Source organism: Rana temporaria, chromosome 13 (genome assembly GCF_905171775.1).
Source record: "Rana temporaria chromosome 13, aRanTem1.1, whole genome shotgun sequence".
Lineage (NCBI taxonomy): Eukaryota > Metazoa > Chordata > Amphibia > Anura > Ranidae > Rana > Rana temporaria.
In genome coordinates, this window is record NC_053501.1 from 104,875,311 (window position 1) to 104,947,399 (window position 72,089).

At 47.0% G+C, this 72,089-nt stretch overlaps 1 protein-coding gene across 2 annotated transcripts; it reads right to left on the reverse strand.

Annotated features, from left to right (window-relative positions):
- Positions 1-18,953: 18,953 nt before the first annotated feature.
- Positions 18,954-59,026, reverse strand: HJV (hemojuvelin BMP co-receptor). Of its 2 annotated transcripts, none has more exons than XM_040332532.1 (4): positions 58,773-59,026; positions 25,288-25,431; positions 23,371-23,870; positions 18,954-19,881 (listed from the first exon to the last, which is right to left on the reverse strand). In XM_040332532.1, the coding sequence occupies exons 2-4, from the start codon at positions 25,376-25,378 to the stop codon at positions 19,267-19,269; spliced, it is 1,206 nt and encodes a 401-aa protein (XP_040188466.1). In that variant the 5' UTR covers positions 25,379-25,431; positions 58,773-59,026; the 3' UTR covers positions 18,954-19,266. The 2 variants fall into 2 exon arrangements, with proteins under 2 accessions (XP_040188466.1, XP_040188465.1); XM_040332531.1 differs by lacking the exon at positions 58,773-59,026 and adding an exon at positions 58,679-58,736.
- Positions 59,027-72,089: the final 13,063 nt, after the last annotated feature.

Below are 72,089 nucleotides of genomic sequence, written 5' to 3' on the forward strand. Positions count from 1 at the left end.
AGGGGCGAGTAGACCCCTTGAAACCTTTCGTCGGCTGGAACTGGAATTGCAGCGCCCTGAGCCACAAGAGAGTCTGCATAGGACAGGAGAATTAGCCTTTTCTCTTGCGAGAGAGGCAAGGATACCGACTCGCTCTATCTGGACAGGCGCAATATCATAAAGACTTAGGGGATTCTTGTCCACCGGAAGATGCCCCTTTTGAAAACTTTTGGCCTGAAGGCTATTTTTTCTTCCAGGTCTTCTTGAACTCATGGCCAGGCCTGTAGTAGCGAGCATCCCTTGCTTGATCTGAACCTTGCCTGGGCTGTGTTTTCTTCTGGTTTAGCAGACAGCGATCCTGGGGAAGGAACCCCAACTTTCCCCCTTTGGCACAGGTGATGGCACTGTCCAATTTGTTCCCAAAGAGGGACGAACCTTCAAAGAAAATCCTGCACCATGCCTGCTTGGGCCCATGGGCGCAGCCACAAGGCACGCTTAGCCGTGACAGATGACAGCATGATCCGAGCCAACAGGTGAATTATGTTTAGGGAAGCCTCACCCAGAAAAGCCAGCGCCAACCTTGGCCCATGAATAGATGAGCTCCTGGCCAGTTCTTCTGAGATGCTCCTCAGAGAAGCATCTATGTCGTCCGCCCAGACTTCCATCGCTTTAGAAAGAGCTGTAAGAGCTGGTTTGCAGATCATACCCGCTGTAATGTAGATCCGCTTGAAGTCGGTCTCAATTTTCCTCTCCAGGCCATCCCTAAAGGAAACCGTATCCTCCAATGGGAGTGCGACGTGCCTCACCATCCTCATTGGGGCTGCATCAATGAGAGGAGCCGACTCCAGGTATTTTACATCCTTGCTTTTAAATGGGTACTTTTTTGACACCTTTGTTAACAGGCAATACTTCCTTTCAACACCACCACACTCATCGGTAATTATTGCGCCAAGTTCACCCAAAAAGGAGAAATGAGGGCGTTCTTTTTTGAGGCGTTTAAAATATTTCCTCTGTTTGGAGGGTGCCCCCACTGGCTCTTCCCACCTCAAAGCTTCTTTGACAGCTTTGACCAGTTGTGGTACTGGGGCAAATTCAAAACCTGCACCAGGGTCATCTACCTCCACCCCACTGTCTGAGGCTTCAATTGAGGAATGGCTCGGCTGTGAAGAACCTGGAGCCTCGAGATGGCCTCAAAATCATCCCTAATAGGGACTGACATAGTGGTGCCAGCAGGGTTGTGGGTATGACCAGAATCCGCTTTACTCAGGGACTCACGGACCACCTTTCTGACCAGTGCTTGTTGGTCTCCACCCTCTCTTTTGCGACTTTAGAAAAGCATTGCAGAGCGATTTGCCTTCAGGAACCTGGGCCCCCGCATACCCAGCAGGCTTTACTCACAGAGCGGCTGGAGTGGTGGTGAGTGTCGCCCAGAGGTGGTTTTAGACTCCTCTCTGTGGAGCTTGAAGAGGAGTGACGACGTTGAGACCTAGGACGGTCTTTGCCATGCTTTGGTGTTCAGACCTAGAAGTGCTGTGTGAAAAAGAAAGGGTTAATAGTAGGGTTGTCCCGATACCGATATCGGGACCGATACCGAGTATTTGCGGGAGTACTTGTACTCCCGCAAATGCCCCCCGATGCCTGGCCGAATACTTGTCGCGGCCGCCAACCGCAAAGCCGCCGCCGCTGCGTTAATCAGCGTGTGGGGAACATTACAGCTTTTGTTTGAATAGCTGTATCCCCGCCGCGCCGCGTATAGACACTCCCCCTTGCGCGGAATTGGACGGATGATCTGTCCAATCCCGAGCAAGGGGTAGTGTCTATACACGGCGCGGCGGGGATACAGCTATTCAAACGAAAGCTGTAATGTTCCCCGCACGCTGATTAACACGGCAGCGGCGGCATCATCCAGGTATGGGGGACATGGCTGCATTATGTGGGGGACATGGCTGCATTATGTGGGGGACATGGCTGTAATATGTGGGGGACATGGCTATAATATGTGGGGGACATGGCTGTAATATGTGGGGGACATGGCTGTAATATGTGGGGGACATGGCTGTAATATGTGGGGGGGACATGGCTGTAATATGTGGGGGGGACATGGCTGTAATATGTGGGGGGACATGGCTGGAATATGGGGGGACATGGCTGTAATATGTGGGGGACATGGCTGTAATACAGGGCCGTTTGAAGGAATTTGGGGGCCCCAAGCAAGAAGCGGGGGACAGGGTGTTGCTGAGTTGGAAGGGGGGGGGGACTTATTCTGTCATTGCTTGCAAGCAAGTTGATAAGCGGGGGGGGGGGGCCTAGGGGCGCTGTGCAAGCATTTTTTTACATTCAATTTGCTGCTAACGCCGAATGTCGGGTAGTACTTCTTCTGATAAGCTTCCCTCCCCCATGTTCTTTTTACCCCCCCCCCTCCCAGCCGCATACCGCACACCGCACGCCAGGAGATTCAGTTTTTTGTTCCCGGCCGGACTAAAAGGAAGTGAGCACTGAGTGTGTGCACTTCCTGTCAGTCCGGCCGGGAACAGGACACTGAATCTCCTGTACTGCGCGGTTACGGTACCCGGCTGGACTGCAGGAGGAACTAGGAGGAGGAGCTCGGCCACGCTACAGGCTGCAGCACTTATTGGAAGCGGCTGCACAGCGGCGCGGCAAGTCCCGTCCTGCTGGGGCCCCTGGCCAGCTGTAATATGTGGGGGACATGGCTGCAATATGTGGGGGACATGGCTGCATATGTGGGGGGACATGGCTGTAATATGTGGGGGGACATGGCTGTAATATGTGGGGGGACATGGCTGCATATGTGGGGGGACATGGCTGGAATATGTGGGGGGGACATGGCTGGAATATGTGGGGGGGACATGGCTGTAATATGTGGGGGACATGGCTGTAATATGTGGGGGACATGGCTGTAATGTGTGGGGGACATGGCTGCATATGTGGGGGGACATGGCTGTAATATGTGGGGGACATGGCTGCAATATGTGGGGGACATGGCTGGAATATGTGGGGGACATGGCTGTAATATGTGGGGGACATGGCTGTAATATGTGGGGGACATGGCTGTAATATGTGGGGGGGACATGGCTGTAATATGTGGGGGAGGACATGGCTGGAATATGTGGGGGGGGCATGGCTGGAATATGTGGGGGGGACATGGCTGTAATATGTGGGGGACATGGCTGTAATATGTGGGGGACATGGCTGTAATATGTGGGGGACATGGCTGTAATATGTGGGGGACATGGCTGCAATATGTGGGGGACATGGCTGCATTTGGGGACACATTTAAAAAAAAGTATCGATACTTGTACTCGGTCCTAAAAAAATGGTATCGGGACAACCCTAGTTAATAGCTCCTGAACCCAAGCATCACAGGCAGAAAAGAACTAAATCCTATCTGCAGCGCAAGGGTTGGCCACAGGAGGGCGGTGACAGATCCATGGCAAGGTAGTTTGAAACTGAAATGAACCATTAAAGCCTTATGAGAAACAGGAGTGACATCAGGTGTGAGAGACCACATAACAAACATAGCCAGCACCTAGGGAGCATGCAGCAAACAACTTACCTTGTAAACCAGAGACCAGTGCCTAGGGAAACCGCTGCATAAGCCTGCAAGTCATCCCAAGGAAGAGCTGCTTTGACAGCTATTTAAATCTGCTGCCGATAATGATGTCACCGCCCCACAGCGCGCCTGCGCCGAAAAAACGGTGCGACAAATCGCAACCGCCACCACCATTTTGGCAAAACCGCGTCTGCACGAACCAAGCACAGAATCTTCGTTCCTGGCTTGCAGATGCGCAGACAGGTCCTGGCGACTTCCTGAAGCGGCGAGCTGGAACGCAGCTGCGCTCCAGACGCCGTGGCCACTCACTGGAGCTTGATAGAAAATAAGGAGACAAACAAAAAACACAGAGATACGGCTGCCGTATAAAACGAATATCTTTGTACTTTACCACCACCATGGCACGATCCGGACCAGAACCTGGGACTGGGGAGCTGTTCGCTCGACCCACTGCGCGATCGGGCGTTTACAAGGCCTCCCGCTAATAGCTGGAATGTTTGGTCATATTGCCGCTTGCCTGCCAATGGCCAGGTTAGTAAGCTCTTCATGATAGCGCATCATATCGCCCATGTCCACCTGCTAATAGCTGGGATTGCTGGACTGCAGAGAGGATCGCCGCTAACCACCAACGTATCGCCGCGCACACCACCAGGCCTGGATCCCAGGAAACTTCATGAAAAGGTAAGACCATATCTTGGTCCTAGGAGGAGGACAAAAAAAGAACAGAGCACAGTTTTTTGGGGTAAAGGGTCCTATGAGGTATGAGGGGCGGGATTAACCCACACGTAGGCTGCCATGGAGTCTGTCAGGAAACTTTGTTTTAAAAAAAAAAAAAATAGTTTTATATTTTGTTATACAATTTTGCAAACAAGTAATTTTTTTCTCCTTCATTGATGTGCGTTGATGAGGCTGCATTGGTAAACACTGATAGGTGGCACTGAAGGGCACTGATAGGTGGCACTGGTGAGCACTGATGGGCGCCACTGTAGGACACTGATAGGTGGAACTGATGGGTGGCAGTGATAGACACTGATAGGCAGCACTGTTGGGTGGCACTGATGATGAGGCACTGATTGGCACCACTGGTGGACATTGGTGGCAGTGATTGACACTGATAGGCAGCACTGTTGGGTGGCACTGATTGGCACCACTGGGCATTGATAGGTGGCACTGATGGCTGGCAGTGATAGACACTGATAGGTAGCACTGATGATGAGGCACTGATTGGCACCACTGGTGGGCATTGATAGGTGGCACTGATTGGTGGCACTGATGGGTGGAAGTGATAGACACTGATAGGTGACACTGATAGGCAGCACTGTTGGGTGGCACTGATTGGTGGCAGTGATGGGCACTGGTAGGTGGCACTGATGATGAGGCACTGATTGGCACCACTGGTGGGCATTGATAGGTGGCAGTGATGGTGGCAGTGATGGGTACTGATAGGTGACACTGATAGGCAGCACTGTTAGGTGGCACTGATGAGGCACTAATGGGCACCGATTGGCACAACTGGTGGGCATTGATAGCTGGCACTTATTGGTGGTAGTGATGGGCACTGGTAGGTGACACTGATAGGCAGTACTGCTAGGTGGCACTGGTGATGAAGCCCTGATGGGCACTGATTAGCACCACTAGTGGGCATTGATAGGTGGCACTGATGGGTGGCAGTGATGGGCACTGGTAGGTGACACTGATAGGCAGCACTGTTAGGTGGCACTGAAGATGAGGCACTGATGGGCACTGGTTGGCACCACTGGTGGGTATTGATAGGTGGCACTGGTGGGTGGCAGTGATGAGCACTGATGGGCACTGGTAGGTGACACTGGCACCACTGGTGGGCATTGATTGGTGGCACTTATTTGCACTGGCAGGCGGCACTGGTGGGCACAGATAAGGTGGTTGTGGCTCTTCCTCTTCGGGACCGATGTCCCTTTCACAGAAGCCGGTGATTGGCCTTTTTAAAAAAAAAAATACTAATCTTCTGTTTACAGCACATGATCAGCTGTCATCGGCCCCCTTACTCTGATCCGTGATCGGCCGAGTCCCATGGACTCAGTGATCACAGGTCACGCAGGCAGCTCATGCACGGGAGGACGTCAATGTATAGCCACCATTTGGCTATAGCGCGGGCGGGAGGTGGTTAATGTTGTAATTTTTTTTTTTTTTTTTCCATCTGTGTCCCATTGTGGGGATTTTCCTTCACTTCCTGTCCCATACCCAAAACAGGAAGTGAGAGAAACCCCGGAAATCCTTCCAAATAGTGAGGGAATCCCTGAACGAGTGTCCCCATTGGACGATTTCCCCCTCTAGTCCTGTTCTGGTGACAACCCAAAATGTGGCATTTTCTTTCACTGATAATGGTAAACAGGAGAAATAGGGAGGGTGCATTGCCCTAACGGGGGGCACAGACAGCAATAAAAACATGACAGGGGGGGGGGGGTCTAATCCCTACACACTCTAACTCCAGTCCTCAAGGTGCCCCAACAGGTCATGTTTTCAGGATTTCCCTCAGATGAAACGCCCGTGGTAAGTACTAAGGCAGTGAAACTCATCACATCACGTGTGCAAAAAAAATGGAAAGCCTGAAAACATGACCTGTTGGGGCGCCTTGAGGACTGGAGTTGAGAAACACTGCTCTATCCATATACAGTAATAAAAAATAAAAAATGACCTTTCCTGGCCAGTCCTCCTGTCAGCACATCATGGGGATTAACCAATGATGTGCTGACGTGAGGACAGGCCAGGAAAGGAAAATTACCGTAGGTAAGAATAACAATTTTCCGTTTTAGTTATACTTTAAAGCGGGGGTTCACCCTTAGAGGGCACTTTTCCCCCTTAGATTCCTGCTCGTTTTTACTAGGGGAATCGGCTATTTGTTTTAAAATATGTGCAGTACTTACCCGTTTACGAGATGCATCCTCTCCGCCACTTCCGGGTATGGGCTGCGGGACTGGGCGTTCCTTCTTGATTGACAGTCTTCCGAGAGGCTTCCGACGGTCGCATCCATCGCGTCACGATTTTCCGAAAGAAGCCGAACGTCGGTGCGCAGGTGCAGTATAGAGCCGCACCGACGTTCGGCTTCTTTCGGCTACGAGTGACGCGATGGATGCGACCGTCGGAAGCCTCTCGGAAGGCTGTCAATCAAGAAGGAACGCCCGCTCCCGAAGACCCATACCCGGAAGCAACAGAAGAAGATGCATCTCGAAAACGGGTAAGTACTGCTCATATTTTAATACAAATAGCCGATTCCCCTAGACCGAACGAGCAGGAAGCTAAGGGGAGAAAAAAAAAAATTAACAAATGGGTGAACTCCCGCTTTAATAAGAAATTGTAAGAGTGCCACCTGCTGGTGATTAGGAAGTATTACATAACAGATAACAAATGTAACGTTTGGCACTTTTTTCGCCATGTTGACACATTGGGGTTGATTGGAGAGTGCAAAATCCGGTGCAGCTCTGCATGGTAGCCAATCAGCTTCTAACTTCAGCTTGTTCAATTCACCTTTGATAATAAACCTGGAAGCTGATTGGTTTCTATGCAGATCTGCACCAGATTTTGCACTTTCAAGTTTTAGTAAACCAACCACATTGGTGAGCAGGCCAACAAAGAGGGGGGATGGGACTGTGGGGTGGATTAGGGAACCACAGGCACCAGATCTGATCCAAAGTCAATCGATATTTTTTTTTCTATAGGTGAAAGAAAACTGCAAATCACTTTGTAGGGTGGGTTACTTGAAGCCATAGGTGTGTGCACCGGGTGTGCCTGGGCACCCCCTAATCACCCCTTGTGTGGCGCAGATTCCCCCTGTTTAGACGCCTGATATTTCACCAAAAAATTAGGGGGTGCCCAGGCACACCTGGCACACACCTACGGCTGCAAGTAACCCACCCTACAGTGAATCGCAGTTTTCCTTCGCCTATAGAAAAAATATCGATTGGATGGTGTCATTAGGGCAGAGACTGGTGTCACTGGGCTAGTGGATGGTGTCAGTATTTTTATTTTATATTTTACATTTATTTTATATATATATATATATATATATATATATATATATATATATATATATATATATATATATATATATTTTTTACAATTTTTTTATTTTATTTATTTTATACTAGCTGAATACCCGGCGTTGCCCGGTCTTCCTATCTTAACCTTTTGGGGAGGAAAATCATAGTAATATAAATATACCCATCTTTTATATAAGGGTGTAGGTAAGGGTTAATGTAACTGTCATATATTTTTATTTGGCATATAAGTAATACCGTGTTTCCCCGAAAATAAGCCTGGGTCTTATATTAATTTTGGCAACAAAAGACACAGTAGGGCTTATTTTCGGGGTAGGTCTTACCATGTAATGTGCGGTCTTCTCTCCCTCCCTGTCAGGAATCCCCAGTGTGAACTGAGTTAAAATGCTTGTAAAATCCTATAATCCACTTTATTACAGTAGTATATAATGTACAATGTGTGCGTTTCTGTAATATAATTGTGCCAAATACATTTGTTATAGAGTCGCTCTGCGCTTCTGTTACCCGCCGGAGCTCTCTTCCCCGCAATTATATTACAGAAACACACACATTGTACATTATATACTACTGTAATAGAGTGGATTATAGGATTTTACAAACATTTTTAACTAGGGCTTATTTTCGGGGTAGGGCTTATATTGCAGCCCTCCTGGAAAATAACGCTAGGTCTTATTTTTAGGGTAGGCCTTATTTTTGGGGAAACAGGGTATGTGTACCAGGTATTATTGAAATATCTCCAGGCGTACAGAAGTTATGTGGGAACATACATTTCCCATTGATTTGCATGGGACTTTAAACAAAAACCCCGACCCTCACAAATGGGGGTAGTTAAGGGATAAATTAACTATCCTATAGTTTAAGTGGACATATAAGTAACATGTGACCAAGCGTTATCGAAATATGTACAGCCGTTTGGAAGTTATGAAGTAACATGTATTTCCCATAGAGTTGAATGGGACTTTAAAGGAAAACCCCGACCATGGCAAATGGGGGTGGGTAAGGGTTAAACCACCTATCCTATGTTTGTTGCTGACATATAAGTAACATGTGTGCCAAGTTTCATGTTAATATCTTTAGCCGTTTGGACGTGATGCTGGAACATACATACATACATACACACACACACACACACACACACACACACACACACACGTTGAGTTTTATAGATAGATAGATAGATATATATGTATATTTTTTTTTTTAAATAAAAAATTGTAAAAAAAAATTATAAAATAAAAAAATTTGTAAAACAAAATAATTTTATATATTTTTTTTTTTACATTTTGTTTCATTTATTTTTTTCATTTATTTTTATTTTTTTATAGTTTTTTTCTATAGGTGAAGGAAAACTGCGATTCACTTGTAGCCATAGGTGTGTGCCTGGGCACCCCCTAATCACCCCGTACGGAGCAGATTCCCCCTGTTTAGACTCCTATTTCACCAAAAGCCCCCCCAGGGGCTCCTATTATTTTACAATTTTTTTTAAATAAAAAAAAAAAAGAAAATCATAAAATAAAATTGTAAAAATACATGTAAAAAAAATAAGTAAAAAAAAAAATACTGACACCATCCACTAGCCTAATGACACCAGTCTCTGCCCTAATGACACCGCCCGCTGCTCTTCTGACATCAATATATATATATATATATATATATATACACATAGACACACATGTTTGAGCTTTGGGGTGTACACTCTAATGCAATAGACTTGGCACACCTATGCTTGCAGCAAAGCGCTGGCTAGAACATAACTAGTACCCTTTACCACTCAAACGACTGATACCCAATGCCAACCACACCCATTCCAGGGCTCCCTGCACAACCCCTGAATATAACTGATAACAATTGCACACTGGGCCAGATTCTGATAGAATTACGTTGCTCCACGGCAGCGTAACTTATCCCATTTACGTTACACCGTCTCAGGTTTACAGCGTAAGTGCCTGATTCTCAAAAATCTTACCTGTAAACTTGCGGCGGTGTAACGTAAATCCGATCCGCGCAAGTCCGCCTAATTCAAATGGGGCGGGCACCATTTAAATTAGGCGCGTTCCCGCGCCGAACGTACTGCGCATGCTACGTCGGGTAAATTACCCGACGTGCATTGCGCTAAATGACGTCGCACGGACGTCATTTGTTTAGATGTTAACGTAAATGGCGTCCAGCGCCATTCACGGACGACTTACGCAAACAACGTTGTTTTTTAAATTTCGACGCGGGAACGACGGCCATACTTAACATGGCTTAGAACAACTAGGACTCCGCCCTAATTTTACGCGGCGTAACTCGACGGAAACGACGTAAAGTTAGATCGACGGGCAGCGCGGACGTTCGGGAATCGCCGTAACTAGTCATTTGCATATTCTACGCCGACCGCAATGGCCTCGCCACCTAGCAGCCGACCTAGAATTGCATCCTTAAGATTCGACAGTGTAAGTCAATTACACCTGTCGGATCTTTTGGCTATCTATGCGTAACCTGATTCTATGAATCAGCCGCATAGTTAGGACGGGCGGATCACAGAGATACGACGGCGTATCTCTTCTGTGAATCTAGCTAATTGTCTCTAGTAAGATTTAAATGGCCTTCTCCATAATAGTGGATGACACCGCCATCTGCTGTTGGCATATGGGAACTGCAACTAATAAATCCTGAGGCCAGCCAATCATTTTTTTTTTTTTTTTTTCTTTTGTTCACTTTTGGAAAGAGAGCTGGGGAGCAACATTTCTGTGAGTTTTCTTTATTTTCCTGTGACCCCTCCTTTTTTCTTTTACTAAATAAAATACCTTAAGCACTTGAGGACTGAGCCTCTTTCTGAGATTTGGTGTTTACAAGTTAAAACATTTTTTTTCCCTAGAAAATTACTTAGAACCCCCAAACATTTTATTTTATATATATATTTTCTAACAACCTAGAGAATAAAATGGCGATCGTTGCAATACTTTTTGTCACACCGTATTTGCACAGCGGTCTTACAAGCGCTTTTTTTTTTTTTTTTTTTTAGTTTTGAATTAAAAACTAAGACAACCGTAAAGTTAGCCCAATTTTTTTTATATTGTGAAAGATAATGTTACGCCGAGTAAGTTGATACCCAACATGTCACGCTTCAAAGTTGCGCCCGCACGTGGAATGGCGACAAACTTTTCCCCTTACAAACCTCCATAGGGGCGACATTTAAAAAATTCTACAGGTTGCATGTTTTGAGTTACAGAGGAGGCTAGAATTATCGCTCTCCCTCTTCCGATCGCGGCGATACCTCACGTGTGGCCTCCAAGCCACTGACGGAAGAGGAGCCGCTGGCTCCAGTAAGCAGCGGCGGGGGGGGCGGGAACCTCTCTAGCCGCCGATAAAAGTGATCTCACAGCGAATCCGCCGCAGAGACCACTTTTATATGAAAGAGGACAGCCCACTCTAGCTGCTGTCATAACAACGGTATTCCTCTTCAAAGTACCTCGTTACCACAAAGAAGTCCCAATCTCCCTCTTCTGGAGTCCCCCAGTAGTGCGCTTGGCTCCTCCTCTTCTCTGAGTGCCCCTATAGCAAGCTGCGATTTTTGACACGCACAGTGCAGTTTGGCCCCGCCTCCTGCTCACGAGATTGACAGCCAATGGCTCCTGCTGTTGCCCACCCTCCTGTGAGAAGAGCAGGGCTGCTGCAGATGGGCACACAGGGCTGGATGGAGTTGGGGGGCTCAGATATGTATTTCAGGGGCTGACATGGAAGGGATTTTACCTTAATGCAGAGAATTTTTTTTTTTCCAGCCTTACAGTCACTTTAAGTTGAAATCCAGATATGGATATTTTTACATAGTTACATTGTTCCAACACCTGTGGGATACCTGTGGAAGCAGCAAATCCCTGTAGTAGTCACCGCTACTGCAATGATCCTCTGTGTATTTGGGTCCAGTGCTGAGCGGCTGTCCTGCTGTATAGTAATCAATGAATGAAAAGAGAGTGGGGAGGCTGGGTGGTGACGTCACATTCCCTACCACGTCCAATCGGAGAACATCTTGTGTTTTTTTTCAATTAATTCAAAGAGAGTGGAGAGGCTGGGTGGTGACGTTGCAATCCCCACCTCGTCCAATCAGAGAACACTTTGTATTTGGCTCACTGAATTCAAAGAGAGTGGGGAGGCTGGGTGGTGACGTAATGTTTCCTACCTCGTCCAATCAGAGAACACCTTGTGGTTTTTTTTTCTCAATGAATTTAAAGAGAGTGGGGAGGATGGCTGGTGACGTCACGTTCCTTACCTCGTCTAATCAGAGAATGCCTTGTATTGATGCAGGGTGCGGCGACGGTCATGGGTGTCCGCTCCATAGGGCAATGGGGGGCAAATGACCCCCCCTGGAAAACCAAGAAGGTGTTGAAGAGTCTGGCGGCCGCGGGCTTTCTGAGCAGTCCCGGGCCGGATGTCACACAGGCACAGTGAGCAGAGTGAAGCCGCCTCCCCCTCCAATGTTTATGTGTACACAGGAGGAGGGAACCTGCTGCCTGTGCCGCGCTGATGGCTGATCTGAAGTACTGAAATGGGATGGGGGAGGGGGGTCCGTCTGTGCTGAATGGGGGGTCCATCTGTGCTGAAGGGGGGATCTGTGCTGAATGGAGGGGTCTGTGCGGAATGGGGGGGTCTGTGCATAATAGGGGGTCCATCTGTACTGTATGGTGGGGTCTGTGCAGAATGGGGGGGGGGGTCTGTACATTCTCTAGGCTATATTTATATGGGCATTGAGTTAAGCTGAATTATCTCAAGAGCTATTTCACACTACCAGCTGGCCGCGTTATCCGTAAAGCGCCGCTAAAAAGCGTAATTTTACCATCGTTTTAGCTGCGCTATTCAGCCGTTAGCGGGCACTTTTAACCCCCGCTAGTGTTTGAAGAAAGGGTTAAATGCGACTGCATCGCCGCTGCCTAAGTGCCCCCCCCCCCCCCCCTGAAAAAATTTCAGCTGATGCCCATGTGCGGCGTATGGTCTGAGCACTGACAGGCTGACCCCCCCCACCCCTTCACCCTCTGCAGCAATGCTGGCATCACTCATATGTCTATTTCCCAAAGACAACCTCTGTATATGACGCTGAGCACGTGACCTCAACTTCTTTGGTGGACCATAGCAAGGCCTGTTCTGAGTGGAACCCGTTCTGTTATACTGCTGTATGGTCTTGGCCACCGTGCTGCAGCTCAGTTTCAGTGTCTTGGCGATTTTCTTATAGCCTAGGCCATCTTTATGTAGACCCACAATTCTTTTTTTCAGATCCTCAGAGAGTTTTTTGCCATGAGGTGCCATGTTGAACTTCCAGTGACCAGCATGAGAGAGTGAGAGCGATAACACCAAATTTAACACACCTGCTCCCCATTTACACCTGAGACCTTGTAACACTAACGAGTCACATGACACGGGCACCGGGGAGGGAAAATGGCTAATTGGGCCCAATTTGGACATTTTCACTTAGGGGTGTACTCACTTTTGTTGCCAGCGGTTTAGAAATGAATGGCTGTGTTGAGTTATGTTGAGGGGACAGCAAATTTACACTGTTATACAAGCTGTACACTCACTACACAACATTGTAGCAAAGTGTCATTTCTTCAGTGTTGTCACATGAAAAGATACAAGAAAATATTTACAAAAATGTGAGGGGTGTACTTACTTTTGTGAGATATTGTATATACAGTAGCTAAATTATATATTATACAGTAATACCTCGGATTGCGAGTAATGCGGTTAACGAGCGCAATAATGGCTATTCATTCTTTTAAATTCTGACTCGTTTGTCTTGCAAAACAAGCAGAATTCAAGCCTCTGCGGTGTGCAGTACTGCATTTGACCAGAGGTGGCAGGGCGCCGTGACAGTCAGAGCCACTCGGAGCCTCTCGGATGTACTCGGAGCCCCCTCAGAAACTTTCCGTTTCCAAACCTCTCCGAGCTGTTTCCGGTGCCCTGCCACCTCTGGCCACATGCGGTACTGCATACAATAGAAGTCAATGTGGAACGAATTATAGAAGTTTCCATTGACTTCTATGGAGAAACCCACTTTGATATGTGAGTGCTTTGGATTACAAGCATTCTCCTTGAACGTATTATGCTCGTAATTCAAGGTTCCACTGTGTGTGTGTGTGTGTGTGTGTGTGTGTGTGTGTGTGTGTGTGTGTGTGTATATATATATATATATATATATATATATATATATATATATATATATATATATATATATATATATATATATATATATATATATATATATATATATATATACACACACACACACACGTATCACAGAGACCGTACTCAGTTTTTTTATATATATATATATATATATATAGCAATTTTTTTTATATATACTGTGTGTGTGTGTGTGTGTGTATATATATATATATATATATATATATATATATATATATATATATATATATATATATATATATATACACACACACAGTATTTATAAAAAAAAATGCTATATATATATATATATATATATATATATATATATATATATATATATAATAAAAAAAAAAAAACTGAGTACGGTCTCTGTGATACTTTTTTGTGTGTGTGTATATATATGTGTGTGTGTGTGTGTGTGTGTGTGTGTGTGTGTCTTCAGAATACTTCAGTAAAAAAAAAAAAGAATAAAACCCGCACAAATTTATTCAAGGGATATTCCACTTTAAATATTTATTAACGTATCTACAATTCAACTCCAAAAATATTAAAATATACAATGTCAATTCATAGGATAGGAAAGACAATTTATTTTTTTACAAAACTAAACATCTCTCCCATCGCAATCAATATACCTTGTATAAAAGCATTTTTATTTTTTACAAAAATATAATAGTTTTTTTTTTTTTTTTTTTTAAATCATTCTATTTAAATATATTAAATATTATTTTTTTTATAATTATTTGAAAAATATTTAAACATAACCTATGTATTGCTGTCACCTTGTGGGTATGTGGGCCTCTTTAAACTGTTTTTACAGTAAAACACTCCAGTGTTGTTGAGAGAAAAAATAAAGAAAAACTATTCCTCCTGGTCTGCATATATACATTACAAGGACTGTATACAATATAAGTGTAATTATTTAAAGCGGTAGTTCACCCTCAGTGTCAACATTGTACCATAAAATCAGGCATTGTAGCGCGAGCTACAGTATGCCTGTCTCGAATTTTTTATCCCCGTACTCACAGTGTACTGGTACATTATAGATTCCGACTCCCGCGGCGAATGGGCGTGCCTATGGAGAGGGAGGATGATTGACGGCCGGCTCTGGCACGTCACGCTCCCCGAAGACAGCCGAAGTTGGTCTCGGCTCTTCACGGCGCCTGCGCACAGGCTATGCGCAGGCGCCGTGAAGAGCCAAGCCTATTTTGGCTATTTCCGGAGAAGCGTGACGTGCCAGAGCCGGCCGTCAATCACCTTCCGTCTGGATAAGAACGCCCATTCCCCGTGGGCAGTCGGAATCGTCTATGTACGATTACACAGTGAGTACTGGGATAAAAAATTTGAGACAGGCATACTGTAGCTCGCGCTACGATGCCGAATTTTATGCTAGAAGGAAAAAAAAAAATGTTTTTCTTGTTTATAGGGTGAACCCCCGCTTTAATAGCTTCTGATCTGTAGATGTTGGGATATGCCATCCCAGAGCATCTGCTGTGATCTTTAGATTGACAAAGGGATAAATGCAACGATTTTCTATTATCAACACATAATGATTCTTAGACATGCCGAAAAATGTGTTTGCTTTAGTTTTTTGTTCAATTTTTTTTTTTTTTTTTCAAAAATTCGAAAATTGAAAAATCAGAAAATTCGAAAATCAGAAAAATGATTTGCCTCCTGTGTAGATTACATGAAGAACATGTTAGCTTCAACTTTTTTTGAGTGTACCCAACCAACCCCTCGACTGTGCTGGAGTAATACATCTGGTGGATTTCTTGTTGACTGTATTCAACCAACCCTTTAACTGTCCTGGATAAATACATCTAGTGGATTATTTGTTGAGCATGCCCAACCAACTCTTCGACTGTGATAGATTAATTCATTTGATGGATTCTTTGTTGAGTGTACCCAACCAATACTTCAACTGTGCTGAATTCTAGTGGATTCTTTATTGAGTATACCCGACCAACTCTTCAACTGTGCTGGATTCTAGTGGAGTCTTTGAGTATACCCGACCAACTCTTCGACTGTAATAGATTAATTCATTTGATGGATTCTTTGTTGAGTGTACCCAAACAATACTTCAACTGTGCTAGATTAATACATCTAGTGGATTCTTTGAGTGTACCCAACCACCCCTTCAACTGTGCTGAATTCTAGTGGAGTCTTTGTTGAGTATACCCGACCAACTCTTCAACTGTGCTGGATTAATACATCTGGTGGATTCTTTATTGAGTGTACCCAACCAACTCTTCAACTGTGCTGAATTTTAGTGGAGTCTTTGAGTATACCCGACCAACTCTTCAACTGTGCTGGATTAATAGACTTAGTGCATTTTGGTTGAATTTTCCAATCAAGCCTTTAGCTGTGCTGGATTCTTTGTTTAGTGTACTCGACCAACCCTTCAACTGTGCTGGATTATTATATCCAGTGGATTCTTTGAGTGTACCCAACCGCCCCTTTAACTGTGTTGAATGCTAGTGGATTTTTTGTTGAGTGTACTCGGCCAACCCTTCAACTGTGCTGGATTAATACATCTAGTGGATTTTTTTGGTTGAATTTACCCAATCAACTCTTCAACTGTGCTGGATTCTAGTGGAGAGTTTGTTGAGTGTACCCAACCTCCCCTTCAACTGTGCTGAATTCTATTTTTAGTGGATTATTTTTTGAGTACATTCAACCAACTCTTCAACTGTGCTGGATTAATAGACTTGGTGCATTCTCTGTCGAGTTTTCCAATCAAGCCTTTAGCTGTGCTGTATTCTGGTGGATTCTTTGTTGAGTGTACTCGACCAACCCTTCAACTGTGCTGGATTAATACATCTAGTGGATTTTTTGGTTGAATTTACCCGACCAACCCTTCAACTGTGTTGGATTCTAGTGGAGTCCTTGTTGGATGTACTTAACCACCCCTTTAACTGCTGGATTATTACATCTGGTAAATCTGTCCAATGAAACAATGAAGAACATTTTAAAGAACAAAGTTACTTTGAAATGTATTTATACTGAAAATATCCCTCTGTTTTCATCAGGGCTGTGGAGTCGGAGGAAATTTTGGGTGCCTGGAGTCGGAGTCAGCAAACAATGCACCGACTCCGACTCCTACTAAATTTAGATTGTCGGAACATTTAGGAGTCGAAACATTTTATCTACCGACTCCACAGCCCTGGTTTTCATTGCATGCCCACTATTCATGTGTCCAGCCCCTTGTCGGGCGCCGGGCATGTGAATTACAGCGGCCCCCGTGTGTTTTGGAAGCTCCTGATTAGAGCCATAGGCGCACTTCTGTGCATTCGCTGATTACTCAGCGGTGTTAGGGCAGAGTTTCTCAACTCCAGTCCTCAAGGCGCCCTAACAGGTCATGTTTTCAGGCTTTCCATTATTTTTCACAGGTGATTTGATCAGTTTCACTGCCTTAGTAATTACCACGGCCGTTTCATCTGAGGGAAATCCTGAAAACATGACCTGTTGGGGTGCCTTGAGTACTGGAGTTGAGAAGCACTGTGTTAGGGAACCGAATACATCGCTTCCCTAACACTGACCCGCCTCTCAGCCAATCAGATTGCTCAGGCCTGGTTACCTGTCACCTGATTGGCTGAAACAACATGTAACCGTCTATATAAAACTCTTCTTTAGCAGCCACAACCAGTTTGTGCCTGCAGGAGGTGCAGCAGACCATTATCTGTAAATGCGTAACAACGTTTTACATGTTATGGCAGCAGGAAGGGGGTTGGGTAGTGGAAAGGTGACATGCAATGAGGGTTTGGGCCCACCTAAATAAATCTGCACATAAAGGCCAGATCATCCTTAGAGCCGGTTCACACTGGGGCGACTTGTCAGGCGGCTCAGCCGCGTCGCGTCCCATTCTGTGCATTAGAACCGTTCTTATAGGAGCGACGCAAGTCGCTCCGACTTAGAAAAAGGTTCTTGTACGACTTCGGGGGCGGCTCGGGGCAATTTTGTTGCGCCCTTTTCACTTTTTATCAATTGTTTATTAGTATTCACTAATTTTGGAGCTGCACTTGGTACACAGGAGTCATTTATTCTTTTATCTTTCATTTTTTGGTTGGCGCCGACCCCTATTCTAACACATTTCACTAGATTTGGGCTTGTATTTCTTTAACTGCAGTTATGTGTTTTTTTTTGTTTTGTTTTGTTTTTTGTGCTACTGAAGGTTTTCATTTTAAACTATATATTACTTTGCATAAATAAATACAAAGTTATAGAAGGAAAGAATCTCCTAGGAAAAGAGTTAAAGAGGTTGTAAACATTTTTCCTAAATAGCTTCCTTTACCTTAGTGCAGTTTTCCTTCACTTACCTCATCCTTCCATTTTGATTTTAAATGTCCTTATTTCTTCTGAGAAATCCTCACTTCCTGTTCTTCTGTCTGTAACTACACACCGTAATGCGAGGCTTTCTCCCTGGTGTGGAGTGTCATGCTCGCCCCCTCCCTTGGAATACAGGAGAGTCAGGACGCTCTCTACGTTGCAGATAAAGAAGCTGTGTTAGTGGGTGCCCTGACTCTCCTGTATTCCAAGGGAGGGGGCGAGCACGACACTCCACACCAGGGAGAAAGCCTTTCTTTACTGTGTGTAGTTACAGACAGCAGAACAGGAAGTGAGGATTTCTCAGAAGAAATAAGGACATTTAAAAGCAAAATGGAAGGATGAGGTAAGTGAAGGAGGACTGCACTAAGGTAAAGGAAGCTATTTAGGAAATAAAATTGTACCTTTACAACCCATTTAAACTCTCCGCTTATGGAGGGGGCTATGCAGCGATTTACAACTTATAGCTCGTTATCTTATAGATGAGGGCTGTGGGAAGCTTGAGCCTGGCTCTGGAACCATGCTGAGACATTAGGTTTTTAATGAGATTTCCACCTTCGATACTCAAAGACATTAATAGTAATAGCTGGGGTCACCTTCCCGTACAACTAGGGTGACCATGTGTCCCGGATTGCCCGGGACAGTCCTGCATTTTGCAGGTCTGTCCTGGGCACCTTTATTCTGGGACAATAGAGTGTCCTGGAATGAAACTGACACAGCCACCCCCGTGCCAATCTGATGCCCCCAAAAAAGGCCGCCACATCACCGCTTTACTCACTGACAGTACTTGTCCTGGCCGGGAATGCCTGGAGGAGCACAATACCGCCCCCTGCTTGTGATTGGAGAAATCATAAATCCTGCCTCTATTGTCCAATGACTGAGCTGTGATGCGTTACAGCACAAGCTGATTTTTGGGAAGGGAGGGTGTCCCTGAATGGTAGTTTGGAAATGTGGTCACCCTACGTACAACCAACCCTGTCTTGTACTAGTTTGTCTCAGATTAGGGTTCAGACTTCAAATAACACACAGCCCCCTGATGAAGTCAACGAGTTGCAAAACACCAAACAGCCCTCTTCACGGGAGAACGTCTTTAAACAAGGAGTCAAATTTTGAAATATCCAACATTCATCATATTTCTCGGGATTCTCCTATTCACATTCACGACTAGAGGACTACAGGTCCTCATTTCCATAAAGGTCCTCAGCTCAGCCACACCAGAACTCCCAACGACAAGACAAGAGCAGCAACAGATAATCGAGGACTGCTTCCCCCTCGACTGAATATATGTAATGTTCCAGGCTCGGGATGGAAATCCCTTGCATCTTCTAAGGCGTGGTAAGCCGCATATGTCAAATTGCTATTTCCCGATGCCATCAGGTCGAACACGCAAGACTGAAAGTAAACGTCTTCTACGGTCAATTTCTCCCCGCAGAGGGACCTGGCCGTCTCCAGGTCCATGGCTGTTGTCCTACCGAGGTCCTTAGTTCTAGATATCCACTGGTTGGATGGGCAGCCGCCTACACAGAGCTGGAGGTCTTGCTCCTCCGGAAAGGCCTGTGAGATCTCCTTGGCCATACGTAAGGAGAAGGACAGCTGCCTGTCCAGCTGTCGTATGCGGATAGTGGTGCCAATATACGCCGCCTGGATTTCGATGTATTTCCCAGGCTCCCTTTCATGGATGGTTAGGCTGCTTCCACCTGCTCTCCGGCCCCCATTTACAGAGCCATCGTCAAACGCTGCAGGCATGTTGCCAACTTCTGCCTGGTAGACCTTCTGGTCGATGCATTGCTTCATGTTCTTGAAGATAATTGTTAGCTGTGAAAAGAAGGGATTCAAGAAATGCAATGAGGAACCGAGGAATAAAAATAGAATCAAACATGGGAGATGTTTTAGCAAATATAACAAAAGATACTGGGCCAGATTCTGGTAGATCCGGCGTATCTCTGCGGTGGCGTAACATATGTCATTTACGTTGCGCCGCCGCAAGTTTTACAGGCAAGTGTTTTATTCACAAAGCACTTGCCTGTAAAGTTGCGGCGGCATAGGGTAAATCACCCGGCGCAAGCCCGCCTAATTCAAATTAGGCGGGTAGGGGGCGTATAGCATTTAAATTAAGCGAGTTCCTGCTCCGAACGTAATGCGCATGCGCCATCCCTAAAATTTCCCGACGTGCATTGCGCTAAATGACGGCGCAAGGACGTCATTGGTTTCGACGTGAACGTAAATGGCGTCCAGCCCCATTCACGGACGACTTACGCAAACAACGTAAATTTTTAAATTTCGAAGCGGGAACGACGGCCATACTTGACATTGATTGCGCCTCATATAGCAGGGACAAGCCTAACGTAAACGTCGTAACTTCACTGCGTCGGCCGGGCGTACGTTCGGGAATTCGTGTATCTAGCTAATTTGCATACTCGACGGGGAAAACAACGGCGGCGACACCTAGCGGACAAAAAAAAAAAATGGTTTAGATCCGACGGCGTAAGAGCCTTACGCCTGTCGGATCTTATGGTTATCTATGCGTAACTGATTCTAAGAATCAGTCGCATAGATACGACGGCTCGGATTAGGACTTACGACGGCGTACATGGCGCTGCGCCGTCGTAAGTCCTCTGAGAATCCGGGCCACTATTGGATAATATTGGTACAAGCCCTGCGCAGCATTATTTCTGGTCAATCTTATCAGGGGTCTCCAAACTTTCTAAACAAAGGGCCAGTTTACTGTCCTTCAGATTTTAGGGGGGCCGGACTGTGGCCAGTGGGAATAGATTTTTTTTTTTTATAGCATTGACAAAAAAAAAAAAAAGAATAAAACAGCATGGGGTCCCCTCCACAATCCATACAAGACCCTTATCCAAGCATGCAGTCTGGCAGGCCAGGGAAGGGGAGGTGATGAGTGAGTTCCCCCCCCCTCCTGAACCATACCAGGCCACATGCCCTCAACATGGGTGGGTGGGTGCTTTGGGGCAGGGGGGGCTCTGTGCTTCCCACCCCAAATCACCTTGTCTCCATGTTGATGGGGTCAAGAGCCTCTTTCCAAAAACCCTGGGATGTGATTGTGGGGTCTCCAAGTAAGGGGAGCTTATCGGAATTTGGAATCCTCCCTTAAACAAGGGGCCCCTAGATCCCGCTCCCCCCCCCCCCCCACATGAATCACATCTTTGATATCAGGGGGAGGAATAGTACCCCATTCTTGGTGTCAGGGACAAGAATCATGCCCTATTATTGGTGTCAGTGGGAGGAAAAGTGTCTTGTATCAGTGGGATGAATAGTAGTCCAAGGGCCTGATAAAGGAAAGCAAAGGGCCACATCTGGCTCCCGGGCCGCAGTTTGGAGACCACTGTCCTATGTGGACAAAAACAAATGGATATCTGAAAAACATTTTTAAGTCACTACCCATTAGGGTGACCACGTGTCCCCGATTGCCTGGGACAGTCCCGCATTTTGCAGGTCTGTCCCGGGCACCTTCATTCCAGGACAATGCAGTGTCCCGGAATGAAACTGACGCAGCCACCCACCGGGCCAATCTGATGCCCCCAAAAAAGGCCGCCACGTCACCCCTATACTATCCTGGCCGGGAATGCCTGGAGGAGCACAATCCCCACCCCCTGCTTGTAATTGGAGAAATCATGAATCCCGCCTCTTGTGTCCAATCACTGTGCTGTGATTTGTTACAGCACAAGCTGATTTTTGGGAAGGAAAGGTGTCCCTGAATGGTAGTTTGGAAATTTGGTCACCCTAGTGGGGGGGGGGGGCACCTCAAGGAGATTGGGGGAGGGGATTTGTGTTGGAAGGGGGGAGGCAGGTAAGTATTGTTTTAAGAGGGGAAATGGTGGGGTTAGTGCTAAGAATGGTAATCTAAGGAGATTTGTGTTGGAAGGGGGGTGGGAGAAGATTTGTGCCTGGAAGGGGGATTTGAGGGGAATTTGTGCTGGGAGGGAGGGATTTGAAGTGGGGGGGGGGTGTTGGGAGGGAGGGATTTGAAGTGTGGGGGGGGGGGGAGTGTATCAAGAGGGGAACATTTAGGACTAGAGGCTTTGTAATAAGAGAGGGTGCGTTTTTTGTTGGAGGGGGGCAATTGACCGGGAGGCGGGCGATTTGGGGGCAAGAATTTTTGCTGGAAGGGGGGATTTCAGAGGGGGGTGGATTTGTACTGGGAGGAGGGGGGATTGTGCTTAGGGGATAAGCATGCAGATTAGTGCTCAGTGTTTTTGTGGGGGGGAACTTTCTTGATACATATTGCTCATACATCTCGGGGGGGGGGGGGGCTAAGAGTTTGGCATGTTTGCCCTGGGCTCTAAATGACCTTGTCCCGGCACTGCCCAGCCCCACCCAGAGCCTTCCAGCATTTATAAATACTCATTTGCATTCCCATACATTTATTGTGTGAGTAATGCAATGCGTTCTCTGACTGGATGAGGTGGAGAGGCGGGGCGGTGATCTCCACCTCATCCTTTCAGAGAACACTTTGTATTGTATGAGAAAATAAAAAGTGTTCTCTGGATGGTGTCTGTGCTGATTGAGTGACCCCAGCAGCATCAGGGCAAATGTTTGGTATGGAACCCGGATGCTAGTGGAGATCACTGTAGCAGTGGTGCCAACCATAGTGGTTTCCAGCTTCCACGGGGATACCGCAGGTATGCAGGGCTGTCTTAGAGAGGGCACTGCCCAGGGGCCCCAGCTGCATGGGGGGCCCCTGCACTTTCCCCAAAGCAGCTGGTCCTTGAGCCCATGCTGCCCCCGAAATTGGGGGCCCCATGATGGCACTTAGAGTGATAGATACACAGGGGAGGCAGTCTGCCTCCTACCTACTTGATGTCTGTTTACCTGCACTGTAGGGGAATTTCTTTGCCCAGGGGCCCATGATGCTATTAAGATGGCCCTGCAGGTATGGGATGGCAACATAGGTGTGCCCAGCCTGTTGCATTAGGGTGTGCACCTGAAAGCTCAGAAAAAAAACACGGTGCCGATCTCTCACTGTGTTAATTTAGAAAGGGAAGGGGTCGGTAAATGACATTACCCCTTCCCCCACTCATCCTGAAATATCATCTATGTGTGCCCACTGCAGTAGCCAATGGGAGAGGAGGGAAGACAGCCATGCTGTGGGAGGGGACACCGGGCAGCAGGGGGAATCTGCACTGCAGGGAGTGATTAGGGGGTGCCTGGGCACACCTGGCACACCCTGTGCGCACGGCTATGTATTGCAAGTATTGCCATACTTGTAATTCTTCCCCTACAGGGACATTCAGCTGTATGGGGGCCAGGGACTGATACAAAAGGTCGTGTGTAGTTTTTCCTTACCTTGCTTGTTACCGTAGCGTTGGAGAACGGAGACACCGGTAAGCTGGTGGCCTGAACAAACAGATATTCGTTGTCCAAGAGAGGCCACGACCCCTTGACACTGCAGGTTTGGAAGTCACCCCCGAAAGTCCTCACGTGTGGGTCCCCGAAGACACCGCAGTGCACATATTTGGGTTCGCTCCCATGCTTCTCCTGGTAGACCTTCTCATAATCGCAGGCTTGTTTGGTGGGTCCATCGGGAGGAGGGGGTGGAGGCTGCCTCCGCGGAGGGTTGGTGGGCCCCACCTTGGAGCAGTTGAACTGGACCATGCGGTCCTCGATGATGTGGACGGCAGAGTGGTAGACCAGGTCTCCGCGGCAGGTCCGAGCCGTGTTCCGGGTGCACTGGGAGTAGGAGCGCAAGGCGTTGCAGTTCACCGCGTTCTTGTTGGAGGTCTTTGGGTTGGATACGGCGGCAACATATTCCGTGTTACATTTCACGATCTTGCACTGTGCGTCCACTGTCCAAAGGAAAAAGACGGACATGTTGGAAAGAGTTATACTTTTTCAAATCACATAAAATATATATCTGCTAAATAATTTGCCAAAGGATTTATATTTTTGTCCATCTAGTACCAGGCAGCAGAGCCTAACTTATGACCGGACTTTTTTCGTGCTGTGGTCAAACAATACAGCTGGGTCACCTTCCTGCCCCCAGCCAGGCACAGGACAGTGAAGGAGCAATAGAAGACTGATTAATGATCACTTTGCACGCACTTGGCCCTTCACCGCGATCCGTGTTGCGCAGGGTCCCGTGAACCCGGCGAGCACGGACATTTCCGCAAGCGCGCCCCAGGGTGCGTGCGGGTAGCGCGTCCATGGATGACCTCCCAAAACAAGCCTGCATGTGGTTAAGGAGGCATGTGGTTAAGGAGGCCTGGTAGGGGGAGTGTCTTATGCCTACATACTTTTGCTATTAGGTATACCTCATTCCCATCTCCAAAAATTGGGAGGTATAGTTCCAATGACTCTGCTCTTGAAGGAACCAAGACTACAGTGAGCAGTGTAGGAGGTCCCCGCCCCTCCCCTCTGCTGTCCATTCAAAGAAGCCTTTGTATTTTGCAAATAAGTTCACATAATGCTTATGTTAATGGTCGGAATAAGGGTGGAACGGGCATAGCAGTTCCAGCGACTCTGCTCTTGAAGGAATCGAGACTACAGTGAGCAGCGTCAGAGTTCCCCGCCCCTACCCTCTGCTGCCCATTCAAAGAAGCCTTTGTATTTTGTAAATACGTTCACATAATGCTTATGTTAATGAAAAGAAGGAGGGTGGGGCGGGCATAACAGTTCCAGCGACTCTGCTCTTGAAGTAACCAAGACTACAGTGAGCAGCATCAGAGCTTCCCGCCCCTACCCTCTGCTGCCCCTTAACAGAAACCTTTGTATCTTGAGTTCACATATTACAAAGGCTTCTGTGAATGGGCAGAAGGAGGGGAGGGCGACATACTTTATGAGCAGTTGCTGAAACAGCTAACTGAGACCACAGTGAGGTTATCTTCCTGAAGCACAATAAACCTGTCAGATGTGAATAATAGAGATGAGTCTATGGGGCGACAGGCACCTCCTTGGACTTTACACATGGTATGCCTGCAGCTTTACAAGGTAGCTGAATTCCTGGAATTCAGCTTTAAATACTATTTTATGTAGTGTGAATTTAAATGCCAGGTCCACTTTAGTGCTGCGCTTTACAATAAAAGCAAGGTCATCAAGACACATTTAGAATGATTAGGTGGCAACCTTCACTGCTGATTAAGAATACCTGTCCATGCTTATTTTTTTAGGTACCCTTTAGCTTGGGGCCCAATGCAGCTCCCTATAGAGTCTTCCCTTTAAGTTGGCCCTGAAGCCTTCCCTTAGATTGCACAACATCGCACTTACCCTGATCGCAGAAAACCAGTAGAAGCGCGGTCTTGAGGAGGACACTGGGCAAAGTTCTCAGCAGAAGATACCTGGTGGTCGGTCTACCCATCACAGTCCATTCACATCGGCCACGGTGGTCACTCTTAACCGCTCATCCTCCACCTGCCAATTTAAAGTCATTGATTAGAATTTGTTTGATAAGAAAAAAAAATGTATGCTTATGTAGAAGAACTAAAGAAATATAATAAAATTGTGTCTTCAAGTCCTTTTAAAGCTGAACTCAAATCAGATAGAATGGAGCGGCACGTGGAACGTGGTGACGTCGGGTGTTAGTGTGTGAAGTGGGTAGGCTTTAAAGGGGACCTGTCACTTTGCCCTGAAAGGGCTGAATCTCTATAAAGGAGACTGTAGGTAAATTATATTGTGTTGCCATACATGGCTGATGCACTTTACACCCTACAGCCCTCTGTGCACTGTCCCCTGTGTGCCCCCCATACAGATTGCCCTATAGAGTGCTCCTTATACATTTCTTCAGTCATAAAATACCCAGCTATTTGAATAACTTTAGCTGTATTTAAGGTTTTAAAGTACATTTTGGTGTGACTTCTATTTTTATAATTTGATCTTTATTGCTATAGTTGTATTGAATATAGCGATTTGTAAATTCACCACTAGGGGGAGCTTCATGTTTCATTCAATCTCATTGTCTACATTTTCTTTTAATAATTATAATGGCAACGAACTACAATGCTTAAAAATCTCCATCTGCTATGCCTACTCCACCCCTCCTTCTGCCCATTCACAGAAGCCTTTGTAATATGTGCTTTAATTTTTTTTTTTTTTACAGGTTACCAGCTTAGGCCGCGTACACACGATCGGTCAAAACCGATGAAAACGGACTGAAGGACCTTTTCAGTGGTCCAGACCGATCGTGTGTGTGCCCCATCGGTCAGTTAACCTCCGGTCCAAAAAATTAGAATTTGCTTTAAAATTGAACCGATGGACTGGTAACCGATAGGTCAAAACCGATCGTTAGTATGGAAAACTATCGGTTAAAAACCCACGCATGCTCAGAATCAAGTCGACGCATGCTTGGAAGCATTGAACTTCGTTTTTTTCAGCACGTCGTTGTGTTTTACATCACCGCGTTCTGACACGATCAGGTTTTTAACTGATGGTGTGTAGGCACGACGGACCATCAGTCATCTTCACCGGTTAACCAATGACAACGGTCCTTCGGACCGTTCTCATATGATGGACTGATCGTGTGTATGCGGCATTAGAGTTACAGAGGCAGTTTAGCACTAGAATTATTGATCTCGCTGTAACATTCGCGGCGATACCTCACATTTGTCGGGCAAACACTGTTTACATATGCGGGCGCGACTTACGTAAGTGTTCACTTCTGCACACGATCAAAAGAGGGAAGGGGGTGCTTTCATTTTTTTTTTATTATTATTATTTATTTCTATTACAAGGAATATAAACATCTGCAAAAAATAGAACAACACTCCTAAAGCCACATCCATATAGGATCGCGTTTGTTATTTATTAATAACGAATTGCTCACAAACAGATCAAGTACAGAAAGAGTTAAAAAAACATACATAAAACTATGATGTGAACAGAAGGTTGACACCAAATAGACAGCAGTGAGGCCCTGTGAGTTAACGTGTTTCGCTATTTCGCTTCGTCAGGACACACTTGGGGATGATCAAAAAGAACAAAAAGAACAGGTCTCCCATCTCTATGATAAAACACATCAGTCAGACATTGTATACTACATTGTATACTCATAACATACAACTATAATATAATATAATAAAGAATCTAAACATCTCTTGTAATAGAAATAAGGATGACAGGTCCTCTCTACAAGACCCCAAATCTCTCCTCTACCTTTAACTGCTTGGCGACCAGCCGCCCAATAGGGGCGCGCGCTCGCCCCTGACGCCAACGCGCATGCCCGGTTGGCACGATCACCGCCGGGCACTCGCTCGTTACGGAGCAAGAACCGGGAGCTGTGAGTGTAAACACGCAGCTCCCGGTCCTGTCAGGGGGAGAAATTACGGATCGTCTGTTCATACAATGTATGAACAGGAGATCAGTCATTTCCCCAAGTCAGTCCCACCCCCCCCCCTTCAGTTAGAACACACACATGGAACATACCTAACGCCTTCCCCGCCCCCTAGTGTATAAAAATCGCAAATCGCCGCCATTACTAGTAAAAAAATAAAGAAAAGAAAATTGCCATAAAACTATCCCCTATTTTGTAAACGCTATAACTTTTGCGCAAACCAATCAAATACCACCAAAGGAAAGCTCTATTTGTGGGAAAAAAAAGGACACCAATTTTGTTTGGGAGCCACGTCGCACGACCGCGCAATTGTCAGTTAAACGACACAGTGCCGAATCGCAAAAAGTGGCCTGGTCTTTGACCAGCAATATGGTGCGGGGCTTAAGTGGTTAAAAGCAAAATATCCCCCAAAAAATTATCTTTTGTTTTTAAAAAAATGTAATAAAAAATTGCTTACTTCCACTGTGGATAGAAAGAAGTACACACTATAGAGGGATATGCGTTGTTCATATTTCATGTACAACCACTTTAAGATGGGTGGTGGGGGCTCAGTCACTGACTTTTACCACGCCTCTCTCTTCTGCACACCTTAACATCCGCTGGTGTAAAAAGCCTTAAAGCCGATGTCACATGAGCAGTCCTGTCACTGTCGACCGCCTGCGGACCACTTTGGACACCACCTTTTCCTATGGAGTCTCTTCCTTGGACCAATGAGATGTCGCTCTCTTACCAGCAAGTGAAATTTTGCAGTTGCAGTTCCAACGACTCTGCTATTAAAGGAATCGAGACTACAGTGAGCAGCGTTAGAGCTCCCCGCCCCTACCCTCTGCTGCCCATTCAAAGAAGCCTTGGTATTTTGTAAATAAGTTCACATAATGCTTATGTTAATGGGAAGAAGGAGGGTGGAGCAGGCATAGCAGTTCCAGCGACTGCTATTGAAGGAACAGAGACTACAGTGAGTCACGTCAGAGCTCCCTGCCCCTACCCTCTGCTGCCCCTTAACAAAAACCTTTGTATCTTGTGAATGAGTTCACATATTTACAAAGGCTTCTGTGAATGGGCAGAAGGCGGGGAGGGCGACATAGCAGTTCCAGCAACTGCTCATAAAGTAACTGGGACCACAGTGAGGTTATCTTAGGGCTGGGTTTATACGGTTGAGGCAGATTAACGCATGGATGTTGACACCCATTAACAGGTCCCGTGTTAAGGAAGCCTAAATGAATGGGCTTGCCAACACACCAAAGAATTGTGCATGTACCCAGGGTCGGGACAATGGGTGGGCAGGAGGGATGGCTGCCCTGGGCACTGTGGTATCACGTGAGGTGGGGGCACTAAGAGGAGATTGGAGGGAGGGGATTTGTGTTGGGGGGGGGGGAGTATGGGGAGTGGCAGGGGGTAAGAATGGTTCCAGGAGGGGAAATTTGTGTGTGTGTGAGGAGTGGTGGTTTAGGGTGGTTTGTGATTTGAGTGGGGAATGGGGGAAGAGGATTTGTGCTAGAAGAGGTGATATGGTAGAGGGGGAGGGCATTTGTGTTGGGAGGGGGCGGGAAGAATGGTTCTAGGAGGGGGGATTTGAGCTAGAAGGAGGGATTTGTGCTAGAAGAGGTGATATGGTAGAGGGGGGAGGGATTTGTTGGGATGATTGGGGGATATTCATGCTTGAAGAGAGTATTGGGGGGGGGGTTGTCCTGGGAGGGGGGATATTTGTGTTGGGGGATTTGGGAGATGGGAGGGGGCAAAGATTTGTGCTGAGGGGGATTTCAGTTTTGCATGTCGCCCCAGGCTCTGGATGACCTTCTCCCGGCACTGCACGCACCCTTTGGACAGGTCACAGTAGCATAACCCACTATAAGTGCATTATTGTACATTGCCCTGGGCTGCAACGCATGTCTGGGGGTTAGGGTTGCCACCTGTCCGTGTTTTGAAACGTGTCCAGGTTTTAGGCAGACTGAAACCTGGACACAAGTGGCAGCCCCACATCACCCAATCCTCACCTGCAGCTGTTGACTTCTCCTCCTCCTCCTCCCTATTCTTGTGCATCCCAATTGACATGAATAGAACTGGAAGCAGAGAGCACCTGTGCATCCCCATGTGTGTAAACACGGCCCTCACACGGACATACACTTTAGAACGAACCTTGGCCTTGCTAGGAATTTATCAGGAATTTTGTAGGTCATGTTGTGTTTTGTTGTGTGCTAATAATGATTTCATTGTAATTTAGTAAAAACTGTGATTTGATTAACCTAAAAAAAAAAGAAGATAAAAAATCAACTATTGCCGGGATTTTAAAAGGGGTCAGTCTGTGCCCCAGTACCATTCCCCCTGGGTCAGTCTGACTAATCTTGGGGTGGATTGTACTGGGGGACAGACTGACCTGGAAGTGGGAATTATACTGGGGAACAGATTAACCTGGGGGGGGGGGGGGGTTGTACTGGGGGACAGGCTGACCTGGGGGATTATACTAGGAGACAGATTGACCTGGAGGAAAATAATTATACCGGGGCACAGACTTTCCTGGGGGGATTATACTGGAGGACAGACTGACCTGGAGAGGGGGAAGGATTATACTAGGGGACAGATTTACCTTGGGGGGTTGTACTGGGGGACAGGCTGACCTGGGGGATTATACTAGGAGACAGATTGACCTGGAGGAAAATAATTATACCGGGGCACAGACTTTCCTGAGGGGATTATACTGGAGGACAGACTGACCTGGGGGATTATACTGGAGGACAGATTTACCTTGGGGGGGGGGGGTTGTACTGGGGGACAGGCTGACCTGGGGGATTATACTAGGAGACAGATTGACCTGGAGGAAAATAATTATACCGGGGCACAGACTTTCCTGAGGGGATTATACTGGAGGACAGACTGACCTGGGGGATTATACTGGAGGACAGATTTACCTTGGGGGGGGGGGGGGTTGTTCTGGGGGACAGGCTGACCTGGGGGATTATACTAGGAGACAGATTGACCTGGAGGAAAATAATTATATCGGGGGAAAAAACAGACTTTCCTGGGGGGATTATACAGGAGGACAGACTGACCTGGAGAGGGGACAGACTGACCTGGGGGATTATACTGGAGGACAGATTTACCTTGGGGGAGGGGGAACTATACTGGGGACAGACTGATCTGGGGGATTATACTATGATAGATTGACCTGGGGGGGGGGGGGTTGGGAATTATACTGGGGAACATACTGACCCGGGGGAATGTCCTAGGGGGATTATACTGGGGGGCAGACTGAACTGGAGAGGGGGATGAATTCTACTGGGGGACATACTGACCTGGGGGGATACAACTGGGGGGCGGATTGACCTGGGGGGGGGATTATACTGGAGAATAGATTGACCTGGGAGTAAAGGATTATACTAGGAGACAGATCGACCTTGGGGGAAAGGCTTATACTGGGGGACAGACTGGCCTGGGGGGAATTTACTGGGATACAGATTGTCCTGGGGAAATTATACCGGGGGGGGGGGACAGACTGACCTGGAGAGGGGGAAGGATTATACTGCCCCCAGTATAATTCTTCCCCCTCTCCAGGTCAGTCTGTCCCCCCCGGTATAATCCCCCCCCAGACTCACCTGGGGCGATTATACTAGGAAACAGATTGACCTGGGGGAAATGATTATACTGGGGGACAGACTGGTCGGGGGAGATGTACTGGGGTACAGACTACCCTGGGGAGATTATACTGGGAGACAAACAGACCTGGAGAGGGGACAGACTGACCTGGGGGGATTATACTGGAGGACAGATTGACCTGGGGGGAAGGACTATACTGGGGAACAGACAGACCCGGGGGACTGTACTGGGGTACAGACTGTGCTGGGGGGATTATACTGGGTGACAGACTGACCTGGAGAGGGGGGAGGATTATAATTCGGGACAGATTGACCTGGGGGGGGGGGATTATACTAGGAGACAGATTGACCTCGGGGGGGAAAAGATTTTACTGGGGGACAGACTGGCCCAGGGGGAAATTTACTGGGATACAGATTGTCCTGGGGGGATTATACGGGGGGGGACAGACTGACCTGGAGAGGGGGAAGGATTATACTGGGGGACAGACTGACCTGGGGCGATTATACTGGGGGGACAGATTTACCTTGGGGGGGGGGGCGGGGTTGTACTGGGGGACAGACTGGCCCAGGTGAGATGTACTGGGGTACAGACTACCCTGGGGAGATTATACTGGGAGACAGACTGACCTGGAGAAGGGACAGACTGACCTGGGGGGATTATACTGGAGGACAGATTTACCTTGGGGGAGAAGGGACTATACTGGGGGACAGACTGACCTGGGGGATCATAAAAGGACCGATTGATCTGGGGGGGAAGGACTATACTGGGGAACAGACAGACCCGGGGGACTGTGCTGGGGGGATTATACTGGGTGACAGACTGACCTGGAGAGGGGGGAGGATTATACTCTGGGACAGATTGACCTGGGGGGGGGTTATACTAGGAGACAGATTGACCTTGGGGAAAGGATTATACTGGGGGACAGACTGGCCTGGGGGGAGTTTACTGGAATTCAGATTGTCCTGGGGGGATTATACCAGGGGGACAGACTGACCTGGAGATGGGGAAGGATTATACTGGGGGACAGACTGACCTGGGGGGGATTATGATGGCTGGACAGATTTACCTTGGGGGGAGTTGTACTGGGGAACAGACTGATCTGGGCGATTATACTAGGAGACAGATTGACCTGGGGAAATGATTATACTGGGGGACAGACTGGCCCAGGGGGAGATGTACTGGGGGGATTATACTGGGTGACAGACTGACCTGGAGAGGGGGGAGGATTATACTGGGGGACAGATTGACCTGGGGAAGGGAAGTATTATACTGGTGGGGAGGGGGGCAGACTGATCTGGCTTTATTTAACTACACCCCTTAAGCTCCTCCCACCTTTAACACAATTTGGCCACTGTTTGCTGCATCACGCTATGTAAGCCACATTACTACTCACCTTGAGGGACCCAAAGGCGTCCCGGGTCTTTTACAATCGTATAGTCAGTGTGTAGTACAAAATGCCATGCATGGCATTTTGTACTACACACTGACTACACGATTGTAAAAGACCCGGGACTATACGATTGTAAAAGACCCGGGACGCCTTTGGGTCCCTCAAGGTGAGTAGTAATGTGGCTTACATAGCGTGATGCAGCAAACAGTGGCCAAAGTGCTCGGTTTTGGCTTGAAGACATGGAATTATGGAAACCTCTAAATTATTGAATTTTCTTTTGAATACTCGGTATAAAGGAATATTAGTGGTGGAAACAAAAGCTTGCTTGGGCTCAACCAATCAGATTTGGCAAATTAATTATTTGTGTCTGCGTAACTGGCAGGGCCCAAGGGTTTAAGCACTTTGTGCTAAAAGGTGTCATCTCAGAATTTTTGAGGGTACGCACTTGGAAGAGATGAGCCATCACTTCCTTTCATGGTGACACAACAGGAAGTCGTGGTAAATCACCCCAGCGGGGACACAGTGACAGTAAAAACCTGGCAGAGGCTCTAACCCCTCACCACATCGAAAACATTTAACTATAAAGTACCTGCATTGTATAATATATGTATTTAATTTTTCCAAACCAGCAAGGGCCAAAGTCTGAACTTCGACCCGAACGACTAACAGGGTTCCTTATTTTATCGGGCGCTCGGAGAATAAACCAGAAGTCATTCCACTCCGGGATCCATCGTAGAGGCCCCTTGTCCGGCTTCCTGAGGCTAGATATGTTATTTTAGGTTAATCTCTCTTTATTTTCACATGCTCTGGCATCAGCTGCGTCCATCTGTTGGTGGTGCAGCTGACAGAATTTTGGGGTGATCTCATCACTCTTTTCATATTTTGATGTTTCTTTTTTTTTTGTTTTTGGGAAATCTTGTGATCAGCAGTTCCCACGCAGAGCATTTTTTTTTCAGCGTAGCTTCTGGTGCAGAACTGGATAAAGTCGTAGCATGAAACTGTTACAGTGCTCTGCTATGAGCGGCCCCAGCTTGTCTCTGTACAGGTATGAGAACGTCTGTAGTTATCAGATATATAGGAGAGGCATCAGAAATACACAATGAGCGTCTATTGTGCCCTTTGTTACCGTATACACTGAGTATAAGCCGCCCCGAATATAAGCCGAGGCACCTAATTTTACCACAACAAACTGGGAAAACTTATTGACTCGAGTATAAGCCTAGGGTGTTTTTATTTTAATTTCTTTTTTACAATTCATTTTTTTATTCATTGCAATTCTTTTTATTTTTATTATTTATTTTTTAGCCCTGTTGGGGGGCTTTGGTGAGAAATCAGGGGTCTTAACAGACCACTGACAACTCCCCTTTGTGACAGAGAAAGGGACTGAGGATAGAGATTTCCCAGTCCCTTTCTCTGCAGCCTCAGCTGCACTGAGATGAATGGAGAGGAGACAGAGGCTTCTATTCAATTCATAATCTGAAGCATCGTATTTACAAGCTACAATGTTACAGTTATATGAGTGGACAGAGTCAGTAACCTACCTCCCTCCGCTCTTTATCCTGACAGATCGAGGAGAGGGGGCGGAGAGGGACGGCAGAACGGAGGGGGACACGGAGCACAGAGGAGGACAGTCATGGAGCACGGAGGGGGACAGCAGAATGGAGGAGGACAGTCACGGAGCATGGAGAGGGAGAGCAGAATGCAGGGGGGCACAGAGGGGGACAGCAGAATGGAGGGGGGCACGGAGGGGGGCAGCAGAATGGAGGAGGACAGTCACGGAGCACGGAGGAGGACAGTCATGGAGCACGGAGGGGGACAGCAGAAGGGAGGAGGACAGTCACGGAGCACGGAGGAGGTCAGTCATGGAGCACGGAGGGGGACAGCAGAATGAAGGAGGACAGTCACGGAGCACGGAGGGGGACAGCAGAATGGAGGGGGGCACAGAGGGGGACAGCAGAATGGAGGGGGGCACGGAGGGGGGCAGCAGAACGGAGGAGGACAGGCACGGAGGAGGACAGTCATGGAGCACGGAGGGGGACAGCAGAATAGAGGAGGACAGGCACGGAGGGGGACAGCAGAATGGAGGACAGTCACGGAGCACAGAGGAGGACAGTCACGGAGCACAGAGGAGGACAGTCACGGAGCACAGAGGAGGACAGTCACGGAGCACAGAGGAGGACAGTCACGGAGCACAGAGGAGGACAGTCACGGAGCACAGAGGAGGACAGTCACGGAGCACAGAGGAGGACAGTCACGGAGCACGGAGGAGGACAGTCACGGAGCATGGAGACGGAGAGCAGAATGGAGGGGGGCACGGAGGGGGACAGCAGAATGGAGGGGGGCACGGAGGGGGACAGCAGAATGGAGGAGGACAGTCATGGAGCACAGAGGAGGACAGTCATGGAGCACGGAGGGGGACCGCAGAATGGAGGAGGACAGTCACAGAGCACGGAGGAGGAGAGTCATGGAGCACGGAGGGGGACAGCAGAATGAAGGACAGTCACGGAGCACGGAGGGGGACAGCAGAATGGAGGGGGGCACGGAGGGGGACAGCAGAATGGAGGGGGGCACGGAGGGGGACAGCAGAACGGAGGAGGACAGGCACGGAGGAGGACAGTCACAGAGCACGGAGGAGGACAGTCATGGAGCACGGAGGGGGACAGCAGAATAGAGGAGGACAGGCACGGAGGGGGACAGCAGAATGGAGGAGGACACCGGCGGCCCGCGATCGTGTCGCCGAGAGGCAGAACGGGGAGATGCCTTTGTAAACTATGCATTTCCCTATTCTGCCTAGTGATGGAACAGAGATCTACTGCTCCCTGTCGGCCGGGCGTACGTTCGGGAATTCGCGTATCTACCTAATTTGCATACTTAACGTGGAATTCGACGGAAGCGCCACCTAGCTGCCAGCGTAAAAATGCAGTTACGATCCGACGGCGTAAGAGACTTACGCCTGTCGGATCTAACAAGCTATCTATGTGTAACTGATTCTAAGAATCAGGCGCATAGATACGATGGCGCAACGCAGAGATACGACGGCGTATCTGGAGATACGCCGTCGTATCTCGGTTGTGAATCTGGGCCTTAGTCGACTAAATATGACTAAAACTAAACAATTGCAGAAGACTAAAATGGAACTAAAACTAAAATGCCATTTTAGTCCATGACCGGTTTTCTCGACGAAAAAACTGCCCGAAAAAAAATTGAAACCAGCTCTCTTTTTTCTCGTCGTGTTTCCCGTCTGTAGTTTTTCTGGTCGCGAAAAACGGTCGTGTGTATGCTTTTCCGAGGGGGAAAAAAACGTGCATGCTCAGAATCAAGTATGCAGCCCAAAGGGTGGCGCCACTTCTACTAACACGACTGGTATTGAACTTCCCCTTTATAGTCCCGTCGTACATGTTGTACGTCACCGCGCTTTGGTCGGACGTTTTTTTTGCATGAGCACTTTTTCCCTCGTTCCTAAATGTCGGTGGTTGCGGGAATAATATGCCAGTAAAAGTAGCCTAGATTGGTTCGGCTTGGAACTGCGCATGGATATTGGAGGCAGGGGGTGATTGAAGTCAGGGGGTGATGGTGGCTGCGGTGGCACCGCAGAAGGGGATGGAGGCAGGGGGTGATTGGAGGCAGGGGGTGTTGGTAGCACCACAGAGGGGGATGATGGCCCTGTAGAGGGTGGAGGATGGAGACATGGGTTATTGGTGGCACCACAGAGGGGGATGGAGGCAGGGGAGATGGTGGCAGAGGGGGATGGAGGCAGGGGGTGATGTGATTAAATAGTTTGCCCTTATTATATCGAAAATAACAAAAAAATTGTTTTTTTACCTTAATATCTACCTTATATCACATTGCTATTTGCCTAGCGTACTTGTTTGTAGCCTAAATACAGAAATTTGCACCTAAAATGTAATTTAGTAACTTTTGTGAAATGCCAGTAAAAATGTGGCTGCGCCAGTAAATTTCGGGTGTCGTGCCAGTAAATTTCAATCTGGTAGGTTGGCAACACTGGGTCCTGATCACCTTCATTCCGGGACAATACAATGTCCCGGAATGAAATAGAGGACACAGCCACCCCCTACTAACTAATAACTACATTTCTAGAACTGGTTGCTAGGGCCAGCGCTACCTGGCATCTTGCAACCAGTGACAATTTACTCTCAGCAGACAGTGAGACCGGGAGCGAGGCCTGCGCCTAGTGCAGCACTGCTGTCCCCACCCACCTCGGGAACCTCCTCCTTCTCCGGCACCCAGCGGCAAGCAGCAGGGACTGGTGTGATCTTCATTTCCCAGATAGTGACGCCAGTCCTTTTCTTCTACGCACGTGGCTCATGCAGAGGGAGTGACAGCGGCACTGCATCTGGTGGCAGGCTATGGGTGGCAAGCGGCACTGCATCTGGTGGCAAGTCGCACATTCACCTGACAAATAACCCGCCGCCAAATTCCCCATCAACCCCGAGACTACATTACCCCCCCGCCCCCCCCCCCCCCCCCCCCCCTCATTTTTTTTTTGCGGGGAAGGTGAGAAAGGGGGTTTGTCCCTGAATGGTAGTTTGGAAATGTGGTCACCCAAGCGAGCGGAGCTGAATGGGCATGCACCCGAAACTGAGGAAATATTCCCTCCACTCCGAACAGCACATGAAGGGGCACAGATCATGGAAAAAATACACCACCAAAGCTAGTAGGAGCAGGGGTGTGCAATTAAATATTTTTTGTTTTGGCACTGACTGTCTTTGAAATTGCCCCAGCGCCTGTTCAAATCCAATTCGGGGACAGACTTGGTCCGGGGACAGTGGGCCAGATTCACAAAAGAGATACGACGGCGTATCTCCTGATACGCCGTCGTATCTCTGTGATCCGCCCGTCCTAACTATGCGGCTGATTCATAAAATCAGTTACGCATAGATAGCCCTAAGATCCGACAGGTGTAATTGACTTACACTGTCGGATCTTAAGGATGCAATTCTAGGCTGGCCGCTAGGTGGCGATTCCATTGCGGTCGGCGTAGAATATGCGAATGACTAGTTACGGCGATCCCTGAACGTCCGCGCTGCCCGTCGATCTAACTTTACGTTGTTTCCGTCGAGTTACGCCGCGTAAAATTAGGGCTGAGCCCTAGTTGTTCTAAGCCATGTTAAGTATGGCCGTCGTTCCCGCGTCGAAATTTAAAAAACCACGTCGTTTGCGTAAGTCGTCCGTGAATGGCGCTGGACGCCATTTACCTTACCGTCGAAACAAATGACGTCCGTGCGACGTCATTTAGCGCAATGCACGTCGGGTAATTTACCCGACGGAGCATGCGCAGTACGTTTCGGCGCGGGAACGCGCCTAATTTAAATGGTGCCCGCCCCATTTGAATTGGGCGGGCTTGCGCCGGGCGCATTTACGTTACACCGCCACAAGTTTACAGTTAAGAGTTTTGAGAATCGGGCACTTACGCTGTAAACCTGCGGCGGTGTAACGTAAATCAGATACGTTACGCTGCCGCGGAGCCAGGCCCGGACTGGGACAAAAAATAGGCCCGGGCATTTTAGACTGAGCAGCCCGGGGGGGGGGGGGGGGGGGGGTCACGCGGCGGGGGTTAATGATGGAATGCCCGCACAGAGAGAGAGACTGCTCCACATTTGTGGCACAGAGAGAAATCACTCCACATTGCTGGAACAGAGAGAAATCGTTCGACATTTCCCATTGTTGTACTGAAGTCAGTTGATAGATCGGAGTCTGTATAACCAGTCTGCACATTGATAGATTGAAATTTCTGCTGAACTGGCAGATTTTCAATCTATTTATGATGGCCTAAGTCCACCAGTCTCTGAGTTTAATAATATCCTCAAATCTTCAGAAAGGGGTTCTCAACTTAGGTTTAGAAATTCACTTTGAACTTCACCTTATTTCCAGAACTCTCATTATGTATTAGATGTGCAAAGAATAAGGTGAGAGAACATCTAATACCTATAAAGAGTAATGAAAATAAGGTGGAGTACAAAGTGAAATATCTGGAGGGACTGGCTGAGGTTAAAACAGGCAGGGAGGAAATTGGGCATCACCTCCTTACTGTCTGTCAAATGCCTCTGAAAAGTGAAATGAGAATTGATAACTTTTCAGTGGAGTATCTGTGAGTGCAAGCCTTTTGGCTCACACTGTTCAACATTTTTTTGGGGGGAAGCAATCGAACTGAACAAAAACATCAAATGCAGCCACTGTGCCCCATTATATGCAGCCACTGTGCCCCATTATATGCAGCCACTGTGCCCCATTATATGCAGCCACTGTGCCCCATTATATGCAGCCACTGTGCCCCATTATATGCAGCCACTGTGCCCCATTATATGCAGGCACTGTGCTAATCAAATGCAGCCACTTTGCCCCATCAAATGCAGCCACTGTGCCCCATCAAATGCAGCCACTGTGCCCCATCAAATGCAGCCACTGTGCCCCATCAAATGCAGCCACTGTGCTACATCAAATGCAGCCACTGTGCCCCATCAAATGCAGCCACTGTGCCCCATCAAATGCAGCCACTTTGTCCCATCAAATGCAGGCCAGCAGGCCATTTGGGCATTTTTTTCAACTGCCCCTGAACACATTTAATGTTATCCTATGTGTCCATGCACACATTCGTTTTTTTTTTTTGCGTTTTAAAGCAGTTGGGTTTAGGCTCGTTTTTTTCAGAAGCAAAATTTTGGGTTCAGACGCAAAAGTTTTCGCGTTTCAGACGCAAATCGCGGCAAATCGCTGCTAAACGCGGCAAAACGTGGTACCGGCGTTTTGCCGCGATTTCGTTTATAGGCGTTTTTTAAGGTGACCTTTTTTTTACATTAGAAATCTCAAAAATTATGGCAAATTATGAAAAACCATAAAAAAAACATTAAAAATGTAATTGTTTGCATTGCATTGTGGACAATCCACAACTTGTGGCAGGTGACGTGGCCAGGTGACGTGGCCAGTGGACAATCCACAACTTGTGGCAGGTGGCGTGGCCAGGTGACATGGCAGATGACGTGGCAAGTGGACAATACACAACTTGAGGCAGGTGACGTGGCAAGTGGACAATCCACAACTTGTGGCAGGTGACGTGGTCAGTTGACGTGGCAGGTAACGTGGCCAGTGGACATTCCACAACTTGTGGCAGGTGACGTATCCAGGTGATGTGGCAGGTGACGTGGCCAGGTGACGTGGCAGGTGACGTGGCCAGGTGATTTGGCAAGTGGATAATCCACTTGTGGCAGGTGACATGACAAGTGTACAATCCACAACTTGTGGCAGGTGTCGTGGTCAGGTGACGTGGCAAGTGGACAATCCACAACTTGTGGCAGGTGACATGGCCAGTTGACGTGGCAGGTGACGTGGCCAGGTGATGTGGCAGGTGACGTGGCCAGGTGATGTGGCAGGTGACATTGCAAGTGGACAATCCACAACTTGTGGCAGGTGACGTGGCCAGGTGACGTGGCCAGTGGACAATCCACAACTTGTGGCAGGTGACGTGGCCAGGTGATTTGGCAAGTGGATAATCCACTTGTGGCAGGTGACGTGACAAGTGGACAATCCACAACTTGTGGCAGGTGTCGTGGTCAGATGACGTGGCAAGTGGACAATCCACAACTTGTGGCAGGTGACATGGCCAGTTGACATGGCAGGTGACATGGCCAGTTGACGTGGCAGGTGGCGTGGCCAAATGACATGGCAGATGACGTGGCAAGTGGACAATACACAACTTGAGGCAGGTGACGTGGCAAGTGGACAATCCACAACTTGTGGCAGGTGACATGGCCAGTTGACGTGGCAGGTGACGTGGCCAGTGGACATTCCACAACTTGTGGCAGGTGACGTGGCCAGGTGATGTGGCAGGTGACGTGGCCAGGTGACATAGCAAGTGGACAATCCACAACTTGTGGCAGGTGACGTGGCCAGGTGACGTGGCCAGTGGACAATCCACAACTTGTGGCAGGTGGCGTGGCCAGGTGACATGGCAGATGACGTGGCAAGTGGACAATCCACAACTTGTGGCAGGTGACGTGGCCAGGTGACGTGGCCAGTGGACAATCCACAACTTGTGGCAGGTGGCGTGGCCAGGTGACATGGCAGATGACGTGGCAAGTGGACAATACACAACTTGAGGCAGGTGACGTGGCAAGTGGACAATCCACAACTTGTGGCAGGTGACGTGGCCAGTGGACATTCCACAACTTGTGGCAGGTGACGTGGCCAGGTGATGTGGCAGGTGACGTGGCCAGGTGACGTGGCCAGTGGACAATCCACAACTTGTGGCAGGTGACGTGGCCAGTGGACAATCCACAACTTGTGGCAGGTGGCGTGGCCAGGTGACATGGCAGATGACATGGCAAGTGGACAATACACAACTTGAAGCAGGTGACGTGGCAAGTGGACAATCCACAACTTGTGGTAAGTGACGTGGCCAGGTGATGTGGCAGGTGACGTGGCCAGGTCACGTGGCCAGTGGACAATCCACAACTTGTGGCAATTGACATGGCCAGTTGACGTGGCAGGTGATGTGGCCAGTGGACAATCCACAACTTGTGGCAGGTGATGTGGCCAGGTGACATGGCAGGTGACGTGGCCAGGTGACATGGCAAGTGGACAATCCACAACTTGTGGCAGGTAACGTGGCCAGGTGACATGGCAGGTGACGTGGCCAGGTGACGTGGCCAGTGGACAATCCACAACTTGTGGCAGGTGACGTGGCCAGGTGATTTGGCAAGTGCATAATCCACTTGTGGCAGGTGACATGGCAAGTGGACAATCCACAACTTGTGGCAGGTGTCGTGGTCAGGTGACGTGGCAAGTGGACAATCCACAACTTGTGGCAGGTGATGTGGCCAGTTGACGTGGCAGGTGACGTGGCCAGTGGACAATCCACAACTTGTGGCAGGTGATGTGGCCAGGTGACGTGGCAGGTGACGTGGCCAGGTGACATGGCAAGTGGACAATCCACAACTTGTGGCAGGTGACGTGGCCAGGTGACATGGCAGGTGACGTCCACAACTTGTGGCAGGTGGCGCACTCGGCCAGCTCAGTGGCCTTTTTGCAGGACATTAGAGCAGCCCAGGGGGCAAATGCATTCTTGCAACCCAGCCCAGTCCGCCCCCAAGGGCCTTGGTACACCTCTGGGTAGAAGTGACATGCGGGCCGCCTAGGGCCGTTCGAGGGCAGTTCGCGGGCCGCGATCGGCCCGCGGGCCGCCAATGGCCGTTCGCGGGCCACTACCGGCCCGCGGGCCGCCGCGGCCCACCGGGCATATGCCCGGTATGCCCTATGGCCAGTCCGGGCCTGCGCGGAGCAACGTAATTGTATCTGAATCTGGCCCAGTGTCCTCAATCCGGGGACTGTTCCCGGAAATCGGGGACGTCTGGTCACCCTACCATTTGCGCACCCAGACAGCTACACATCCAAGTTCTAACTGAGATGTTCCATCCCAGACTGAGCAGAAAAGTAAAAATTACTCCACGCTTGTCCATAGGAAACATCTGCTTTTTTACGTCCCCCCCCCCCCTCTCCCTCCTTTCTCCAAAAAAACAATATATCTTGTTCCACCTGCACCAGGGACTGGGAAGTTTAAGTTCGCCTGCCACAGTGTTGTATTGACCCCGCGCTAATATAAACCATTTGTTGCCATCATTTTCTGGGCCTTCAAAGAGCACATTTGGAGAGAGGATGGAGATCCGTATGTAGAACATGAAGACGTGGGGCACCCTCCTCTTCCACCTGCTGCATGAGAGACTGTCCGCAGCTGGGAAGGGGCCGGACTTGGACTATCAAGCCCTTTGCTGTCGAGCTAATTGCTCTCTGAAGGGTTGGAAGCTATTTCCTTCCAGATCAACATGTGTCCAGATGTCACGGGACGGGGGGGGGGGCGATACAGATGTACAGCATTACCACAGCACTCCAGAGCTCGGTTTAGAGCCGGGTCTCCCAACTTTCTAAAAAAAGGGACAGTTTACTTTAGCATACCTCCCAACTTTTCAACTTCAGAATGAGGGACAAATGAGCATACCCCCCAAACGTTGAGTGGGGGGGGGTCCGCGGATCAAAGTTGTTTTCGGGTCCACGGATGAAATTTGTGGAGAGCGGGGGGGGGGGGTGGTCCGCGGATCAAAGTTGTTTTCGGGTCCACGGATGAAATTTGTGGAGAGCGGGGGGGGGGGGGGGGTCCGCGGATCAAAGTTGTTTTCGGGTCCGCGGATGAAATTTGTGGAGAGCGGGGGGGGGGGGGGGGGTCCGCGGATCAAAGTTGTTTTCGGGTCCACGGATGAAATTTGTGGAGAGCGGGGGGGGGGGGGTCCGCGGATCAAAGTTGTTTTCGGGTCCGCGGATGAAATTTGTGGAGAGCGGGGGGGGGGGGGGCCGCGGATCAAAGTTGTTTTCGGGTCCGCGGATGAAATTTGTGGAGAGCGGGGGGGGTCCGCGGGTCAAAGTTGTTTTCGGGTCCGCGGATCAAATTTGTGGAGAGCGGGGGGGGGGGGGTCCGCGGATCAGAGTGGTTGAGCGGGGGGGGGGGGTTACGTGGATCAAAGTTGTTGAGCGGGGGGGCAGATCAAAGTTGTTGAGCGGGGGTGGTAGCCATTTGCGGGACGACGGGATTTACCACGATTCTCGGTAATCGTGCGGGGGGGGGTGGTGCCGTGAATTCGCGGGAAAAATAACAGTGCTCGCAGGAACGCGGGATTTATCCGGGACGGTTGGGAGGTATGCTTTAGGGGGGCCGGACTGTGGCCCTTGGGAGTAGAAAAAGTCCCGACATCAGTGGAGGAAAAAAAAATGCCCTAGCGTTTGTTTTAGTGGAAGTAATTGTGCCTAAACCTTGGTGTCAGTGAGGGTAGTTATGCCCTATTCTTGGTGTCGCTGGGAAAAATTGTGACCCATCATTGGTGTCATTGGGCCCAATTGTTTGTGTCATTGGGAGGAATTGTGACCCATCAATAGTGTCATTGGGCCCAATTGTTTGTGTCATTGGGAGGAATTGTGACCCATCATTGGTGTCATTGGGCCCAACTGTTTGTGTCATTGGGAGGAATTGTGACCCATCATTGGTGTCATTGGGCCCAACTGTTTGTGTCATTGGGAGAAATTGTGACCCATCATTGGTGTCATTGGGCCCAATTTTATGTGTCATTGGGAGAAATTGTGACCCATCATTGGTGTCATTGGGCCCAACTGTTTGTGTCATTGGGAGAAATTGTGACCCATCATCGGTGTCATTGGGCCCAACTGTTTGTGTCATTGGGAGGAATTGTGACCCATCATTGGTGTCATTGGGCCCAATTTTATGTGTCATTGGGAGAAATTGTGACCCATCATTGGTGTCATTGGGCCCAACTGTTTGTGTCATTGGGAGAAATTGTGACCCATCATTGGTGTCATTGGGCCCAATTTGTTGTGTCATTGGGAGAAATTGTGACGCATCATTGGTGTCATTGGGCCCAACTGTTTGTGTCATTGGGAGAAATTGTGACCCATCATTGGTGTCATTGGGCCCAATTTGTTGTGTCATTGGGAGAAATTGTGACCCATCATTGGTGTCATTGGGAGAAATTGTGACCCATCATCGGTGTCATTGGGCCCAATTGTTTGTGTCATTGGGAGAAATTGTGACCCATCAATGGTGTCATTGGTCCCCATTGTTGATCTCATTGGGAGAAATTGTGACCCATCATTGGTGTCATTGGGCCCCATTGTTGATCTCATTGGGAGAAATTGTGACCCATCATTGGGGTCATTGGGCCCAATTGTTTGTGCCATTGGGAGAAATTGTGACCCATCATTGGTGTCATTGGGCCCAATTGTTTGTGCCATTGGGAGAAATTGTGACCCATCATTGGTGTCTTTGGGCCTAATTGTTTGTGTCATTGGGAGAAATTGTGACCCATCATTGGTGTCATTGGGCCCAATTGTTTGTGCCATTGGGAGAAATTGTGACCCATCATTGGTGTCATTGGGCCCAATTGTTTGTGTCATTGGGAGAAATTGTGACCCATCATCGGTGTCATTGGGAGAAATTGTGACCCATCATCGGTGTCATTGGTCCCCATGGTTGGTCTCATTGGGAGGAATTATGGCTCCAAGGGCCGAGCAAAAGCAAGCAAAGGGCCGCATCTGGCCCCCGGCCATAGTTTGGAGACCACTGGTTTAGAGTATGGACGCTTATAGAACTGGCTAAGATTCTGATCGAGCTGTACAAATTAAAGGGGAGCTCCTCGTAAGTTTTTTCTGAAGCTTGATTTGATGATTTAGTGTGGCCTGTAGCCAGGACCTCCCCTTTTGGTGGATCTTGACAATGTAATTCCGGTGCCGCACAAGCATCTTGTTTCTTTACCCACTTAAGACCCGGACCAAAATGCAGCTAAAGGACCTTGCCCCTTTTCGCGATTCGGCACTGCGTCGCTTTAACTGACAATTGCGCGGTCGTGCGACGTGGCTCCCAAACAAAATTGGTGTCCTTTTTTTCCCACAAATAGAGCTTTATTTTGGTGGTATTTGATCACCTCTGCGTTTTTTTTATTTTTTGCGCTATAAGCAAAAATAGAGCGACAATTTTGAAAAAAAATCAATATTTTTTACTTTTTTGCTATAATAAATATCCCCCAAAAACATATCTAAAAAAAAAATTTCCTCAGTTTAGGGCGATACGTATTCTTCTACCTATTTTTGGTAAAAAAAAAATCGCAATAAGCGTTTATTAATTGGTTTGCGCAAAATTTATAGCGTTTACAAAATAGGGGACAGTTTTATTGCATTTTTATTAATTTTTTTTTTACTACTAATGGTGGCGATCAGCGATTTTTTTCGTGACTGCGACATTATGACGGACACTTCAGACAATTTTGACACATTTTTGGGACCATTGTCATTTTCACAGCAAAAAATGCATTTAAATTGCATTGTTTATTGTGAAAATGACAGTTGCAGTTTGGGAGTTAACCACAGGGGGCGCTGTAGGAGTTAGGGTTCACCTAGTGTGTGTTTACAACTGTAGGGGGGTGTGGCTGTAGGACTGACATCATCGATCGAGTCTCCCTATAAAAGGGATCACTCGATCGATGCAGCTGCCACAGTGAAGCACGGGGAAGCCGTGTTTACATACGGCTCTCGCCGTTCTTCAGCACTGGGGAGCGATCGCGACGGGGCGGCTGTAAACGAATAGCCGCGCCGTTGTCCCGGATTGCTCCTGAAGCCACGGGGACCGCTGCATGTACCGGGGGGTTCCCGATTGGACCCCTGACCCACGTCAAGCAGAGCACGTACAGGTACGTACATGTGCCTGTCCGTGCCATTCTGCCGACGTATATGTACATACGGCGGTCCGGAAGTGGTTAATGGTTTATTTAGTGTTAGGGGTTTGGTTGGGCTTGGCATTAGGAGGCGCCTGGTTGGAGAGAGATATGGAAGCGATCGTACGGTAATCTGAGCGTTCGTACAGAGCTTTCGAAAGCCGATCAGGACAGTTCATCCAATAATATTTTATCGGACATGCACGAAAATTTTCTTTCTGTCGTACGTTATTTAGTGTGGCCTGTAGCCCGGATCTCACCTTTGGTGGATCTTGCCAATGTAATTCTGGCGCCGCACAAGCATCTTGTTTCTTTAATGGTTTATTTAGTGTTAGGGGTTCGGTTTGGTTTGGCGTTAGGAGACGCCTGGATGGAGAGAGATATGGATGGATGGATGGATTTCTGCACAAATTGGTCATAAAATGTGATCTGATCTTCATCTAAGTCACAACAATAGACAATCACAGTCTGCTTAAACTAATAACACACAAAGAATTAAATGTTACCATGTTTTATTGAACACACCGTGTAAACATTCACAGTGCAGATGGAAAAAGTATGTGAACCCCATAGACTAATGACATCTACAAGAGCTAATTGGAGTGAGGTGTCAGCCAACTGGAGTCCAATCAATGAGATGAGATTGGAGGTGTTGGTTACAGCTGCCCTGCCCTATAAAAAACACACACCAGTGCTGAGTTTGCGTTTCACAAGAAGCATTGCCTGATGTGAATGATGCCTCGCACAAAAGAGCTCTCAGAAGACCTACGATTACGAATTGTTGACTTGCATAAAGCTGGACAGGGTTATAAAAGTATCTCCAAAAGCCTTGCTGTTCATCAGTCCATGGTAAGACAAATTTTCTATAAATGGAGAAAGTTCAGCACTGCTGCTACTCTCCCTAGGAGTGGCCGTCCTGTAAAGATGACTGCAAGAGCACAGTGCAGACTGCTCAATGAGGTGAAGAAGAATCCTAGATAGGGTCACCACATTTCCAAACTACCATTCAGGGACACCCTCCTTTCCCAAAAATCATCTTGGGCTGTAACGAATCACAGCACAGTGATTGGACACAAAAGGCAAGATTTATGATTTCTCCAATCACAAGCAGGGGGCGGGGATTGTGCTCCTCCAGACATTTCCGGCCTGGACAAGTACTGTCAGTGAGTAAAAGCGGTGATGTGGCGGCCTTTTTTGGGGGCATCAGATTGGCCCTGGGGGTGGCTGTGTCAGTTTCATTCCGGGACACTGTATTGTCCTGAAATGAAGGTGCCCGGGACAGACCTGCAAAATGTGGGACTGTCCCGGGCAATTCGGGACACGTGGTCACCCTACTCCTAGAGTGTCAGCTAAAGACTTACAAAAGTCTCTGGCATATGCTAACATCCCTGTTAGCGAATCTACGATATGTAAAAGACTAATCAAGAATGGATTTCATGGCAGCATAGCACAGAGGAAGCCATTGCTGTACATTTACAGTTTGCACAAGAGCACCTGGATGCTCCACAGCAGTACTGGCAAAATTTACACTCACACGAGGGGTGCACATGCACATAGTAGCCAGAGGTGTCAGTAAAGAGCTCGATGTCTGAGCTCAATGACGCAGAAGCTGCAAGATCGTTTCTATAGTGCACAACACGGCCCCCCTTCATCTGTCCTGCCTTCTTCTGGCCCAGGAGGGCCCCTCTGGCCCCAGGGGCCCCTTACAGTTTGTATCGGCTGTACCCCCCTGATGGTGGCCCTGGTCAGGAGTACTGCTTTACAGATCAGCATGAGAGTCATGGAGCATTGGTGGCATACCTCCCAACTTTCTGAGATGGGAATGAGGGACACCTATCAGCAAAAGTATGCAGGCATAGGACACACCCCTTGCCACGCCCCCTTAAAGGAGAATTGTACAACAAAATAAGATTGATTAAACCCACAAGTTCTTTTTTTTCCCACTACTATTCCTTTTATATTGGCTTTTGGAATTTACAAATGCAGCAATTTAGAAATCGGGTGAAAGGTTTAGCACTGGGAAACACTTTTTGATAGTGCATTTTATATACAACTATAGAGATCAGACCAAAATGAGGGACAAATGAGGATAATGAGGGACAGAGGGACATTGCTCCAAATCAGGGACAGTCCCTTGAAATCAAGGACAGTTGGGAGAGGTATGTTGGTGGTGGTGTGGTGGTGGGTGGTTGGTGGGGCGGAGTGGAGGGTGATTGTTCCTTTAAGTGGGGTTAAGTTTTAGGATCAAGGGCAAGTGTCAAGGGTTAATTTGAGGTTCAAGCAGAACTTCTAGTTCAGATAGCTGAAGTTTTACAGCTTACGGGTTCCTTTTTTCTGGGTTGGGTTAAGTTTAAAAGTTGGAGGAAGGTTGAAGTTAACTCTAGGGGGGTGAGAGTAGGATTAAAGCTTGACTCCAGCCAAAACTTTTCTTTTTAGTTCTGGATAAGAATGAGCATAGGGCTAGAACCTCTCTTATTATTTCATATGCACTGCATGTCCCATTGGAGAGATTTCCCTTCTCTTGTAGTCAGGGCAGTCCGGTGACATCATTGCTTTTTGATACCAAAGTCAAATTTTATAGCCATGAAGTCATCACTCCCTAAAGATCCTTTACAAGACAAGCTTAATTACTCCTCCAGTAAATGCTGTATATTAAAGAGGTGAACCATTTAAGTTCTAGTTTAGCTGGGACATTGCCACTCTCCAGACACAAGTTATGCCCCGTACACACGATCATGAAAATCGTACGAAAAATTACGATTTCGGAGCGATCGTACGCTAATCTGATCGTTAGTAGGCATGTGCAAAAGGGAAAAATTTGTTTCGTTTTAATTCATCATTTAATTAATTTTGTTAAGTTAGATTCGTTACATGTGTTAAATTTGTTTTCGGAATTCCTTCGCTTTCGACCGAATTCGAAAAATCCGTTCGATTACGAAAATATTTAGACCGGATTCGATAATATATTTCAATCGGATTCGAAAACAAATTCTATTCTAATCAAATTCGAAAACAATTCGAATGAAAATTGAAAGCAAATTTGAATCGAAATCTAAAAAATATAAATCGATTTCTAAAAAAGAATGCAATAAAATAGAATATAAAATAATAAAACAATAGAATGAAAATCAAAGAATAGTAAAGAACAGAATGGAATTTAATAGAATGTAATGAAATACAATAGAATATGACCTGGCTTCTTCTATCTATCTTCCATTTTCTGAAATTGGAAATTCATATAGAATGAACACAAATTCGAATAGAAAAATATTAGAATAGAGCAGAATAATATATATATATTTTATAATTCTACTCTTCTAATATTTTTCTATTCGAATTTGAGTTCATTCTATATGAATTTCCAATTTCAGAAAATGGAAGATGGATAGAAGATAAATAGAAGAAGCCAGGTCATATTCTATTGTATTTGATTACATTTTATTAAATTCCATTCTGTTCTTTACTATTCTTTGATTTTCATCCTATTGTTTTATTATTTTATATTCTATTTTAATGTATTCTTTTTTAGGAATCGATTTATATTTTTTAGATTTTGATTCAAATTTGCTTTGAATTTTCATTCAAATTTGTTTTTGAATCGAATTGTTTTCGAATTTGATTCGAATAGAATTTGTTTTCGAATTCGATCGAATTTCGTCTGCGGGTTTTCGATTTGAAAACGTTCATTTGGATTCGGTTAAATTTGTTAATATTACAATTCGGGAATTCGTATGCATCCAAATAATGACAAATTTGTCCGAATTTCGATTCGGAACGAAACGAAATGCACATGCCTAATCGTTAGTACAAAGCTTCCGAGAGCTGATCAGGACAGTTCATTTAATATTATTTTATCGGACATGCACGAAAATGTTCTTTCTGTCGTACGAGAATTTTCACGCCAGATTCTGTGTGGACCAGTTTTAGTAAGTCTTGCCCCCAAGGGTCAGCAGTTGTAAGTTCTCTGATACTGCAGTGACTTCACCACTCTCCAAAGAAATTCATAGGACGTCAGTACGATATCCTCCAGATATATTTTATATTCTCTAGGTGTGACATCACTACCCACTATGTGATGTCACTCCTACAAAAATATACAATATAAACTGTTTTATATTCTCTAGGTGTGATATCACTACCCTCTAAATATCTTAAATTATCGAGGTGTGACATCACTAGTCAAATTATTTTGTATTCTATAGGTGTGATATCAGTACCCTCTATATATCTTATATTATCTAGGTGTGACAACGCTACTCTTTATAAATCTTATATTCTCTACATGTGTCACCATTACTCGCCGTATATTTGATATTCTCTAAACGTGACATCATTACCCCCCTATATATTCAATATACTTCACTACTCTCCAAATATTTATTTTTTCTCTCTAGATGTGACATCAACTACTCTTTATGTCTTTTTTAATCTCTAGGTGTGACATCGCTACTCTAATTAATTATTCAATATTTTCTAGAGGTGACATCACTAATCCCTCCATATATTTGATATTCTCCAAATGTGACCTCACTGCCACATATATATATATATTCTCTAGGTGTGACATCACCATTTAGATTACTTTATATTCAATAGATAGGACATCACTACTCTCCATATATTTGATATTCTCTAGGTGTGACATCACTACTCTAATTATTAAAAATGTTCTAGATGTTGGATCACAAATCCCTCATGTTTCATATTCTCCAAATGTGACATCACTAAACTCTATATATCTTATAGTGTCTCTAGGTTGACATCACTATTCTAATTACTGTATATTCTCTATATGTGACATCACTACTCTCCATATATTTAATTTTTCTCTAGATGTGATATCAACTACCCTCTTTGTTTTTATATTCTTCGAAGTGTGATATCACTACCCTCTATATATTTCATATTCTCTATATGTGACATCACTACTCGAATTATTCAATATATTCTAGAGGTGACATCACTAATCACTCTGTATACTTGATATTCTCCAAATGTGACCTCACTCCACTATATATATATATATATATATATATATATATATATATATATATATATATATATATATATATGTATATTGTATATTCTTTAGGTGTGACATCACTATTCTAATTACTTTATATTCTTTAGGTGTGACATCACTAGTCCCCATATATTTGACATTCTCTAAACATGACATCAATACCCCCTATATATTTGATATTCTGTAGCTGTGACATCACTACTCTCCATATATTTTATTTTTCTCTAGAGGAGACATCAACTCCACCATTTTTTTTTATATTCTCTAGGTGTGATATCAACAACCTCTATATATGTTATATTCTCTAGGTGTGACCTCACTGCCCTCTATATATTTTATATTCCCTAGGTGTGACCTCACTGCCCTCTATATATATTTTATATTCTCTAGGTGTGACATCACTCCGCTCTATATATTTTATATTCTCTAGGTGTGACATCACTCCCCTCTATATATTTTATATTCTCTAGGTGTGACATCACTAGTCTCCAAGTATGTCTTTCAAGATTTGTTTCAGTACTCTCCAGCCATCAGTTGTATTTTATAAGGTTAATATCTTTACTCTCTACAGCAAAGTTATGTATGTCACATCACTGAAATCCATATTTTCCTTCCAGACATAATAACCATTCAGATAAATATTACAGAAGTGATATCTGCCCAATATTATTATTATTATTATTATTATTATTATTATTATTTAGGTACTTGTATAGCGCCGTCATTTTCCCAGCACTTTACAGACATCGCTCCTCTTCCTATATAATACTGTATATATTTGACCACCAGTACAAGGACAGACTTGTTGGACCTGAAGTAGGAGGGATGAGTCTTTGAGACCCCTCTGTCAGCTGGGGTTTCCTTGGGGGTCCCCAGAGTGGTCTGAAGAATGTGAAAAGGAAGAGAACCCCACAGACACAATGTGAGTCCAGAAACTCTTTATTGCACATGACAGGAGGTCAGAAGGGAAAGCCCACGTCGGGCCTGACAGACGACCTCTAATTTTGCAATCTGTTGTCTAATATATTTCCTTTATTACAGCGGACATCCAAGCCCTGATGAAGGGGAACACTGAGACCCTGAAACGTGTTGGGTTTCCCCTCTGATCTCCTGTCATGTGAAATAAATGTTTACCGGACTCACATTAAAACTGCGGTGCTCTCATTCCTTTTACATGTATATTCACCGGGATCCGGTGGCGGTGCGCCCATAGTGGGAGCAGGAGCGCCGTCCCCACTCTCCTGCACCCATCAATCAACAATACATAGATTCATGTAGTGCATGAATCTATCTATTGTCACCGCTGCCGCCCACTATTCAGGTGTCCGGTCCCCTGTTGAGCGCCGGCCATCTGAATTGCAGCGGTGGGCTTGTTCTGGAAGTGCCTGATTAGAGCGAGAGGCTCTGATAGGCTTCCCGATTACAGCCTGTGAGCTCTAACCGCCTTCCAAATGGTTAACCAGAGGGCGCACAGGCCGTGCATTACCTGGTTAACAGTGCTGTGTTAGGGAAGCGATTCCCTAACACTGACCTGCCTCTCAGCCACTCAGGTACACCGGGTCAGTTTACCGGTCACCTGATTGGCTGAAGCAGCAGGCTTGGAAGGACGAGAGGAGGAGTGGGCGGGAGAAGAGTCTTCCTCATCGAGAAACGCTGCCGACCCGAGACGAGGTAAGGGCCGGGCAGACGGCGGGCACGCGAGCACTGTGGCAACACTTGAGGTACAGTGACAGCATTGGAAACACTGGCAGCCTTGGGCATACTGGCAGCATTGGGCACATGGCACACTGGCAGCATTTGGTGGTCACAGTGGCAGAATTTGGTGGTCACAGTGGCAGAATTTGGTGGTCACAGTGGCAGCATTTGGTGGTCACAGTGGCAGCATTTGGTGGTCACAGTAGCAGCATTTGGTGGTCACAGTGGCAGCATTTTGTGGTCACGGTGGCAGCATTTGGTGTTCACAGTGGCAGCATTTGGTGTTCACAGTGGCAGCATTTGGTGTTCACAGTGGCAGCATTTGGTGTTCACAGTGGCAGCATTTGGTGTTCACAGTGGCAGCATTTGGTGTTCACAGTGGCAGCATTTGGTGTTCACAGTGGCAGCATTTGGTGTTCACAGTGGCAGCATTTGGTGTTCACAGTGGCAGCATTTGGTGTTCACAGTGGCAGCGTTTTGATTTTTTTTTTTTTCAAATTCTTTTCAGTTTATTTGCACCCACCCAAAAAACTTTAGCACCAGCCGCCACTGCCGGGATCACCATTAATCTCTAGATTTAGTTACGGTTATTGTGACTGCTGTGTCACACATCATACATAAGTTATAATGGACACGGGCAGGGGCGGACTGACCATTGAGTCACTCGAGCACTGCCCGAGGGCCCCATGTCACTAGGGGGCCCCATCTGGGTTGCCAGGCTCAGTAAAACCAGGGACAGTATGTAAAAATCTGTGTTTTTTTTTTTTACATCTGTCCCTGATATGTCTGAAACCAACATGATTCTGATGTGAAAATCCCGAGATTTTAGCTGCCCCGCCTCTGCACTGCCTCCTGGCTTGGTGGCCATCTGTAAGCCCAGGGGCCCCATAGTCTTCTATTGCCCGGGGGCCCCATGAGTTGTCAGTCCGCCCCTGGACACGGGATAACTTCACTGTTCTCTGTATATAATAAAGCGATTCTGCTGCAATTTGTTTTATAAAAAAAAAAAAAAAAAACACCACTCTGGCCACTAAATCTGGCCCCCAAAAAGTCTGTTGGGAAATTGACACTTCTGGGAGTGTCGACCTCCTGGGTACCACTGCAGGAGAGAGTGGTGAACCGGGGTTAGAGGGCTGACCAGTGAGAGCTGTGGAGGTCCCAGAAGCGACTGTTTCCCAGTGGACTTTGGGGGATCAGCTCTGTTCACTAAATCTGGGTCCCCAAAGTCCACTGGGAAATGAACACTTTCAGAAGTGTCAACCTCCATCGCTCTCACTAGCTCCTCCCTCATCATTGCAGGAGATAGTGGGGTAGATTCAGGTACAGCTGCGCGCTCCTTACGGAGGCGCAGTGTACCCTTTTTACCCTGTGCCTACGCAAATTATTTGCGCTACGCTTCATTCATGAAGCAGTAGCCACGTAATTTGCGCGGGCGCTCCGCAAAAATGCCCTGCGTAAGGGCGCCTAATGTAAATGATCCCGTAGGGGGCGGGAATCATTTAAATTAGGCACGTTCTCGCACCGAGCGTAGAGCGCATGCTCCGTCGGGAAACTTTCCCGACGTGCATTGCGGTAAATGAAGTCGCAAGGACGTCATTTGCTTCAAAGTGAACGTGAATGGCGTCCAGCGCCATTCATGATTCACTTACGTAAACTACGTAAAATGTAAACCTCGCGACGCGGGAACGACGGGTATCCTTAGCATTAGCTATTAGCAGGAGCAGCCTTACGCTAAACACGACGTACGCAAACGACGTAAACTGCGTACGCAGGGCGCGCGTACGGTAGTGAATCGGCGTTAGTATGCAATTTGCATACTCTACGCTGACCACAACGGGAACGCCACCTAGTGGCCTGCGTAAGAATGCAGCCTAAGATATGAGGGCATAAGAGCCTTATGCTACGCATATCTTAGGCTGCAGTCGGCGTAACGAGCTCTCTGAATCAGGAGAAGTCGTTACGCCGGCGCAAGTAAGCAATTGCGCTGCGTAACTATGGTTACGCAGACGCAATTGCTTTTTGAATCTACCCCAGTGGTGACAACTGTTTAGAGGGCGGAAACAGTGAGAGGTGTGGAAGACCCAGGAGGTCAACAATCCCGGAAGTGTTGGTTTCCCATTGGATTTCGGTGGGTCAGTTCTGTTCACTAAACTGGTCCCCTGAAGCCAGTCAAGAAATTGACACCACGAGCAGGGCCACCATCAGGGGGGTACAGGCAGTACACCTGTAAGAGGGCAGAGGTCCCCAGGGGCCCGGATGGCAACCCCCTTTTTTTTATATATATATATTTTTTTTATAAAATATTACTTTTTTTATTCATTTTTTATATTTTATTTGTTTTTATTAAAGGGCCCAGAGGTCCTCAAGGCCCCCGGATGGCAACCCCCCCTTTTTTTTATGAAAACATTTTTTTTTCTTTTTATTAAAGGGCGAAGGTCCCCAGGGCCCTGAATGGCTGCCCCTTATTTATTTTTATTTGTAAGGGGCCCATAGGTCCCCGGGGCACCCCCTCTTTTTACTTCTTTTGTTCGTCCGCACCCAAAGCCACCCGACCTCATTTCGCGGCGGCAGCCCCCCCCCCCCCGCCTCTCAATTCGTGGCAACCCCCCGCTTCTCAATTTGAGGCGGCAGCACCCCCCCGGTTCTCTGCTCCAGGGGGCCCATGCCTGAAGCTGTGTAAGGGGCCCCATAATTCCTGGCCCTGACCATGAGTGTTGATCTCCTGGGTACCCTACTGCTCTCACTGGCTCCTCCCTCATCACTGCAGGACTAGTGGCATGGGGTTAGAGGGTCATACCAGTAAATGCAGTGGGGGACACCCCAGACGATTCACACACCTGAAGTGTCGGTTTCCCATCAGACTTTGGCAAATCGGCAACTTTTTAAATCCTCTGGGTGGATGGAACAAGGGCGCGGGCCACCGCACATTTGACCTGAAAGACTTTGGGAAATCAGTTCAGTTGATTAAACTGGTCAACTGAAGTCTCTTGAGAAATCGGCACTTCTGGGAGTGTCAATCTCCTCTCATTGGCTCCTCCCTCATTATTGCGGGGGAGAGTGGTGACATGGGGTCAGAGCAGTGGTCTCCAAACTGCAGGTCTTTGTTGCCTTATGCCGCGGACACACGGTCGGACTTTTGACCTGGCAAAAAAACTCAGTCGGAATTTCCGACGGAAAAATAGAGAACCTGCTCTCTTTCTAAAGTCCGTCGGAAAAAGTCAGGTGGCGTATACACGGTCGGAATATCCGATGAAAAGCTCCCATCTGACTTTTTCCATTGGATATTCCGACCGTGTGTATGCCGCATTAATCTGGCCCTCGGGGCACTATTCCCACTGACACCAACAAGGGGACACCATTCCTCCCACTGATACCAACAAGGCGGCACCATTCCTTCCACTGACTCCACCAAAGGGGGCACCATTCCTTCCACTGACACCAACAAGGGGGCACCATTCCTTTCACTTTACACCAACAAGGGGACACCATTCCTCCCACTGACACCAACAAGGGGACACCATTCCTCCCACTGACACCAACAAGGGGGCACCATTCCTTCCACTGATACCAACAAGGCGGCACCATTCCTTCCACTGACTCCACCAAAGGGGGCACCATTCCTTCCACTGACACCAACAAGGGGGCACCATTCCTTTCACTTTACACCAACAAGGGGCACCATTCCTTCCACTAACACCAACAAGGGGGCACCATTCCTTCCACTGAAACCAACAAGGGGGCACCATTCCTTCCACTGACACCAACAAGGGGGCACCATTCCTTCCACTGACACCAACAAGGGGGCACCATTCCTTCCACTGACGCCAACAAGGGGGCACCATTCCTTCCACTGATGCCAACAAGGGGGCACCATTCCTTCCACTGATGCCAACAAGGGGGCACCATTCCTTCCACTGACGCCAACAAGGGGGCACCATTCCTTTCACTGACACCAACAAGGGGGCACCATTCCTTTCACTGACACCAACAAGGGGGCAACATTCCTTTCACTTTACACCAACAAGGGGGCACCATTACTCCCACTGACGCTGGGGCATTTTCTACTTCCACTGGCCTCTCTGCCCCCCCTAATGTCTGAAGGACAAGGAACCGGCCCTTTGTTTAGAAAGTTTGGAGACTCCTGGGTTAGAGGGTCGAAACAAAAGAGAGCCCTAGGGGACCCAGGAGATCAACAGTCTCAAAAGTGGTGGTTTCCCAGTGGACTTCAGGGGATTGTTTTTCTGTTGGCTAAAACTTCTCTCCCAAAGTCCTTTGGGAAATCTACACTTTTAGACGTGTCGACCTCCTAGGTACCCGCTGCTGCCCTCACTGGCTTCTCTCTAATCCATTGAGAGGTGACGTGAGGTTATAGGGGGCGGAACCAGCGAGAGCTGCGGGGGACCCAGGAAATCAACACTCTCAAATGTGTCGGTTGTCCAACGGACTTCAGGGGATCAAAGCAACATTCACTGATGTGGGCATTAGGAAAGATGAGTATTTACTACCTTCTCTTATAACCAACAGCGGTTTAGAAGTGTAGAGTTCATACGGAAAAGAGTGGAGCACTATTTTCACATACGATTTATTGGTCACGTGCTTTGTTTAGATAAGACACAACCAACGCGTTTCAAGGGTTCTAAAGCATAGGAACATATGTTGCCAGAACACCACAGATCTGTAATCAATAGTCCAAATGTTTTATTGAAGCAATCCCATCCGAGTGTCAAGGCAACATTTGGAGGCCACACAGGACTTCTTCGCAGGCATGGGCTCACACATGCTTATCACATGCCTCCCAACATGGTCCTTCATGGCCTTGAAATGTTGCATCAACACTGTTCAGTAAATCAGTGGGGGCGGCAGTTCTCAGCAATCTCCACCTGCTGTTGCGCGTTTGTTCTCCACTGCGCGGATCCAACCCACACCTTTTCCCCAGCTCCAGATCTCCTAACTTCTCACAGCTCCCCCCAGCCCTCTTCAGTGCCCCTTATCTTGCCACAGAGCCTTCCGCTACCCATAGTGCTCCCAAACTCAGCCCCCACAGTACCCCCAGACCCCTTCAGTGCCCCTTAGCTTGCCACAGAGCCTCCCGCCACCACAGTGCTCCCAAACATAGCACTCAGCCCCCACAGTTCCCCCAGACCCCTTCAGTGCCCCTTAGCTTGCCACAGAGCCTCCAGCCACCCATAGTGCTCCCAAACTTGGCCCCCACAGTTCCCCCAGATCCCTTCAGTGTTCCTTAGCTTGCCACAGAGCCTCCAGCCACCCATAGTGCTCCCAAACTCAGCCCCTACAGTAACCCCAGACCCCTTCAGTGACCCTTAGCTTGCCACAGAGCCTCCCGCCACCACAGTGCTCCCAAACTTAGCCCCCACACTTCCCCCAGACCCCTTCAGTGATCCTTAGCTTGCCACAGAGCCTCCCGGCACCACAGTGCTCCCAAACATAGCACTCAGCCCCCACAGTTCCCCCAGACCCCTTCAGTGCCCCTTGGCTTGCCACAGAGCCTCCAGCCACCCACAGTGCTCCCAAACTCAGCCCCCACAGTTCCCCCAGATCCCTTCAGTGTTCCTTAGCTTGCCACAGAGCCTCCAGCCACCCATAGTGCTCCCAAACTCAGCCCCTACAGTAACCCCAGACCCCTTCAGTGTTCCTTAGCTTGCCACAGAACCTCCAGCCACCCATAGTGCTCCCAAACTCAGCCCCTACAGTAACCCCAGACCCCTTCAGTGATCCTTAGCTTACCACAGAGCCTCCCGCCACCAACAGTGCTCCCAAATTTAGCCCTTAGCCCCCACAGTTCCCCCAGATCCCTTTAGTGCCCCTTAGCTTGCCACAGAGCCTCCAGCCACCCATAGTGCTCCCAAACTCAGCCCCGGCAGTAACCCCAGACCCCTTCAGTGACCCTTAGCTTGCCACAGAGCCTCTAGCCACCTATAGTGCTCCCAAACTCAAACAGAGCCCCTCTTGGTCCAGCCAGTCATCCACATTGCACCTGCAAGGCAACCAACATTCTGGAAAGGCTTCCACCCCTTCCAGAAACCCCAACCCCTACCGTTGACCCCAACCCCCTACAGAAACCTCATCATGTTTGGAGTAGAGTTCTCTAACCCCCTCCAGAACCCCCATCTTACTGCAGTGACATCTAGCTTCATCCAGAGCCTTCCAGCTTTAATAATATATATTTTGTATCCCTATACTTTTTTTTTTCACTAGGGCATTGAGGGTTTTGGAAGGATTTACCGGACCCCGGTCTCAAGGTTGAAGACCACTGACATAAATAGATTAACACATTCACACCAAGGAAAAACAAAACAATATAAACTTTACAGTGCTTCAAAGTGCAGACTTACTACTCGGCGCAGTGTTCCGTCGCCATGCATTTAATCCCCGCAACGTGTCCCCTCGGGGGTTAAGATGATGCAGATTTTGTGTCCTGTAGTTCACCTGTAATTTATTTTAGAGAAAGCTGGCGTTCCAGGCAGAGCGAGCCAATTTTTTTTTCCATCCTGTCCTGCTCCGTAAGAGTGATAATCTGGGGCTCTCGGCTGCAGCTGTCTTTCTGTATCCAAAAGGATTCCGTCCTCTTCTGTAGCTGTCAGTTACATGACTCCTCGAGCCGCTCTGCCCTTCATAGTGAACGGATAAGGACAGAGGGGTCTGGTGTGAAGTTGTAGCATCACAAGAGTCTGAAAGCCCACCCCCCCCCCCTCCTTTAGATAAATTTAGCGGAATTCATTTTTGGAAGACTGTGGCGATCACAAACCGTTCTACAAGATGAGTTGGGAAATTTTGAATCTGGAAGTAAAGTCCTCCTAGATGACAACTGATGGTCTACACAAAAAAAGATGTCAGCTCATGGCATTCTGGGTCGCTTTGTCCTCGACTAACTTTTACCGGTCTTGCGTAGGTGATCGACTTCATGCCGGGAAATGCAACACCATAACAGCTCTGCTAAGTTTTATAAATCCTTTCTTTGCCCTGTGCGACTTGATGAGGCAATAATCACAATGTGCATCCTCCAAAAAAAACAAAAAGCTAATCATCAACTTGTTCCCGAGAGGTTCAGCATAGGCCTTGATCTTTGGCAGTCGTCATTCATGCCAACTCTGAGGCCCCGTACACACGACCGAGTTTCTCGGCAGAATTCAGCCAGAAACTAGATCGGAGCTGGATTCTGCCGAGAAACTCGGTCGTGTGTACACTTTTCAGCGAGGAACCCGACGAAGAACTCGACGGGCCAAACAGAGAACATGTTCTCTATTTCCTCGTTGTTCAATGAGGAAAGTCGGCCCGCCGAGATCCTCGGCGGCTTCCACACTGAACTCGACGAGGAACTCGATGTGTTTGGCACGTCGAGTTCCTCGGACGTGTGTACGGGGCCTAAGAGGAGGAAGTTTATTGTCACTTCTGATACCATTCAACTCACGTTTTGATATCATTTGAAGCTGAACTTCAACCAAGTGGTTAACCACTTCAATACCGGGCTTTTATACCCACCTCCATACCGCGCCTATTCTGGCACTTCTCTCCTACATGTACAAATCATCATTCTTTTACTAGAAAATTACGCAGAACCCCCAAACATTATCTATGTTTTTTTTAGCAGACATACCTAGGGAATAAAACGACGGTCATTGCAACATTTTATCTTGCACGGTATTTGCGCAATCATTTTTCAAACGCCTTTTTTTTGGAAAAAAATGTTTTCATGAATTAAAAAAAATAACAAAACAGTAAAGTTAGCCCAATTTTTTTGTAAAATATGAAATATTATGTTACACCGAGTAAATAGATACCTAACATTTCACGCTTTAAAATTGCGCACACTCATGGAATGGCGCTAAACTTCGGTACTTAAAGTGGAGGTTCACCTAAAAATAAACTTTTAACATTGCATTTATGAGATTAATGACAATTAGAATCGGCTGTTTTTTTTTTTTTTTTTAAATACGTCCGTACATACCGTTTCCTATATGTGTTCTCACCGCCGCTTCCGGGTATGATGGTCGGGGCTGGGCGTTCCCAATTGATTGACAGGCATCCGACCGTCGCATACAGCGCGTCACGAGATGCCGAAAGAAGCCGAACGTCGGTGCGCAGGCGCCGTATAGAGCCGCACTGACACTCGGCTTCTTTCGGCATCTCGTGACGCGCTGTATGCGTCACGAGATGCCTGTCAATCAATTAGGAATGCCCAGCCCCGACCATCATACCCGGAAGCGGCGGTGAGAACACATATAGGAAACGGTATGTACGGACGTATTTTTTAAAAAAAAACAGCCGATTCGAATTGTCATTAATCTCATAAATGCAATGTTAAAATGTTATATTTAGGTGAACCTCCACTTTAAAAATCTCCATAGGCAACGCTTTGAAATTTTTTACAGGTTACCAGTTTAGATTTACAGAGGAGTTCTAATGCTAGAATTATTGCTGGCCCTCTAATGCACGCGGCGATACCTCACATGTGTGGTTTAAACAGCGTTTACATATGTCGGCGGGACTTGCGTGTGCGTTCGCTTCTGCGCGCGAGATAACGGGGACAGGGGCGTTTTATTTTTTTTTTACTTATTTATTTATTTTGTTACACTTCTTCTTTTTTTTTTTTTTTTTTTATTTATTTTATTCCTATTACAAGGAATGTAAACATCCCTTGTAATAGGAAATGTGTGTGACAGGTCCTCTTTATGGAGAGATGCGGGGTCAATAAGACCCCGCATTTCTCCTCCAGGCTGGAAAGCATGAGATCGGTGAAAAAAAAATCACCGATCTCATGATTACTGTTGCTTACTAGCCGCAATCGCGGCTTTGTTTACTTCCGGGTACCCGGGCGTGACGTCATCACATCGCGCCCGGGCCTCCGACGGTCATAGAGATGACTGGTGACTAGGGTGCAGGAGCGCTGCCCCCTTTTTCCTGTCACTAGGGTGACCACATTTTTAAACTGACATTCAGGGACACCACCCCCCCCCCCACCCCCCAATAAAAAGATGATTTTTGATACTTTTTTTGCAAATTTTTGGGGCGGGGAATTCATACTGGGACCTGTAGTCCTTCACTTTTTGGGGGGTCACATCTGCCAAAAAATGGGGGACTACAAGTCCCGGCATGAACCCCTGAGATCTAAGGATGTGACCCCATAGATTTCACAGGTTCATTCTGGGACCTTTAGTTCTTCACTAGTTGAGGGAGGGGGGATCACATTTTAAGCTCTGAGGTGTTCATGCTGGGGCCTGTAGTTCTTCACTTTTGGGGGGGTCACATTCCCCGGAGTCTACACCCATTTCAGGAAGCCCCTTGGAAACGGAGGGCTCGGCTGTGCTGCACAGACACACACACCAGGGTGGAGGGCACCAGAGCCTGGCAGGCCGTAGATGAGAACAACGGGCTTTGAGGTGTCATAAAGTGGGACGGCCAGAGTGGGTGTGTGAGTGGAGGGCGTGTCCTGGGCGGGGCTGTGCGGCTGCTCGATGTAAGTTACATGTATTGTGTAGAGAAATAATGGTTCCAACGCAGGCTGGCACACAGCGGGTGGCCCTTCAGCCTCATCTCCAGTGACAACACGGATACCCACTGTATTCAGGGACACTGCATTGTCCTGAAATGAATTTACCTGGGACAGACCCGCAAAATCTGGGACTGTCCCGGGCAATCCGGGACACGTGGTCACTCTACCTGTCACGTCTCTCACCATAGATAGATTCATGCATTGCACCCTTGTCGGGCGTCACGCACCTGAATTACAGCGGCGGGAGTGTTTTTGGAAACGCCGTGGGCTCTAATAGATTTTCAAAATGGTAAACCACGGGCGTACTGCTGTGCATTCGCTGTTTACTCAGTGTTGTGTTCGCTTTCCTAATACTGACCCGCCTCTCAGCCAATCACGTGCTCGGGTCTGGTTACCTGTCGCCTGATTTGCCGAAACAGGCGCTGTGATTGCACGCCTGATAGAGAGGACCAGAGACATCGAGGACGCCACCGTGACCCGCTGTTAGACAGGATATATATATATATATAAAAACTTATATAAAAGATATAATATTATATATGAAAAGCACTAATAAAATAAGAGGCAGCATTATCTTTGCAATGGATTATAAACGGAAAAGAAAAATATGTACAAAAATATGTAAAAAAAAAAAAAAAAAACAGAAGAAAGAATCAACACATTTCGGCGGCTTAGGACTCCCCTTTATCAGAATTGGGGATCAAGACCTTATAAATAAGAGGAGTATCTGAAAGAACAATTAGGTGTCCTGACTGACAGATAAATGATACGATATATCAAATGTGAGATATATATATATATATATAATCACACACACTGTGTATTTTTTATTTTTATATATATATTCAATAAAAGATATATTATATATGAAAAGCACTAATAAAATAAGAGGCAGCATTATCTTTGCAATGGATTATAAACAAAAAAGAAGAATATGTACAAAAATATGTAAAAAAAAAACAAAAACAGAAGAATGAACCAAAACATTTCGGGGGCTTAGGACTCCCCTTCATCAGATTTAGAGATCAAGACATTATAAATAAGAGGAGTATCTGAAAGAACAATTAGGTGTCCTGACTGATAGATAAAATTTACTATATAGCAAATGTGAGATATCTATATATTTATAGATAGATATATATCTATCTATAGATTTTATTTATATATATATATATATATATATATATATATATATATATATATATATATATATATATATATTACACTGTGTGTGTGTGTGTGTATATATGTATATATATGTATGTGTATATATGTATGTGTATATATATATATATATATATATATATGTGTATATATATATATATATATATATATATATATATATATATATATATATATATATATATATATATATATATATATATACATATATACACACACACACAGTGTATTTTTATATATATATATATATATATATATATATATTTTCAATAAAAGATATAATATTTATATATGAAAAGCACTAATAAAATAAGTGGCAGCATTATCTTTGCAATGGATTATAAACGAAAAATATGTACAAACATATGTAAAAAAAAAAACAACAGAAGAATGAACCAACATATTTCGGGGGCTTTGGACTCCCCTTCATCAGAATTAGAGATCAAGACATTATAAATAGAGGATTATCTGAAAGAATAATTAGGTGTCCTAAGAGATAGATAAATTATACTATATATCAAATGTGATATACACACATTATATATATAAAAAAACTTTTTATATAAAAGAAAGATATAATATTATATTAAAAAGCACTAATAAAATCAGAAGCAGCATTATCTTTGCAATGGATTATAAACTAAAAAGAAAAATATGTACAAAACCACAAAACACTATGACCCCCCTGGTAGGACCCTTGTAAAAAAAAAAAAACGTCTGCCCTATTGCCCATATTTATCTTGGTAAGCCAACTAGCACAAAGCTAAATTTATCCCTCCCGCTCCTGACACGGCCCATTCACCCGTGCACCTGCCATGCGGTAGTTGAAATAGCTTATATAGGACGGCAGTCGGGGGCCCCCCACCTACTCTCTGGATCTACTGCAGCGGAGCATGTAAGAAGGCTTTGCTGGATAATCGGCCCCATTGGAATCCGGTACGCCTTCCACCACGCGGGATCTCCCAGCTCGTCTGTCTTATTTTTAGCAGGGAAAACATTTTAGGAGCCTATTTCTGCATTTCCCTAAAACGGGATCCTTTAAAAGTAGTGTTCTCTTCACAAGCAAAATGTTTTTGGCGAGGAACCAAGACGTACGAGGCCTGAAGATTGCGGGCCAGATTCACAAACAATTACGGCGGCGTAACGTATCCCCTTTACGTTACTCCACCGCAAGTTTTCGTCGTAAGTGTTTGATTCACAAAGCACTTGCCTGTAAACTTGCGGCGGCGTAGCGTAAAGCCGTCCGGCGCACGCCCGCCTAATTCAAATGGGGCGTGTACCATTTAAATTAGGCGTGTTCCCGCGCCGAACGTTCTGCGCATGCTCCGTTAGGAAATTTCCCGCCGTGCTTTGCACGAAATTAAGGCGCCCAGACATATTTTTTGAACGGCGACGTGCGTTACGCCGTTTCGTATTCCCGGACGTCTTACGCAAAAAAAAAAAATTTTTTAAATTTGACGCGGAAACGACGGCCATACTTTAACATTGATGGTGCAATTTTACACCACCTAAAGAGGACTCGTAACTTTGCGACGGGAAAAACCGACTAGCGACGACGACGAACACGCGTACCTCGTGGATCGCCGTAAACATCTAATTTGCATACCCGACGCAGGAAAACGACGCGAACTCCACCCAGCGGGCGCCGGAGAATTACACCTACGATCCGAAGGCGTACGAAGCCGTACGCCTGTCGGATCAAAGCCTAAAGCCGTCGTAACTTGTTTTGAGGATTCAAAAACAACGCTACGACGCGGCAAATTTGAAAATACGCCGGCGTATCAACTGTGAATCTGGCCCTGAGTGTCTGAGAAAAGGACTGTGGCCCAGATTCAGTAAGCAATTGCGCCTGCGTAACCATAGGTTACACAGCGCAATTGCTTACTTGCTCCGGCATTGCGAATGCTCCTGATTCAGGAACATCGTAACGCCGACTGCAGCCTAAAATCTGCGTGGCAGAAGGCTCTTATGCCACGCTGATTTTAGTCTGCATTCTTGAGTTGACCGCTAGGGGGCGCTCCCATTATAGTATAGTATGCAAATTGCATACTGACACCGATTCACAAAGTTGCGTGGGCCCTGCATACGCAAGGTACGGAGTTTCCGTACGGCGTCTTTAGCGTAAGGCTGCCCCTTCTAATAGTAGGGGCAGCCAATGCTAAAGTATACCCGCCCTTCCCGCGTCGCGACGTTCAAATTTTACGTCGTTTGCGTATGTGATTCGTGAATGCCGCTGGACGCCATTCACGTTCACTTTGAAGCAAATGACGTCCTTGCGACGTCATTTGCCGCAAAGCACGTCGGGAAAGTTTCCCGACGGAGCATGCGCTCTACGCTCAGCGTGGGAGCGCGCCTAATTTAAATGATTCCCGCCCCCGGCGGGATCATTTACATTGCGCGCGCTTACGCCGGGCAATTTTTCCGGCGCGCCCTCGCAATTTACGGAGCTACTGCTCCGTGAATCGAGGGCAGCGGCGCAAATTTGCGGGGGCGCAGGGCAAAATCGTTGCCCTGTGCCTCCGCAAAAAAAGAGCAAATCTCTTTGAATCTGGGCCTGTGTTTTTGTACGTGGCGATCACAATGATCGGTTCTGCGCTACTCCAACTGGTCCAGGAATGTGTGGCTAAAGGCCCGTACACACGATCGGATATTCCGACACCAATCGTCCGACGGACGTGTTTCGTCGGACAATCCCGACCGTCTGTACGCTCCATCGGACAATTGTTGTCGGAATTTGTCTGGTTAAGGTCCAGTAAATCTTTATATGGCATGAGCTTAAAAAAAAAAATCTGAATACCGACGTGTTTCGGGTTCAGAAATCCCCCTTCATCAGGGCTTGGATTCTGAAACAGATATTGATAACCTTCCAAAGACTTGTATTTCAAGCCATCCAGTCCCGAGATCTATAAAGTTCAGATTTTTTTTAGCTCATTCCATATAAAGACTTACTGGACCTTAACCAGACAAGTGCCACACTCATCCTTATTACCTTGTTCAGAGTTGTGCTGTAGGGTTGTTTTGTGTATTTATGAGCCTGAAACATGTTGGTTATTTAGATTTTTTTTTGGTGCAATGAAGACTTACTAGACTTCTTATTACCTTCTTCAGGGTTGTCCTGTGTAATCTCAGGACTTGATGAACAAATACAACCCTTTGGCAGGTAAAGTATATGTGTTTCAGAATCCAAGCCCTGATGAAGGGGATTTGTGACCTGAAACATGTTGGTTATTAATATTTAAATATTTTTTTTCGGTGCAATGAAGACTTACTGGAGTTCTTACTATTCGTATTACCTTCTTCAGGGTTGTCCTGTGTAATCTCAGGACTTGATGGACAAATACAAGCCTTTGGCAGATAAAATATATCTGTTTCAGAATTAAAACCCTGATGAGGGGGGATTTCTGACCCGAAACATGTTGGTATTCAGTTTTTTTTTAGCTAATGCCATATAAAGACTTACTGGACCTTAACCAGACAAGTGACGCACTCATCCTTATTACCTTGTTTAGGGTTGTGCTGTAGGGTTGTTTTGTGTAAATCTCAAGTCCTGATGAAGGGGATTTCTGAGCCTGAAACACGTTGGTTATTTTGATTTTTTTTTTTGGTGCAATGAAGACTCACTGGATGTCTTACTTTTCTTATTACCTTCTTCAGGGTTGTCCTGTGTAATCTCAGGACTTGATGGACAAATACAAGCCTTTGGCAGGTAAAGTACCGTATTTATCGGCGTATACCGCGCACTATTTTGCCCTGAAAATCAGGGCAAAATCGTGGGTGCGCGATATACGCCGATACCCGCTTTCCCGCCATGAGTTTGAATACTGCGCCCGCATATAGCGAGCGCAGTACACTCGTGAATCTTCGGGCAGTCTCGGCGCCTCTCGTACTGACGTCCTGAGCGTACAGGACGTCAGTGCGAGAGGCGCCCGAGCCTGCCCGAAGATTCACGAGTGTACTGCGCTCGCTATATGCGAGCGCAGTATTCAAAGTCGTGGCGGGAAACGAGCGGGAGGACGCCGCCGGACCCGCCGAAGATAGACACCGGACCCGCCGAAGAGGACACCCGAAGCCGCAGAAGGACACCGGACCAGACGAGGCCGCAGATGGACGCCGCGCAAGACATCAAAACTGTAAGTACAAAAAAAACAAAAAATCTTTTTTTCCCACAGGATTGGGGGCCACTTTGGGGGTGCGCGGTATACGCCAGAGCGCGTTATACCGCGATAAATACGGTATATGTGTTTCAGAATCCAAGTCCTGATGAAGGGGATTTCTGACCCTGAAACACGTTGGTTATTTCTATTTAGATTTTTTTTTTTGTGCAAATGAAAACTTACTGGACTTCTTACTCTTATTACCTTCTTCAGGGTTGTTCTGTGTAATCTCAGGACTGGATGGACAAAGGCAGGTAAAGTATGTGTTTCAGAATCCAAGCCCTGATGAAGGGGGATTTCTGACCCCCGAAACACGTTGGTATTCTGATTTTTTTTTTTTTTTTAGCTCATTCCATATAAAGACTTACTGGACCTTAACCAGACAAGTGACACACTCATCCTTATTACCTTGTTCAGGGTTGTGCTGTAGGGTTGTTTTGTGTAAATCTCAAGTCCTGATGAAGGGGATTTCTGACCCTGAAACACGTTGGTTGTTTAGATTTTTTTTGGTGCAATGAAGACTTACTGGACTTCTTACTCTTCTTATGACCTTCTTTAGGGTTGTTCTGTGTAATCTCAGGACTTGATGGACAAATACAAGCCTTTGGCAGGTAAAGTATATGTGTTTCAGAATCCAAGCCCTGATGAGGGGGGATTTCTGACCCCGAAACACGTTGGTTTTCTTTTTTTTTTTAGCTAATGCCATATAAAGACTTACTGGACCTTAACCAGACAAGTGACACACTCATCCTTATTACCTTGTTCAGGGTTGTGCAGTAGGGTTGTTTTGTGTAAATCTCAAGTCCCGATGAAGGGGATTTCTGACCTGAAACACGTTGGTTATTTCTATTTAGATTTTTTTTTTTGGTGCAATGAAGACTTACTGGACTTCTTACTCTTCTTATTACCTTCTTCAGGGTTGTTCTGTGTAATCTCAGGACTGGATGGACAAAGGCAGGTAAAGTACTGGGTGGGCCATTTATATGGACACACCTTAATAAAATGGGAGTGGTTGGTGATATTAACTTCCTGTTTGTGGCACATTAGTATATGTGAGGGGGGGGGAAACTTTTCAAGATGGGTGGTGACCATGGCGGCCATTTTGAAGTCGGCCATTTTGAATCCAACTTTTGTTTTTTTTTAATAGGAAGAGGGTCATGTGACACATCAAACTTATTGGGAATTTCACAAGAAAAACAATGGTGTGCTTGGTTTTAACGTAACTTTATTCTTTCGTGAGTTATTCACAAGTTTCTGACCACATAAAATGTGTTCAATGTGCTCTCCAGTGACATTGCGGCGAGTGCTACGCTGTGGGCTCTTGCTGAATGAAGCTAGGACAGCCACTGAAGTTTCTTCATTAGACCCCTTTCACACTGGATACGCCATAAAATCGCGGTAAATTCACGATAAAACACCGCTATTTTACCGCAAATTTACCTCGATTTTAATGCTCCACGCTCCAGTGTGAAAGGGGTCTAATGAAGAAACATCAGTGGCTGTCCTAGCTTCATTCAGCAAGAGCCCACAGCGTAGCACTCGCCGCATGTCACTGGAGAGCACATTGAACACATTTTATAAGTGGTGAGAAACTTGTAAATAACTCATGAAAGAATAAAGTTACGTTAAAACCAAGCACGCCATTGTTTTTCTTGTGAAATTCCCAATAAGTTTGATGTGTCACAGGACCCTCTTCCTAATGAAAAAAAACAAAAGCTGGATTCAAAATGGCCGCCATGGTCACCACCCATCTTGAAAAGTCCCCCCCCCCCCTCACATATACTAATGTGCCACAAACAGGAAGTTGATATCACCAACCACTCCCATTTTATTAAGGTGTATCCATATAAATGGCCCACCCTGTATATCTGTTTCAGAATCCAAGCACTGATGAAGGGGGGATTTCTGACCCCCGAAACACGTCGGTATTCTGATTATTTTTTTTTTTTAGCTCACTCCATATAAAGACTTACTGGACCTTAACCAGACAAGCGTCACCCTCATCACCTTCTTCAGGGTTGTGCTGCGGGGCTGAGCTTGTTAGATCTCAGGACTGGATGGCCCAAAGTTCACAATCGTTCATCATCGGCTCTGAGATCCGCCGATCGCGTCACGTAACGGAAAAGCCGACGAGATCTCATTACCTCCAATACTTCAGAGGCACGCCGCCGATGATGTACGCCGTCGCATTTTTACTACGCAGCCCATAAAAATAAAAGGTCAGCCTTGGTCTTCCTTCCACCTCTCCGGTTATTTATTTACTTTGTTTTTATTGCGGCACGTTCTTCCAGGTCGCGATCGTAAATACGGAACGGTCGCCCCCCCCTCCTCACATGTTGCCTGTTAATGGTTCGCACATGTAATCGCATCAAGCATGGTATCCGGGGAGTGCCGGGACGGGTGATTGATTTTGATTTAGGATATATTTGCACTCGGAGAGGACGCGCGGGCCAAGAGCGCTCTCCCATGGGGGTAACTCCAAACCAGGTGCCTGCTGAGGACAGGAGGGGGGCGGCCATGTTGGATTTGTCAAGGGAGCCTCTGGGGAGCATGCTCAGTAATGCATCACTAATGCGTTCAGATTGGGGCGGCTAACAGCTGGGGAACAGGTTGTGGGAGCCAAGGAGGAGATACGTTGACGATTTCCTTATCTGTGTGATCCGGAGATGATAGGACTTTCCAGGCTTGTTACCCTGCAGTGTGTTTCCTATCAACTGCCGGGCTGCAGCGGCTGGAGGATGTAGCGGAGCAAGCGGTGGAATTGGTTACGTGATCCTTCTTCAGCCAGGGGGCCGTGGGGGTGGGCACGAGGGGGCGCCTGCCCTGGGTACTGCAGTATTATATGAGGTGTGGGGGCACCGCAAGGAGGTTCAGAAGATAAATTTGTTGGGAGGGGGGATTTGGGGGGGGGGGGTGACAGGGGTTTAAAATTGTTCTGGGTGGGGGAAACTTGGGTTGGGGGGGGGGGGGTTGTGGGTGCTAGGAGCAGTGATTTAGGGGGATTTGTGTCAGAAGAGGCGATATGGTAGAGAGGGGGGGGGGGGGGGGTGAGATTTGTTCTCAGAAGGGAAATTTGTTTAAGGGGGGGGTATTTGTGCTAGTAGATGATTGGTGGGTGATTGTGGTAGGAGGGGAAATTTGGAGGAGGGACGGACTTGGAGTGGGGGGAGAGGATGTGTAAGGGTGTTTTTTTGTGGGGGGGGCTTTTTTGTTGGGGAGGCGAAGATTTGTGCTGGGGGGGGGGGGATTTCAGCAGGGATGGATTTGTACTGTGAGGAGGGGGTATTTGTGCTGGGGAGGGGGAGATTTGGAGTTTGGGGAAAGAATCTGTACTCTGAGGTATTTTTTTTTGGGGGGGGGGGCATTTGTGCTGGGGGGGCAAAGATTTGTGCTGGGATGGGGGAGATTTGGAGTGGGGGGAGAGAATCTGTACTCTGTATTTTTTTGGAGGGAGGGGGGGCATTTGAGCTGGGGGGTTTGGGGATGGGGGGGGGCAAAAATTTGTGCTGGGAGGAGAGATTTCAGTGGGGGGGCATGTATTTGTACTGGAAGGAGGGAGTATATGTGCATGTGTACACAGAGGGGTGTTTTTTTTGGGTGGGGGGGCATTTGTGCTGGGGAGGAAGGTTTTGGGATAGGGGGCAAAGATTTGTGCTGGGAGGGGGAGATTTGGAGTGGGGGGAGAGAATCTGTACTTGGAGGTATTTTTTTTGGGGGGGGCATTTGTGCTGGGGGTTTGGGGGGCAAAAATTTGTGCTGGGAGGAGGGATTTCAGTGGGGGGGCATGTATTTGTACTGGAAGGAGGGAGTATTTGTGAATGTGTACACAGAGGGGTGTTTTTTTTGGGGGGGGGGGGAAGGTTTTGGGATAGGGGGCAAAAATGTGTGCTGGGAGGGGGATTTTAGCAGGGGACGGGTTTGTACTGGGAGGGGGTATCTGTGCTGGGAGGGGGAGATTTGGAGTGGGGGGAGAAGATCTGTACTTGGAAGGGTGGGTTTTTTTTTAGGGGGGGAGCATTTGTGCTGGGGGGGAGGAGGAGGGATTTCAGCAGGGGGGTGGATTTGTACTAGAAGGAGAGGGTATTTGTGCATGTGTACACGGAGGGGTGTTCTTTTGGGAGGGGATTTGTGCTGGGAGGTGAGATTTCAGCAGGGGGTGGATTTGTACTGGTAGCAGGGGGTATGTGTGCTGGGAGGGGGAGATTTGAAGTGGGGGGGGGGGGAGAAAATGTGTAGTGGGGAATTTTAGGGGTAGAGGATTTGTGCTGAGCTGTTACAGTGGAATATTTTTAGACCCTTTGTTGCATCTCAGTGCTGCTGATCCCCTGCAGTCCCTTTGCAGCCACTTCCTGTCTACGTGCCCCCCCGTCTATGGCTGCATGGGCAGGTTTCCTAAAGGGAAACAACAACAGCGGGCCATGCCTGTGTAATGTGTGTTAAAACGTTCTCTTGTAGTTTTGAACGGAAAGCCCCTGTGAGAGGGTGACAACGCAGGAGTGCGACTAAAGGAACAGGAGAAAAACGTTGTCACCTTAGGACAGGAAGTGCCTGATTTAGGACCAGAAACGATGACCCCCAAATATCCATTTTCAATCTTTTTAAGTCTGCTGCCTTATTTATTTATTTATTTATTTATTTATTTATTTATTTAAAAAAAAAATTTAATTACATTTTAAAATATTTTTTTTAATAGATTTTTTGCATTTTTTGGAATGTTTGTTTAAATAACATGTTTTTTTTTTCTCAACAATACATTTTTATTTATGTTGGGTAAGAAACAATACAAAAAAATAATAAAATAAAAATGGCTGTATATAGTAATAAACATTGGTAGTAATATCTATACTATAAAGGAATTTAGTATAGGATTGTTCAGTTCTTAAAATGTTTTCTTTAAAAAAAAAATGTAATTGTTAG

What these genes read in the sequence shown, in the direction of transcription:
- HJV (XM_040332532.1), bottom strand. Translation starts at nt 25,378, where the DNA reads ATGGGTAGACCGACCACCAGGTATCTTCTGCTGAGAACTTTGCCCAGT. An exon ending in ACTGGTTTTCTGCGATCAGG is followed by an intron (nt 23,871 to 25,287) that starts GTAAGTGCGATG and finishes TCCTTTGGACAG; the next exon opens with TGGACGCACAGTGCAAGATC. An exon ending in ACGCTACGGTAACAAGCAAG is followed by an intron (nt 19,882 to 23,370) that starts GTAAGGAAAAAC and finishes TTCTTTTCACAG; the next exon opens with CTAACAATTATCTTCAAGAA.